Source organism: Sminthopsis crassicaudata, chromosome 1, assembly GCF_048593235.1.
Source record: "Sminthopsis crassicaudata isolate SCR6 chromosome 1, ASM4859323v1, whole genome shotgun sequence".
Taxonomy (NCBI): domain Eukaryota; kingdom Metazoa; phylum Chordata; class Mammalia; order Dasyuromorphia; family Dasyuridae; genus Sminthopsis; species Sminthopsis crassicaudata.
Genome location: NC_133617.1, coordinates 111,922,904 through 111,994,992, shown reverse-complemented (window position 1 = coordinate 111,994,992; position 72,089 = coordinate 111,922,904). Strand labels below are relative to the sequence as shown.

General features: G+C 34.6%; 1 long non-coding RNA gene across 1 annotated transcript; it reads right to left on the bottom strand.

Annotated features, from left to right (window-relative positions):
- Positions 1-33,861: 33,861 nt before the first annotated feature.
- Positions 33,862-60,348, bottom strand: LOC141552813 (uncharacterized). Its single transcript, XR_012485249.1, has 4 exons — positions 60,226-60,348; positions 59,992-60,130; positions 54,004-54,150; positions 33,862-33,989 (listed from the first exon to the last, which is right to left on the bottom strand). It is a non-coding gene; the product is annotated as an uncharacterized LOC141552813 (long non-coding RNA).
- Between the last annotated feature and the right edge of the window lie 11,741 nt (positions 60,349-72,089).

Below are 72,089 nucleotides of genomic sequence, written 5' to 3'. Positions count from 1 at the left end.
TTCTTTACAAGATTCTATTTGTGTGCTTCCCAATATTATTTAACCAAATATTTGTTTCCCCAATTTCAATTAACCTCTCACAATTAATTAGTTCTTCCAAAGGGATATTTACTGAGAACATATAACAAAGGATTAAGGATTAAAGTACAAATAATGTGCCTACCTTGACCCTCCAAAGTAAGAAATATACTCTTTGTTCTCTGCACTGAATCCTTGAGACAGTAGACTCCAATTTAAAATGATTGTTGCAAAAATAGCCCTTCTGTTCTCAATCTAAAATTTAATCAACCTCCTCCATATATGACTTGAAGAACAAAATTACTGGAACACATATAAGATATATGTGATTGAGGGACACCTCCAGACCTGAAGAGTCCTTTTTTTCCCTTTAAGGAGTCTCCATCAATATAATGTCTGACTATGGCAGAGCTACTACATATATGTACACACAGTTTCTTGGTTACTAGGCTAATTCATTGATGGATTGGATCAAGAAGGTTGCTTCTCAAGATTGGATCCTCATTAGATCACCAATTAATGATACTGACTACATTGGGGAAGAGATCTCTGATAGCTCTTTCTGCCTTTAGAAGTTCACAAGATTGCAGTCTTTTCTATTCTGAATCGAATAAGTATTCAGCTAAGATCATAAAATAATAAGTAATACAAAATAGAAGCGAGGTTTCATGAATTCATAAACACATGTCATTTGGGGACAGGCCAGGAATTAGCCTCAAGTGTGCTAGTTTTATATATATAGATATAGATATAGATATAGATATAGATATAGATATAGATATAGATATAGATATATATAGATATATATAGATATATATAGATATAGGTATAGATATAGATATAGATATAGATATAGATAGATATACATATACATATATATACACATATATATATATACATATATATATATATATGAATCATTTTGTAAACTATGACCATCACATCTTTGTATGAGGTGAATAATGGATTTTATCCTTGGTCTTCTGGAATCATAGTGTATAGTGTATAGTGTGTCACTGCACTGATCAGAATCTATTTTTTTTCTAAAATGCCTTTCTCTAAAAGTTGTTATGGTATAAATTGTTCTATTTTTCTCATTTCATTCTGTAATAATTAATAAAGGTCTTCTTAAATTTCCTACAAAATTGTGCATTTCATCAGTTCATGCATTGTAATAGTCTTCCATGACTATTAGTTACCATTTTATTCTTTCTCCAATATATAGATAACCTTTTAGTTTCCAGTTTTATATTACTTTGAATACAGCTGTGTAATGTGCTGTTGACTCCAGAAGCTTCAGATCGCTCTCTGGGAGGAGATCTGCTGTGTCAACTCAAATCTCTCGGACAGATTCTTCTTCCTGTAGAGAACTGTTGTCTCCAGACAGTTGCCGTTAACTGTCATCCAGAGAAGTAACTTCCCTTCCTGCAGAGAGCCGTGTCAAGCCTGGTCTAAAGCAGAGACTCTCTATCTCTGGAGTGCTGCCCTCTTTATCCTCCTAGAGAATGGGCGTGGGATAATGCAAGGACTTCTGGGAAGAACCATGAGCTTGATCCTCCCAAGCACGCATGCTGTTCCCCAGGAATTCACAAGTCAAACTACCAGGAAAGGCTGGAACTAGAAAATTTTAAGTACCAACTTATCACTTAGTAAAAACCCAATATCTCATTATCTCATTAGTACTTAGTAAGAACCTAACACAGCTGCTCTGAATATTTTGTATACATAGGACCTTTATCCTTTTTCTTTGAAAATCTTGGGAATATAAGCCTAGTAGTGGTGAAAGAATATGCACAGTTAAGTACCTCTGAATACTTAATTTAACATTTCTGCCAGAATGGCTAGATGAGTTTACCGAGTTTAACTACTGATATAAATTTAATTTCATAAATGTTAAATTAAATTGAATATATCATGGCAGTACCATAATTAAGATCTGAATGTTCTGTATTAGCATTCAGACTATCATGTCTTCCCAGACACCAGGGCATTCAATTTTATTTTATATTTTTACAGAACTTATTGCCTGACTCACCAGGATATTCAATTTTATTTTTTATTACTTATTTCTGACTTCCTTTTCTGTCTCAATCCTTTATTAGGCACAATTGTGCTAAGAACTTTATCATTCTTAAAAACTAAGATAAAAGGACCATGTATTTAAATAGGAAAGTATCTTATTAATTCCTTAGCAACTGCAACAAAGATAATATGATCATCATTGTCTTTTTATCATCTCCATGAGCCTAAAAATCCTGTCATCAACTTTAATATAGTAAAATAGAAAGAAGAGTGGCTATGGGCATAGGTGAAAATAACATCATAAAAATCAAAGACTGATAAAAGGGTGAACTTCAATGGCTATTAGATATTTAGGAAAGAAGACATTTGAAAGAATGTGGCCTTTTCTTTGGGTATTGATCTGCTCCATATATGTAATCCTAATCTATAATGACTATTTTTTCCTGGAGAGTTTGCAGTCAGATAAGAGTACTGCATCACCACTTTGATAAAGAAAAAAGTGAGTCAGTGGGTTTCCTTGTTCTATTTAGAAATCACAATCCTTGGAAAGTTAGTGATGAATTGGTGCTTTCAGTAATAGAGCTGTCATCAAATCTAAATTTAGTGAGCTTTCTTCCTGCTTGGACAGAAACAAAAGAAAAAGAAATGCTTAAAATTAGGCTGGTGTTTTCAGGCCTAGTAGTTTCATAACAAAGACAATTTGTGCCTAGAATAGTTACTTCTAGATTGAGTTTAAATTAAATAGAAAAAATGTACACCATTTGGTTGTCAGAATCTGACTGATACACACTTCTCCATGATTAGATACTCCAGGATCATTATGGTCTTCCAGGTTTAAACAATTTAAAGAGAAGAATGTCATATAGAATTATATCTTCTTGGCTTCTAACTCCCCGATATCTTTTGGAAGCAACTCTTAAAATGAGCATAAATATGTGAAACATTTCTTGTTCATTCAATGAACTTTTTGCAAAAGACCTTATGCCATTTACATCAATACTTTAATAAATCTGGCATTTAAATGATGTCAGTGCTCCTTCCAACAATACAGCTCCAATACATTAATGACCTTCTGTATTACGTGGCTCTTGTCTAGGATGTCACATATGTCTTCCATAAGGGATCCAGAAAGGCAGGGAAAGATAGTAGATGGAGATGTCATCTTGAAGCCAAGAAAATTGGGACTAACTACAATCTTTGAAAAACAAGTCATTTCCTGTATTTGCCAAAATGTTTATGGCAGCCCTTTTCATAGTGGCTAGAAGCTGGAAGATGAATGGATGTCCATCAATTGGAGAATGGGTAAATTATGGTATATGAATGTTATGGAATATTATTGTTCTGTAAGAAATGACCAACAGGAGAAATACAGAGAGGCTTGGAGAGACTTACATCAACTGATGCTAAGTGAAACGAGCAGAACCAGAAGATCATTATACACATCAACAATGATACTGTATAAGGATGTATGCTGATGGAAGTGGATATCTTCAACATAGAGAAGAGCTAATCCAATTCCAATTGATTAATGATGGACAGAATCAGCTACATCCAGAAAAGGAACACTGGGAAATGAGTGTAAACTGTTATTTTTACCTTCTGAATCCAATTGTTCCTGTGCAACAAGAAATTCAGTTCTACACACATATATTGTATCTAGAATATACTGTAATATATTTAACATGTATAAGACTGCCTGCCATCTGGGGGAAGGGGTTGGGGGAGGAAAGGAAAAAATCTGAATAGATGTAAGTGCAAGGGATAATGTTGTAAAAAACTTACCCATGCATATGTACTGTCAAAAAAAAAAGTTATAATTATAAAATTAAATAAAAATTTAAAAAAAGAAAGAAAAACAAGTTATTTAACTTCTCAGTGTCTGCAGGCAGCTCTGAAGACTCTATATATTCCTTCTTTCCTCCAAGCTAACTCCTCAGCACAGCAACAACTTACAAGAATTCTTCTGTGTTTAACATACATTCATCCCATCATTTCATCACCATCCCACTGACTGAACCCTTAAATACCATTGTTCAAACTTCATTCTTAGCCATCCATTAACTATTTCCTTGTGTCCTTTTTCTTTAACCAACCCCATAATGTCTCACTCGAAAATTTTCCATGACCTTGTATTATGTTTCTAGAATGTGAATCCTAGGGCTAACAAAGTATCTTTTAGAACCTCTTCCTTTCTGCATCCTTCAATATTCCTATACTCACTAAGACTTGTCTCCTTTTGATGACGGTTTTCCTGGCTACTCTTTTTATCACTGACTGCTCCTGGTGGATCCAAGATGGCAGAGAAGATACACGTGAATTTGTAAGCTCCCTTCTTCCCTCAATACCAACTAGTGAAATCAGCCTCAAAAATAACACTGGGCTAATAAAAACCACAAGGATTAGAAGCACAACATACCAGATGAAGAGAATCTGGAATTTCAACAGAAAAGGTAGGTTCTAAGGGGAAGGAAAAAAGTTCAGCACCGAAAGGGTTAGGTGCTAGCACACTGTGCCGATCGGGCTGGGGAGAATTCTGGGATCAGAGAAGCCACTGAAATAGAGGAATCTGGAACAGGCTGATAGCTCTTATCTGCTTATAAAACAGGAGATAAGAAGAGAAATCAAGCTACTTTAAAATATAAAACCAGATCCTAAATCCACTCCAATCCAGAAATGACCTAATACCAATCTCAGCACTGCTGTGCAGCCGTCTTCTAGAGCCCGGGGCTTCAGTTTGGGTTAGTTGAGAGCTTGAACAGCAAGTGGAACACAGCCCGAGGCAGTCTCTAATCCACATAATGTGGGACTCAGCCTGAGGCACTGGAATTCTAGCAGCAGCATAATTCCCAGAGAAGCAGAACTCCCAGAGAAGCAGAACTCCCAGAGAAGCAGAACCTTTGAAGTAGGGACCGTGGTTTCCAGGCAGACACTTCTGATTTAAGCACAGGGGCTTTTTGTATCAGCTGCTAATAACCATGGTCCCACAGGAGGCTTTGGCTGGGGTTTGTGACACTTTCACTGTTCAGCCTTAAACCTCAGGGCAGTTGTTAGGCCACACAGCAGGGTGCTTCACTGGGCACTCCTTGAAGCTAAAGCAGTGCTAACCACCTCTAAGGCATTTCCGGGGAGGGTGGAGGGTAACTCTCTCCCAGAGCTCTCTCTTAGCTCAGGCAAAGGACTGCTGCATCCATCCAGTCTGGGAGGAAGCTTGTAAATAAATTTCTTACCCAAGGGCAGACCCCCACAGATTTTTAGCAATGAGTAAGAAGCTGAAAGGAACAATTGACACCTTCTATACATAGAAAGAGGGGGTATCCAATCCAGAGGAAGCTAACAGCAGAGAATCTGCAGACAACACGGTAAAGGGCAATGATACCTGCCCCTCCCATCACATAACTCTCTCCTAGAAGAAACTATTAAAAAGGTAAGAGAGTTTGAAGAAAAATGGGGGAAGGAAAGAGAAGCTATGATGGAGAATAATAACATCTCGAAATTTGAGTTGGAAAAAATAAAGAATTTCCAGGAGGTGCAGGGAAACAAAATTTGTGAATTAGAAAAGGTTAAAAAAATCACAGGAAAGTAGGAATTTTGAACTGGAAAAAGAAAATAACTCGCTAAAAAAATAGTGAAATGGAAAAAAATTCAACAGAGCAAAATAATTCATTTAAAAACTCAATTGGCCATATACAAAAAGAACTAAAAATATGAATCAAGAAAATACCTCATTAAAAATCAGGACTGAACAAATAGAAATGAATGATTCATTGAGAAACCAAGAGAATCAGTTAAAAAAAAAAAAAGAAAGAAAAGAAAACCTGGAGAATAACATCAACTACTTACTGGGAAAATCTATAGACCTGGAAAATAGGTCTAGGAAAGATAATCTGAGGATCATTGGACTCCCTGAAAGCTATGATAAAAAAGAAAGACTAGATTCTATTCTAAAAGAAATCTTCAAAGAAAACTGTCCAGAGATTATAGAAAGAGAAGGGAAAATAAGCGTTGAAAGCATTCGTCGAACACCTTCTGAAAAACATTAAAAAAAAAAAGAACTCCATGGAACATTGTGACTAAGCTGCAGAACTATCAAACTAAGGAAAAAATACTGGAAGCATCTAGAAAAAATAATTCAAATATCAAGGTGCCACAATAAGGACCATGTAAGATCTGGCAGCCTCCACATTAAAAGATCAAAGGGCCTGGAACCTGATATTCCGAAAGGCAAAAGAACAAGGAATGCAACCAAGAATAAACTACCCAGTTAAGTTTAGCATTTTCTTCCATGGAAGAAGATGGTCATTTAATGAAACAGAGGAATTCCATTTGTTTCTAAGGAAAAAAAAAAACAGACTTAAACAAAAAATTTGATCTACATCCACAATACTTAAGAGAAGCAGAAAAATGTAAAAAGAACTCTTGAGAAATGTATCTCTCTTATGGATATAAAGAAAATCCACATGGATAATTTGATTTTACTGATATAATATAAAAAAGGGAAGTAATAAAGGGAAGGGGATAGTATCAGAAAAAGGGGAAGGAGAGATAAAAAGAGGGAAACTACATCCCAGGAAGAGCCATAGAAAATCTACCACTATTGAGGGAATTTAGAGAAGGGGAGAAACATTGTGTGAATCTTACTCTCATTAGAGTAGGCTCAAAGAGTAAATAATTGACATATTTGTTTTTCAGAGAATTCTCTCTCACCTCATTAAAAGAGAGGAGAGGAAAAGAGAAAAAGGAAAGGGGAATAAGGGAAGGGTACAAGAAAGAGGAAGGGTAATTAAAAGGAGGGAGGGTGGATACTAAATAGGGAGGGCTGTGCATGACAAGTTGGCTCTATAAATTAAATAATGGGGATAGGATTCAGGGGGGTGAAGGGAAAAAAAAGCATAATCTGGGGATAATATGATGGCAGAAAATACAGAATTAATAATGTTAACTGTAAATGTGAATGGGATGAACTCTCTCATCAAACGAAGGCAGACTGGATCAAAAGTCAGAACCCTACAATATTTTGTTTACAGAAAACACACTTTAAGCAGGTAAATAAAGAGAGAGAAAAGGTAAAAGGTTAGAGCAGAATCTATTATGCTTCAGAAAAAGCCAAAAAAGCAGGGGTAGACATCCTTATCTCAGATCAAGCAAAAGCAGAAATTGATCTAATTAAATGAGATAAGGAAGGAAAATATATCCTGTTAAAAGGTAGCATAGACAATAAAGCCATGTCAATACTAAACATATATGCATCAAGTTGTATAGCATCTAACTTCCTAAAGGAAAAGTTAAGAGAGTTGCAAGAAGAAATAGACCGCAAAACTATAATAGTTGGAGATCTCAACCTTGCACTCTCAGAATTAGATAAATCAAACCACAAAAAAAAAATAAAGAGGTAAATAGAATATTAGAAAAACTAGTTATGATAGACGTTTAGAGAAAACTGAATGGTGATAGAAAGGAGTATAGTTTCTTCTCAGCAGTTCATGGAACTTGTACAAAAACTGACCATGTATTAGGATATAAAGCTCTCAAAAATAAATGCAGTAAGGCAGAAATAATAAATGCCTCTTTCTCAGATCACAATGCAATAAAAACTACATTCAATAAGAAATTAGGGGTAAATAGACCAAAAAGTAATTGGAAACTGAATAATCTCATCTTAAAGAATGACTGGGTTAAACAGGAAATTATAGAAACAATTAATAATTTCACCCAAGATAATGACAATGATGAGACATCATACCAAAATCTGTGGGATGCAGGTAAAGTGGTAATAAGGGGAAATTTTATATCTTTAGATGCTTATTTTAAAAAAATAGAGAAAGAGAAGATCAATGAATTGTGTCTGAAACTTAAAAAGCTAGAAAAAGACAAAATTAAAAAATCTCAACTAAAAACTAAACTTGAAATACTAAAATTAAAAGGAGAAATCAATAATTTTTTGTTTGGTTTTATAATTATAAATTTTTTGACAGTATATATGCATGAGTAATTTTTTTATAACATTATCCCTTGTATTCATTTTTCCAAATTATCCCCTCCCTCACTCTACTCTCTCTCCTAGATGACAGGCAATTCCATACATTTTACAAGTGTTACAGTATAACCTAGATACAATATATGTAGGTAAATTCAATTTTCTTGTTGTAAATTAAGTATTAGATGCCAAAGGTATAAGTAACCTGGGTAGATAGACAGTAGGGCTAACAATTTACATTCACTTCCCAGTGTTCCTTCTCTGGGTGTAGTTGTTTCTGTCCATCATTGAACAAGTGGAAGTGATTTGGATTTTCTTTATGTTGAAGATATCCACTTGCATCAGAATACAACTTCATACAGCAGTGAGGTGTACAGCGATCTTCTGGTTCTATTGATTTCACTCAGCATCAGTTGATGTAAGTCTTTCCAAACCACTCTGTATTCATTCTTCTGGTCATTTCTTACAAAGCAATAATACTCCATAACCTTCATATACCATAATTTACCGAACCATTCTCCAATGGATGGACATCCATTCATCTTCTAGTTTCTAGCCACTATGAAAATAGCAAACATTTTGGCACATACAGGTCCCTTTCCATTCTTTAGTATTTCTTTGGGATATAAGCCCAATAGCAGCAATACTGGATCAAAGGGTATGCACAGTTTGATAAGTTTTTGGGCATAGTTCCTAATTGCTCTCCAGAATGGCTGGATTCTTTCACAACTCCATCAACAATGTATTAGTGTCCCATCCAACATTCATCATTATCTGTTCCTCTCATCTTAGCCAATCTCACAGGTGTGTAGTGGTATCTCAGAGTTGTCTTAATTTGCATTCCTCTGATCAGTAGTGATTTGGAACACTCTTTCATATGAGTGGATATAATTTCAATTTCATCATCTGAGAATTGTCTGTTCATTTGGTTTTATTTCTTTTAAATTAGGGTCAGTTCTCTATATATTTTGGAAATGAGACCTTTATCAGAACCTTTACTTTTAAAAATATTTTCCTAATTTGTTACTTCCCTTCTAATCTTGTTTTCATTAGTATTGTTTGTACAGAAACTTTTTAGTTTGATGTAATCGAAATCTTCTATTTTGTGATCAATAATGATCTCTAGTTCTCCTCTGGTCATAAATTCCTTCTTCCTCCACAAATTTGATAGATAGATTATTCTCTGTTCCTCTACTCTATTTGTGATCTCATTCTTTATGCCTAAATCATGGACCCATTTTGATCTTATCTTGGCATGTGGTGTTAAGTGTGGATCCATATCTAATTTCTGCCATACTAATTTCCAGTTTTCCCAACAGTTTTTTTCAAATAATGAATTTTTATCCCTAATATTGGTATCCTTGGGTTTGTCAAAGACTATATTAATATAGATGAACCCTTTTTTGTCCTTTGTACCTAATCTGTTCCACTGATCGACCGGTCTATTTCTTAGCCAATACCAAATGGTTTTGGTGACTGCTGCTATATAATATAGTTTTAGATCAGGTACAACTAGACCACCTTCATCTGACTTTTTTTTTTCATTAGTTCCCTTGTAATTCTCGACCTTTTATTCTTCCATACGAATTTTGTTGTTATTTTTTCTAGGTCATTTAAATAGTTTCTTGAGAGTCTGATAGGTATAGCACTAAATAAATAGATTAGTTTGGGGAGTATTGTCATCTTTATTATATTCCCTTGTCCTATCCAAGAACACTGAATATCTTTCCAATTTTTAAATCTGACTTTATTTTTGTGCCAAGTCTTTCATAATTTTGCTCATATAATTCCTAACTTTTCTTTGGTAGATGGATTCCCAAATATTTTATACTTTCAACATTTGTTTGGAATAAAATTTCTCTTTGTATCTCTTGCTGTTGCATTTTGTTGGTGATATATAAAAATGCTGAGGATTTATGTGGATTTATTTTGTATCCTGCCACTTTGCTAAAATTCTGAATTATTTCTAATAGCTTTTTAGCAGAGTCTTTTGGAGTTCTCTAAGTATACCATCATGTCATCTACAAAGAGTGATACTTTGATTTCCTCATTTACCACTTTAATTCCTTGAATCTCTTTCTCAGCTCTTATTGTCAAGGCTAGCGTTTCTAGTACTATATTGAATAGCAATGGTGATAGTGGGCAACCTTGTTGCAGTCCTGATCTTACTGGGAAAGGTTCCAGTTCATCTCCATTGCATATTATGCTTACTGACGGTAGTAAATATATGCTCTTGATTATTCCAAGGAATGGTCCATTTATTCCTATACTCTCAGAAATCAATTATATTGAAAATAAAAAACAAAACAAAACAAAACAAACTATTGAATTAATAAATAAAACCAAAAGTTGGTTTTATGAAAAAGCCAATAAAATAGATAAAACTTTGGTAAATCTGATCAAAAAAAGGAAGAGGAAAATGAAATTGTTAGCCTTAAAAATGAAAAGGGAGATCTTTCCACCAATGAAGAGGAAATTAGAGAAATAATGAGTTACTTTGCCCAACTTTATGCCAATAAATTTGATAACTTAAGTGAAATGGATGACTACCTCCAAAAATATAGCCTTCCTAGATTAACAGAGGAGGAGGTAAACTGCTTAAATATTTCCATTTCAGAAAAAGAAATAAAATAATCTAGTAATCACCTCCCCAGGAAAAAATATCCGGGACCAGATATGAGTAAAAAGCAAAGAAGAACCATCAATTCTTTCTACACAGAGAAAGAGCAGGTATCCAACTGCAAGGAAGTTAACAGCAGAGAGTCAGCAAATAACAGCCTTAAGGGGAACGATTCCTGCCCCCCCATCACATAACTCTCTCCTAGAAGAGACTATTAAAAATTAAGAGAGTTTGAAGAAAAATGGGGAAAGGAAAGAGAAGCTACGAACTTGGAGTTGGAAAAAACAAAGAATACACAGGAGATGCAGGGAAACAAAATTTGTGAATTGGAAAAGGTTAAAAAATCACAGGAAAGTAGGATTTCTGAATTGGAGAAGATAAAAAAGTCTCAAGAAAATAGGATTTCTGAATTGGAAAAAGGAAATAATTCTCTTAAAAAAAAAGAAATTAGGGAAATGGAAAAAAATTCAATAGAGCAAAATAATTCATTTAAAAAGGAAATTGGGCATTTACAAAAAGAACTAAAAACTGTGAATGAAGAAAATAACTCCTTAAAATTCAGGATGGAACAAATAGAAATTAATGATTCATTGAGAACCCAAGAATCAGTCAAACAAAACAAACAAACAAAGAAAGAAAAGCTGGAGAATAACGTCAAATACTTACTGGGAAAATTTATAGACCTGGAAAATAGATCGCTGTGGATCATTGGACTTCCTGAAAACTATGACAAAAAAGTGTCTAGATTCTAGAGCTCTGGGAGAGAGTTCCCCACCCCCTCCCTGGAAGTGCCTCAGAGGTGATTAGCACAGCAGTGCTTTGAGGGCGCTCTGTGTCCTAGTGACTTTCCTGAGGTTTAAGACTGAACAGTAAAGGCAACACAAAGCCCAGCCTATGTGTCCTGTTGGGGCATGGATGTCAGAAGCAGATGAAGTGAAAAGCCCCTGCGCTCAAACTGGAAGTGTCTGTCCTGAAACCACGGTCCCTATTTCAAAGGTTCTGCATCTCTGGGACTTCAGGGGCTGAGTTCCACAGCCTCCAGGCAAGCATGGCACTATGTGTTACTTTGGGCCATGTCCGCCAACTTTTCAATATCTTAACTACCCCCAGGTGAAAGCCCGGACAGCCTAAGTCGGCCACACCCACAGTGCTGAGATCTGTTGAGTCACTTTCAGATTGGGGTGGTTCTAGTATCTGGCTTTATATTTTAAAGTGGCTTGATTTCTCTTCTGAGCTACTGTTTTATAAGCAGAGAAGAGCTAACAGCCTGTGCTAGATTCTTCTATCTCAGTGGCTTCTCTGATCCCAGAGCCCTCCCCAGCGCGATCGGCGCAGTGTGCCACCATCTAACCGTCTGTGCTGGCCTCTTTTTTCTTTCCTCCCCTGGGAACTGACCTTTTCTGTTGAAACTCTGGATTCTCTTCAGCTTGTGCTTCCAGTCCTTGTGGTTTTTATCAGTCCAGTGCTATTTTTGAGGATGATTTAACTAATTGGTAATGAGGGAAGAAGGGAGCTCACAGAATCGCGTGTATCTTCTCCGCCATCTTTGCTCTGCCCTACCGATCACCTGTGTTCTACTTGAAGCAAGGGATACTTATAATAAGAGGCATTTATATATCTATAGTAAGGTGCTTATATTTAACATATGCAAAGTGTGATGTGGTGATGTGGTGATATAATGGTTCTATAGTTGGCACATTCTCTGTGTGCTATAATGATGTAATCATACTAAGGTATTTAAAGTCTGAGAGGACTTAAAATAAATGAACTCCATCTTTGACCATCCTTATGCATCTCTTGCCTTTATCACTTCTCCACTAAGACCAAAGACTTGGGCTAGTCCCAAGATCCTCCAGAGAGCTAGTCTGGATGGTATATTTGGGCACGCCAATTTGGGGACTCTAGAAAGCACACTATACTTGCCTCCCTTTTTGCTTTCCCTTTTCTCCTCCTACTTTCCTATAAGATAAGTTTCTATATTAATCTAAATATGTCCAATATTTTCTCTTTAGCCAAATTGAATGAGATTAAGGTTCACACAATGTTTATTCCCCTCTTTTATTTCCCTCAACTATATAGGTCTTTTTTGCCTCTTCATGAGATTTAACTTACTCCATTTTGCCTTCCCTTTCCTCTGCTTTCAGTACAATTTCTTTTCCATCCCTAGTTTCCTTTTATATCATCACAGTAAAGTTAAACTATACCTACAGCCTCTAAGTATACCCCAAAAAAGGTATAGTTCTCAAGAGTTAAGTATATCATCTTTCCATATACAGATCTAAATATTTTAACCTTTAAAAATATTTTTTCTGTCCTTTTTACCTTTTTATATTTGAATTCTGTATTTGAATATCAGATATTCTGTTCATTTCTGGTCTTTTCTTCAAAAATAAATGAAAGTTCCTTATTTGATTGAATGTTCATCTTTTTCCCTGAAAGATAACGGTTAATATTGATAGATGATTGATTCTTGGCTGCCATCCTGGTTTCTTCACCCTCCAGAGTGTCATATTCCAGGTTCTTAGATCCTTTAAAGTGGAAGCTACTAAGTCCTGAATAATTCTGATTCCTGAATAATCCTGATTTTGACTCCTTTACATTTGGATTGTTGTTATTCATTTTTTTTCCCAACTACCAGCAGTATTTTCTCCTTCATCTGATAATTCTGGAATTTAGCTTACTTAGTTACATAGTTATTACTTAGTAATTTAATTAATGATTCCTAATATCTTTCTCACATGTGTGATGACTTGGGATTAATGTCAGCAATAAATGAAAGATATAAGCAACTTATGGATTTAAATATCAAAAATATAATTATTTTATGTTTAATTTGTGACACTTCTTCCACTGTTTTCATCTTTCCCCTAACTCATCACATCACATACTAGGCAATTCTGAGAAGCACAAAGAAGAGATCAGTTGCTCTAATTATACAGGCTTTGGAGTGAGGTATATGTCAGGATGGTTTGGGGGGATGATAATCAAGCCTACTGAATTTTATGTTGTCTTTGTTCTTTAATGCTTTCATGATGTCACAAAACTTGCTATTTAAAATTTACTGTTTGTTCCATTATGATAAAAGGTCTTAATAATTTTTCATGGCTAAACAGGAAGAATTTCTAGTAAATATAGATTTAGATAAGTCAGTTAACTGGAAAGCAGATCCTGAGATGTGTCTTGTGAAGTAATATAGAAAGCAGTTCAATTCTATATATATATCAAATTGTTTTATGACTCAGTAATTAAAAATCAAAGTTTCCATGAACAAATTTATTTGTTTTTTAACAAAACAATTATTTAAATTTTCAAAGAATCTTGTATGATTTTGGTATGGGATTTTTACACATAAATAAAAATAATAAAATATGCTTAACTTCTGCACACCAAATGTCATGGAAAAGTTAAATGCAAGACTGAAAACATCCAATTAAATGTCATTAGAATATTTCTTAAAGTAATTAAAAGGAATGAGGATTTTCTAATTTTAATGATTTTTTAATACAGTCATTCATACCTCCTTAAAAACTGAATAAACAAAAAAGTTCTGAGAGATTTTTTCTGAAAATACGAGTTAAATAATCAATGTATTTTTTCTCATTATGTCTTCTCTTTTCACAAAGTAAAAGACTTCAAGATCTAGATAAAATGTCAGTTTTTATTTATTTATTTAATTTTTGTTTGCCGAGGCAGTTGAGGTTAAGTGACTTGCCCAGGGTCACACAGCTAGGAAGTGTTAAGTGTCTGAGACCAGATTTGAACTCAGGTCCTCTGACTTCAGGGCTGTTGCTCTATCCACTGCACCATCTAGCTGCCCAAAATGTCAGTTTTTAAAGCGACTATCCTAACAAGTAGTAATCAGATTGCCAGGTGAAAAATGTCAATCTCTAATGGATCCTGAGTTCTGGGATCTAAGAAATGAGGTAGTGTAAATGTAACAGAGCAAATACCAGATCTCAAGAACCTATAGAAATTTTATTCCATTGTTTAGGAGGACCAAAATGTTATTTGGAATGGGAGAAGAGAGGGAAAAAGGAGGAAGAAGGCATTGAGCCTTTAGGGAATTCCAGTTTTGGCATGTGCACTAGTTTCGAAAATGAAGAGATCTAATAAGATCTTCTTCTGGCCTACCTATGGAGTACTTATGAATGGAGACATGCAGTCCTCCTAGGATATGTACAAGTCTAACATCTTGGCACAAATGCCCCTGTAGCAATTTTCCAAAAGATTTCACACTTACTGGGCACTGAGTCATTTTTCAAAGTTACAAATGTATGTGCCAAGAATGTCCACAGGGAAAAGAGGGAGCTTGGCAGGGCTTCAAGAGAAAATCAACTTGTCACAATTCCCAGTAAAGCAGGCAGCATAAACTCATCAGTTTTGTGTGCATATAGAAACTCCTGATGGAGTATAAAGTAGTGGGGTTGCTTAATTGCAAAAGTATATTGCCTTTTTTTTTTGTATGAGTGGAGCCTGATGTGCATATATGCTGTCCTAATATAAGAAAAGCCTAACCCCCAAAAAGATTCTAATTAGAATTTTGGAGTATATAACATCTTATTTATGAGCTGCTTCAGGTGGGAGATCTCTGGCTTCTCATAAGGCTGTGAGTTACAGATGTAAAGAAATGACTTTAAAGGTACCAAAAGGGCAGAATTAGTTAAAGCATAAGCACTTAATTAATGAACTTAGTAAGAAAAGTAATCATAAAATATTTACTCTACAGATTTGGGCTATGGCTTCTCCTAGCATAAAGAGTAGCAGCTAAGAATTCTGTACTTTTCGTCAAGATTTGAGTTCCGCCCCATACCAATGAAAAGTGAAAATCAATGGGTACATGATTTGGGTTTAAAGGATGATACCATAAAGAAATTAGGAGAACAAGAATAATTTGCCTATTAGACCTTTGGAGAAGGGAAAAAATTATAACCAAAGAAAAACTAGAGAACATTATGAGAGGCAAAACAGACAACTATTATTACATTTAATTACAAAGTTTTTGCACAAACAAAACCAACAAAAAACAAGATGAAAAGGGACATAGCTGACAGAAAAAAAATTACAGCCAGTATTTCTCATAAAGGTCTCATAAGAACACAAGTCATTCCCCTCTTGATAAGTTCAAAGGATATGAACAGAGACATCTCAAGTGAAGAAATTAAAGCCATCTATAGTTATGTGGTGGGAAATTCTCTAAATTACTATTATTTAGAGAAATGCAAATTAAAACAACTCTGAGGTACCATCTGATATCTCTCAGATTGGCTAAAATGACAGGAAAAAATAATGATAAATGCTGGATAGGATGTGAGAAAACTGAGGCATTAATGAACTGTTGGTGGAATTGTGAAATTATACAATCATTCTGGAGAGTAATTTGGAACTATTATGGAAGGGCCATAAAACTGTGCATATCTTTAAACCCAAAGATGCCATTACTTGATCTGTATGCCAAGAAAAATCTAAAGGAGAGAAAAGGACCCATATGTGTAAAAATGTTTATAGTAGCTCTTTTTGTGGTAGCAAAGAACTGGAAAATGAGTAGATGCCCATTAATTGGCAATGGTTGAACAAGTTATAGTATATAAAAGTAATGGGACATTACTGTTCTATAAAAATTATGAACAAGCTGATTTTAGAAAGGCCTGAAAATATTTATATTAATTGATACTGAGCAAAACAAATAGAATCAGGAATTCATTATATACAATAATAGCAAGAATATGAGATGATAAATTATGAAAGTCTTGTTTCTTCTCAATGGTTTGGTGATCCAAAGCAATCCCAATAGACTTTGGACAGAAAATCACATTGGCATCCAAAAAAATAACTAAGGAGATTGAATGTAAATCAACATATGCTTTGTTCACTTCTCTTTTCTGTCTTTTGTCTTTCCCATAGTTTTTGTCTTTTGCTCTGATTGTTCTCTCCCAAGATGGTTCATAAAATGTGTATTAAAAATAAATAAATTTAATATAAAAAGAAGGCTTAAGTCCAAAAGCTACCTAAGATCCTAATGGGCCATGAGACAAGTAACCTGACCATTATCTACCTCAGTTTCCTCTTCTGTACCAAATAGATAATAATATCACCCATCTCCCAGAATTCTTGTGGAAAAATGAGATAACATATAAAATGCTTTGCAAACTTAAAAGTGATATTTAAAGTAGTAGTAGCAGCAGTAAAAGCAGTAGCAGCAGTAGTAGTAGTAGGAGAAGTAGTAGATGACATATAGGAAACATCAATGATGAGGATGCAAGTGTGAAGGAGAAAGCCATGTCTCTAACCTCTGTATGTCTTCTTATCATAAATTCATAGTGATTCAAGTCTGCCCTGTCTAGGTCCCACATAGAATGCAGTATATATTGATTATGCATTCTCCAGTAGAACTGTTGTCATTCTAAGTCATTGTTATCTGCTTTTCCCCTAGTACTGTGGTTGTACAGACTGTCATCACTACCAGACACAGCTATGATGAGCGTGAGTGTCTAGAGAGATTCTTCGAACTTATGCCTTCAATTAGAGTCATGTGATCAGAGATTTAGAGATGGCAAGAGTCTTAAGTTCAAATGACACAGCTAGTCAGGAACCTTAAATGTCATCAAATTCACATTTTATAAATGAGAAAACTGAGAAACAGAGAGATGAGGGGACTTGTCTATCACCATAGGTAAATTATGTAGTAAGTGATGAACATGGGATTTGAACCTATGTGTGGTGATTTAAAAGTTTGAGAGCCATACTTTCTGGGCAACTTTATCATGTTATTAATAATTACAGTATTTTTAGAAAAGGATGGTCATTTGGCCTCCTTTTTCTTAGACCAAAGACAATCATGGCAGATGGCTCATGGCTTATATATATTTTTTGTTAGTTAATTTGTAGTTCAATTCAAGATCTTGACCTTTAAATGGTATGAATCATCATTTATTAGAGAAAAGAGAATGCTAGTGAACATGGAATCTAATTTTAGTCATGGAGAAGCATTAATAAGGCGCCATGTTATTCCTGTTCAATACAGTTAATGGCAAGTTAAGAATGTCCTGTTTGCCCACACAGCTTTGTTGTTTTTACCAGAAAATGTTAGTTTTTGTATCTGATCAATAAATACTAAAAAGAAAAAAGAAAAGAAACTTAATCCAATCTTATCAGTAATGTCCTTCAAGAGACTGAATTTTTAAAATCAGGATTTTAGAAGAAGAAGAAACTCTGGATTTCCCCAAATCATTGGTTATTAATAATCATTTCTGTAATAAGTATTCCTAATGTCCATATCCAGGACCTTAACCACATACTATGTCTTCAGATGGGGCAGTTCATTTCTTTCCCAAAGGAAGCTTAGTGATTTCTTCTATTCCTCATTACTTTTAAAACCTGTAAGTTTTTCATTGCACTCTCCAACAATGAGATGAACCAAATCAGTTCCAATAAAGAAGTAATGAACTGAACCAGCTACACTCAGTGAAATAACTCTGGGATATGACTATGAACTATTATATAGAATTTCTAATCCCTCTAATTTTGTCTGCCTGCATTTTGGATTTCCTTCACAGGTTAAATGTACACTATTTCAAAGTCCGATTCTTTTTGGTCATGTATACATATATTGTATTTAATTATTTATACTCTAACATATTTAACATGTATTGGTTGACCAGCTATCTGGGGGGAGGGAAGGAGGGGAAAAAATGGAACAAACGGTTTGGCAATTGTCAATGTTGTAAAATTGCTCATGTGAATATCTGGTAAATAAAAACTATTAGATATGAAAAAAAAACCTATACGTTTTGAATTTTTGTTTTTGTTTTGTTTTTGATTTCTTCTACTTGCTATAGTACTGTTAGAAAGACAAATAAAATATCTAAAACACCTAGTTATCAGACTTAAAGGGGAAAAATATTTGGCAGTGGTTCTATTTCTCATAAACAAGATATCTCTTTTCCTGAGACTTTGGAGAGTTGAAATGACCTTTCTTTATAGAAGGAGAGTCCTTGCCCTAGGAAGCAAACTCTCTGGAACACATAGTTCCATCTGGGTGCTGGTATCTTCAGGCATGAATTTGCTTTTTGAATTTTATGCCTTGATCAATGGTTTCTGAATTGCTTTCAGAACCTTTGTTAACTTTACTGTCTACTCTATATATAAAGGACAAAGCAAAAATTTCAGAAAAAAAGTTAATATATTTTTAAGCTCCCTCAATATTTTCCTTAAATAGTGTATCGATTTTAATTCTAAGTGGGATATCAACAAAATTTTCTTGGACTACAAACTCAAAATAAGTCCATAGTATGATATTTCAATCAATAAAGATAATATAAACTTGGTTAAGTTTATAGATAAATATAGCACAGATATAGGGCAACTATAACTCAGCGGATAAAAGTACAAATCCTGAAGTCAGGAAGACCTGAGTTTAAATCTGGCTGTGTGATACTTCTTAGTTTTGTGACACTGGAAAAATCACTTAACCCTGTTTGTCTCAGGTTCCACATCTATAAAAATGAGCTAGAGAAGAACCATTCTAATCTGCTTACCAAGGAAAACCCAAAGCAATCATGAAGAGCTGGATATGGCTGAACAAGTATTCAGAAATTGAGAGATTATAGTACCTCTGTTTATTGCCTAGATCAGACATACCATATTATTGTTTTGTGTTTAGCCCTGGATGCCATGGTTTAGGAAGGTTATTCATAGCTATAGAGAGTGCAAAGGAGGAGAACCAGGAAAAGAGCTTTGAGATCAAAAAGGCCTGCTTCTGAAGTTGAGGGTTTTTACCCTTCATCAGAAGTAACTTGCGGGGTAGGTACAAAGTAGGTCATATTTGCTATTTTTAAGTATGTGAAGAATTGCCATGTGGAATAAGAATGGTTATTCTGTTTGGTTCTAGTCATTAGGTTAAAGATCAATGGTAAAATGCTATACAGATACAGAAACAGATTTGACTCCTCTAAAATTTTTTCAAGATAAGTTATTCAAGAAAGTGGAATCAGCTACCTTAGTCTTTCTCACTATTGCCTTACTGTCTTCAAGTGAAATTCAGGAGACTATTTGAAAATTATATTATGGCAGAGATTTCAGTATTATTGCAGTTTGAACTACATGGTCTTAGTGCTCTTTCAATTCTGAGACCCTATAGTGGATTGGTTCTGTGAATATATTTTCTTCAATATTCCGAGGATCTCTTTGTTATTCTGTATCCTCATATAGCTGGATGCCTAAGTTGGTAGAACTTGTTCCAACTTTCATATTAATTACTGGTAAGAAGTTTATTTTTTGGAAGTGACATCTTTCATAATTGTGTAAGCATGCAGCAGGAAGCATTGTCACCTAAGAAGTCACACAAAGTTCAAAGAATGAAGGGAAGAAATGAAGGAGGGAAGGACCAACTAGAGTGGTGGAAAAGGCATTGATAGAATAGGCAGATAAGAACAATTCATTCCATAAAGGTGTGCATAAAGTGCTTACAGCATTGAAGATGTCAGGGTCAAATACTGCATCCTGAGTGAACACTGCATCATGACCCATTGCCAGTCATCCTGGATGACTCTGGAAGATAGAATGAGACCAGAGAATTTGAAGAACTCTGGCTCACTGAAATCCAGTTCAAATAGAAGTCAAGACATGCCATATACCCCTTCAAAAACTAAGAACAATAAATATTGTTCATCTCAAGCCCTCCAATAAGAGGGAAGAAGCAATTGAGGACATTGTATATGAAAGGTTAGGATAATCTGCTTAAGGATGACTTTTCAGATGATAAGGAGCCATGATATTCCTGGAATAAAAACCACGCAGTGCAGCCAATAAAAATGAAGAGAGAATTTCATTAGATATGAAACTCAGTGGGTCTACAAATAATAGGCAATGTGGTTCCATGAAAAGAGAGATGGATTTGGAGGCAGAGGATCTAGATTTGAGTTCAGTATCAATTTCATATGACCTATGTGACTAAGAACAAACTGCTCTACTTACATTTCTCTATAAAATGAGTAGAAACCTTGAAGGTTTCTACTAGCAAAAAATCTAGTGTCCTAAACAGGAGCTGCACTTACACACAGCTTTTTAACACTGTCACAAATACAAGAGTTCTACTTGAGCTACTAAATTGTCATTGCTTAGTACCACCCCCAATCCACTTCACACATTAGCAAATAATGTAGCAGAATAGATACTTTTGGATAAAATGTAAAGAAATTCATATTCTAGTACTGCCAAATCAATTTGGGTAGGTTGGGTGAGTCATATACTTTCTGTGAATTCCTTTTCCTTATATATAAAGTAAGAGTATTAGACTAGCTGTCCACAGAATCATCACTTTTGAAGCTAAAAGGGGCCCAGAGACAATCTGATAAAATCTGCTCATTTTTTATTTTCTAGAAGTGAGGACTGGAAAGATTCAGTAATCACTAAATAATATTCAATCAACAAGCATGTCATCTAAGTATTATAGCAGAAAGAGAATTGAACATGAGGAAAACCTGAGTTCAAATTGAACTTCAGATACAAGCTCTGTGATTTCACTTCTTCTAGTCTCAGTTCATTATTTTATAAATGAATCCAAAAGTTGAACCTGGAGTCAAGAAAACCTGAATTCAAATCTGGTTTCAAATACTTACCAGTTACATAGCCCTGAGTAAGTTGCTTAAGCTCTTCTAATGTTAAATTCCCCATCTCTAAAATAGAAATAATAATAGTACTTACTTTTCACAGTTGTAGTGAGGTTAAAATGAGATAACTTTTTTGTTTTTGGTTTTTTATATGTTATTTTTGTTTTCAAAGCATATGAATAGATGATTTTCATATTAACCCTTGCAAAATCTTATGTTCCAAACAAATTTTTCCCTCCTTTCCTCTCACCTCTTCCCTAGAAAACAGGTATTTTAATGTATGTTAAACATGTGCACTTCTATACATTTTTCAATTATCAAGGTTCATTAGAAAAATGAGATCAAAAAGGAAAAAATAATAGAAAGAAAACAAAATGCAAGAAAACAACAACAAAACAAATAAAAATACTATATTTTAATCCACACTCAGTTCCCACAGTTCTATCTCTGGGTGTAGATGGCTCTCTTCATCACAAGGCCATTGGAACTGGCATGAATGATAATAATTATAAAACACTTTGTAAACTTTAAAGTTAGTGAAGAGAGAAGGAGGAAGGTGTGCCTTCTATACTAGCACTGACATAAGTACTGAGAATAAAAAGCAAAAAAAAATCCCTGCACTCAAGAAGTTTACCTTCTATCTGGAAAACATTTTATATTTATTACATAAATTAATCTGGCTGGCTATTGCTAGTTGTAATTGAGATATAACATAATATAAAATATGGAAATAATGATTTTAATAATTATATATATATATATAACAACAACATATTATATGTTATAATAACATATTATAGCAATGGCAATATAACTCTAGCAATGCATAATAAAGACAAAAATATTTAAGGAAGACATTACTAAGTGGGTAGATGACTGGGTTCTGAAGTTAGTGTTCTTCCCATTATAATAGTGATGATTTAGAGTTTTTGTTTACCATTAATATTCTAGAATCTTATGACTCTAGTGCCAATTAATTTTCCTGCTGGATTTCCATGTCATGGCTACTTATATAGATAGTTCTTTTCTATGCTAAGGCAGAAGAGAAGAGTTATTCTTTAAGTAAATACAAGATGAACTTTCAAAATAGAATAATATTAAGAGTGACAGTAATACAGTGTTTTAGGCTTTACTAAACTATCTCAACATATTATTTCATTTAAATTTTATGATTAATCTAGAGAGTGTGATAATTGCTTCCATTTTTCAGAAAAGGAAAGAGGGACTCAGAGTCACATTGCTCATAGTCACATAGTGCACAATTAGTCAATATTGAAGGAATAATTTAAACTCAATTTTTCTCTAGAAAAGTTTCTATACACTTTCTTTTCTACTTATCATGCTATGCTACCTCAATGTAAACCTATCTATTTGTGACAAACCTGAAATTATCAGAAAACAGGGGCCAAGTATTGTCCATTTCTGTTCAAGACACACTAGCTCAGATGCCCAGAAGTCCTTTTATTTTTTATTGGGCCCTAAATATAGGATAATTATTTAGATCTAAAAAGGATCTCAAAGGCTATTTAGTCCAATTACCTCCTTTTGTGAATAAGAAAGCTCAAATCTAGAGAAGTTAAATGACATTCCTAAGGTCTCACAAAAATATTTTGCTGAGACAGAATGTAAATTTTTTTTTTTATTCCAGAGTTCCTACTTTTTCAATTTTTAACAAATTATCACAGAGAGACTTCTTTTTCATGGCTACTAAACTGTATGCAAAAAATGACTCACATGTGAATAAATCATAGAACTCTGCTGATGTTTAGTTATATAGTCTCTCTAGGACTTCCATGATGGTGAAGAAAAACAACTTTTGGACTCAGGCCCTAGAATCTGTGTCCAATATTACTTGTCATTGGACTGACAACAAATGTGCTTCCTGCCAAAAAAAGAGGGACTATTTCAAAGATCCACTCTACTGAAAATCCCTTTGTCTCCACAGCTTGGAATCAGCCATGAGATTCCTGGAATGATTTGAATTAAGTACTGACTATTTTTCCTCCAATGCAAAATGACCACATTCAATCTGACATGTTTGTGCAGGGTAATTAACAGCATCTGTCCTGGAAAGGCCTGCTCAACAGAGGGCTACATGGATGATAATGTCAGGCAAATACTGCATAAATCCAACACATGGGATGGCCATGTATATCGCAAAAGAGTCTCACATTGTCTACATATTTTGCAGCCTGACTATGCCATGGATTTTCATTTCATTAAATGGAAGAGTTACAATAGAGTTAGATATTCAAAACCACTGTCTGGTGACACAAGATATGGGTTCAAATTCTACCTGTGACACTTACTGCTTGGGTAACTCTAGGCAAGTCATTAATCTATTCAAGTCTCTATTTTTCCATTTGCAAAATGGGGATAGCAACCCCTACTTAATTATGAAAATAAAATGAGATTAGATGTAAAACATTTCATAACCATTAAAGTACTATATAAATGCTAAATATAGATTATTGTTCACAATAATAAATGCTTAAAATAGTGCCTAACACATTAACACTTAATAAATGCTTATTTACTTTTTAAAAATGCTTATATAGTAGCTATTGCTTTTGCTTCCCACTTCGGAAATAGAGGAAAACACTACATAACCCTTAAAGCCCTGTATAAATGTGAATTATTATAATAGTTCTTATTATCTCTTATTATGTATAAGACATTTTGTTATGTACAGGGGGAAACCGTTCCTTTTCCTTATAAACTTTCATTCTAAAGAATTGTAAAATGAAAATTAAGCAATTATTCCTTGATTTTTTATATCAGAGACTTTTATGAATTAGAATGAACATCCTTAGGGGAAAGGAAGAAAAGATATTGTAATTTCATAAGGATTAAGTAAATATTTTATTGTGTACCTACCAATCATAAGGAATTGTGTAAGGCACTGTGAGGAATAAGAAATCAAATTAAAAACAAAACAAAACAAAAAAAAAAACATTGCCTTGAGGGAAATTATAATTGAAGGGGAGTTGAGACACATTAAAGAATATTACCATTGAACCAATTCTACAGAGACCTAAAAAAAAAAAACTTGAAATAAGAAAATTATGACCTAAGATAGTGATGAAAAGCAAAGAATGAAAATAAGACATGTTGTCAATATAATTTGACAAATAGAAACTGGAAATGGGGAAAAGAGAATGCAAAACTAACTTCCAGTATTTGATCTTGGGCCACAAAAAGGATATTGTTATACATGTACAGAATAGGATGAATTTAAGAATAAGAGTAAGTAGAAGGGAGGAGAAAAGAAAAGTGGAATATTCACTTTGGGGCAAATTAAGTGCAAAGTGCATTTAGCAACTTTAAAAAGAAGCAGTTTATTTGTGATATGGTAGTTTCTTAAAGGCTGTTTCTTTCACTGTATTTGGTGTGTGTGTGTGTATGTGTGTGTGTGTGTGTATGTGTGTGTGTGTATGTATGAGAGAGACAGAGACAGTGACAGAGAGTCTATTGCATAATGCCAGCATCTCTTGCTCCAGCATGAGAAGCCAGTGACAGAGTCTCTGTGCCCCAGAAAATAAGCTTGAGACAGAGTGCCACATGATGTAGGAGCAGAATTTAACTTTTAAGAATGAAGAAAACCCCCCAAAAAGCTTTGACCATAGAAAGCTACTCTGGTGACATAGAAGATCAGAACACAAACTCAGAAGAAAATAGAAAATGGGAAAATGCTTACATGTAAAACTTCAAAGGAGAATATGAATTATTCTTAAGCTCAAAAAGTGCTCTTGGAAGATCTCAAACATAATTTAAAATTTCATGTAAGAAAGGTAGAAGAAAAATTGGGAAAAGAAATTAGAGTTATTCAAGAGAATTATTTTTAAAAGAATGAATAACTCGGAAAAAGAAAACAACATCTTAAAATGAAATGGCAATTAAAATTCACTGCAGACCATTCCCAATAAGATCAGAATTGCCTTTAATTCTTTAAAAAATAGTTGAGCAAATGGAAACTAATGACTTTATCAGAAATCAAGATTTAATAAAGCAAACCCTCCTCTCCAAAATGAAAACTATAAAAAGAATGAGAAATATCACATTGGAAAAACAATTGATCTAGAAAATAGATGCAAAAGAGAAAATTTTTAAAAATATTACTCTACCTGAAATTATCAAGAAAAACTGTCCTGATATTCTAAAACCAGAGATTAAAGTAGAAATTGAAAGAATCTTGGTAGGATGATACTTGTATCTCATTAGAACTTTCTAGTTATTATCACAGAAGGAGCATATAGAGACAGAGGTCCCAGATGTGAGTTGGATATGAATGGATAATATATATTTTTTCAAATGATGAAATTTAGGGTTGGTGTGAGAGGAATGTATTGGGATAAAGGAAAAGGGAGAAGTGGAATGGTGCAATTTATTTGCTATAAAAAGAGGCAATCAATCAAAAGCTTTTACAGTGAAGGATAGAGGGGGATGAAGGGGGAAGAAAGTGATCCTTACTCTGATCAGAAATGCCTCAAAAATTCCAATAATCTTGTGATAAAGAAGCCATCTACACCCAGAGAGAGGACTGTGGGAACTGAGTGTGGATCACAACATAGCGTTTTCACTCTTTCTGTTGTTGGTTGCTTGCATTTTGTTTTCTTTCTCAGTTTTATTTTGTCCTTGATCTGATTTTTTTTTTGTTGTGCAGCAAGATAACTGTATATGTATACATATATTGGATTTAACATATCTTTTAGCATGTAAAACATGTATTGAATTCCCTGCCATCTAAGGGAGGAAGTGGGGGGAAGGAGGGAAAATTTGGAAAACAAGGATTTGCAAGGATTAGTGTTGAAAAATTACTCATGCATATGTCTTCTAAATAAAAAAGCTTTAATAATCTTTGGGATAAAGACCTAGTTATGGTAATTCTAAATCAAAGTGTATATAGACTAAAACCTATGTTTCTATTTTGCTATGATCTAAATAGAAATTAACACTTAATATGACATACTTTGCATAATGATCACATTATATATATATATATATCAAATATATCAAATTATACAAATTATATAAGTATAATTTGTAGAACTGTAGAGCTGAAAAGGATCTTAAAAATATTCTGCTGTCTAATAAAATGAATTGAATTCACAGATAAAGGAAGTGTTTTTTATGATTGAAAACATCAGGTAAATGCCTGAGTTGAGAATAGAATATGGGTTTTGTTTTTGTTTTTGTTTTTGTTTTTTTTAGTTCATCCATTCAATAAGCATTTATTAAGTACTGACTAATTTCCAGACATTGGGCTCACAACTGAAGTTACAAAGACAAAATAATGAAATAATCATTAAAGAGATTATTTTCCTACTAATGGAGGAAAAAGTACATTGGAGAATAATAAATATACACAAGGTAAATTTAAAGTAATTTTAGATGGGAGGTAATAAAGAAATATAATCATGTTCAACTTCACATAGGTCTCATTTTTTTCGGGATAAGTCAGAGACATTAAAAATGAAGCACAAATTCAATTCCCATGAATGTTTATCAAGAGATGTGAGTAGCAGGAAGTACTGGCAAAACAGATAGAAGAAGCAAGGCCCCATTTATATTTACTTACAATAACCAGTAATAAAACATGAAATCAATGATAATTACTTTCCATAACCTTTTATCATGCCATCATTGTTTCAACAACTTGCTAAAAACAATTAGATCTATCTTTACACCCACTACTTTTCCTATTTTCATTTAAGGGAAAGCCAACATTTCAGTGTTTAAAGTAAAATCATTCTTACTCATCACAAGAACTTTGTTTTAAGACAGAACTCTTTCAGTAGAATGAGTTCATCAAACAGCAGTGGTAATTTTAAATTATCATAAACCCTAAGATGAATACTTTTATAGACATTAATGTAAGAACCTTTGGAATCAGACTTCTTGAATACATTTGAATGAACCCATGAATGAAGGATAAATTATAAACATTTACTTATTTACCAAGGGCCAAATGTGCTAACTATTAGGGATATAAATGGAAGAGTAAGATAGCCTCTGTTTTCAAGCTCACCTTCAAATAAGAAAAAGTGACATATTTAGATTTTTTTTTAGCTCCAGGGCAGATGCAAAAGACCAGTAGATCTTTGAGAGTAATGACAGCATAAGATAATACATGCTAATACACCTTCCATGTCATTTTCATTTACAATAATGATACTAGCTCTTAAAGAGTTACAAAGCACTTTGTACACAAGATTTGCTTTTTATCCTCAGGCAAGGTTTTCAATTGAGAGGGACTATTGAAAAGGAATGATATGAGGCTTGAAAAATGATGAAAAGGTTTGGATTAACTGCATTGGTAAATTGTACACTGAATTAATTTTGGGATATGTAAAAGGATTACATAGCAGCAGAGGGTCCATTTGAAGTAAAATAGCATAAAGTTATAATGGATCAAGTTGTGTGATTTGCCCTACCCTCTACCTTCATTTTGTAGCACATGAATAGGACCAAAGGCAGTAGATTATGCAAGTAACCTAAGGCTAGAGTTTGACAAGCAACAGCTAGAAAAATTACAAATGTCTCAAGAAGAACTTTTCACCAAAGGATTGAGATATAGAAAGGAGAGTTTGATTAGTTCCTGAGTGATGTCCTAGCAGAAAAATAAGAAGTCAAAGGACTGGAGATCATGATACAGACAAAGAGCAAGGTTTGGTATTAGAAGAAAAGTACAAAATCAAAAGACTGTGATCAAATGAGGGAATTTCAGAGCTCATAAAATTGGAGGTGAAACATTTGTTGGTGATAGCAAAGAAATGACCATATTTTGTGTATGGCTGAGGTGAAATAGAGTAATAAGTAATAGAAAATGAGTAAGAGGAAGAAGTGAGGGATTAGAGTATTTTCAAGAATATCAGTATATATGTTGAAGCCTCTTAGTATGAGAGTAGGAGTTGGGAAGAAGAGAAAGATTAGGAGATAGATACTCAACATACTGAAGAAGGAATAAAAGTGTCCTGAAGAGCTATAGTCCATAGTAACAAGTTATTTTTATGAGGTTGCAGATGTGAATTGTATGGAACTCAAAGGAGGAAAGGTTATTTAGTGAGAGTGATGAAGGAAAAATATGAGAAGGGCAAAGGAAAGCAAGATGTTCATGCCCCAAAGACAACAGTGAATTTTAATTTTCTCAAGATCCTAACTATGACTCTGTTAAAGGAAAATATACACTTCCTGCTCACAACCTTAATAGCTAACAATATCTAACAATTTTATAGTCCTTTACATTTGCAAAATAATTTATTATTTCATTTGATCCTGACAACCTTGTGGAAAAAGTGGTGTTTTATCCCCAATTTATATGTGAGAAAACTGTGTTTAAGAACAATTAAATTACTTCCCCAGGGTCACACAGCCAGTATTCGATGGAATAATCAACTGTAGATCTTCCTGACTTCAAGACTAGTACTCCATCTACTTTACATCAATTTGCATAAATGCCTTTGAGGACATTCACTTGGATATTTCCATGTACACAAATCAGTCTACATTCACCATAACCAGCTGTTAGGTTCTTAATAAGTGCTAATGAGATAATGAGATATTAGGTTCTTACTAAGTACTAAGTGGTACTTAACAATTCTCTGAGTTCCAGCCTTTAAGGGGAGTTTTACCTCTTTGAACTTCTGGGGAGGAGCTTGCATGCTTAGGAGGCGCAAGTTCATTGGTTGAAGTAATTTTTCCCAGAAGCCCTTGCATTATCCCACACCCATTCTCTGGGAGGATAAAAGAGGGTGGCTCGCAAGAGATAGAGAAGAGTCTTTGTTCTAGGTCAAAGTTAGAGTGGCTCTCTGGAGGAGAGAGAGTCTCTTGTCTGGGCCAGAATTGAGGCAGCTCTCTGGAGGAAGAAGACTCTCTACTCTGGACCAGAATTAGCGGCAACTGTATGGAGACAAGGGCTCTCTACAGGAAGAAGAATCTGTCCAAAAGATTTGAGTTGGCACAGCAGATCTCCTCCCAGAGAGTGATCAGCAGTCGCTGGAGACAACAGAACATTACATATTGGCGTCCACAATGTGGGACAAGGATTTTTTGCTTATCCTGACAAGGACTTATTCTAAGCCCTTCAGAGGAGCTAGCCCAGACCTTCGCATTTAAGGACTTATTCTGAGCTCTTCAGAGGAGTTAGACTAGACCATCACAATTTGGCACCTTAACAGGGACAGACACTATCCTGATTCCAGTGGAAAAGAATTTCTGCTGCAGAAATAACCATGAGTAACAAGGAAATTTTGTTAAACTTTGTTAGAGAGCTAAAGTAGAATTTCAGTGAAATGGGGCAAATGCTTTCTGTTAAAAGAAAATGTTTGGAGAGCATTATCAACTTTATGAAAAGCCAAGGATTGATTATAATTTTGGAGGAGATTACTGAACTTTTAAAAACTGTGAAGGTCATATGTCCTTGTTTTTCTCTGGAAGAAGAATTAGATCTAGATGAATGGGAATTAGTAGGAAAGCAATTAGGTGAACACTACAGTTCCAGACCAAACTCAGTTTCCAAAGATACACTTCACGCCTATAACTTAATTCAAATGGCTTTAAAAATTGTTGTTCAAAAGGAAGAGATGAAGGAGCAAAATGGGAAGGTGTCAACTAAATTAGGTGAAAAGGATGAATCAGATAATAATGAAGTTAAGTACAATTTTGAGCAACAGGAGCATCTCCCATCTCCTCCCTCAATTAACCCTTCAGTGGTGGAGCAAGAAGGAGGACGAGAAGAGGCAGAAATACAAACAGAATCACCTGGGAAACAGCCTATGACAAGATTAGAAAAAGCATTAGTTAAAGCTAAGAGAGAAGGACAGGATATAAGTGATTTTATACATGCATATCCTGTGATTAAAGATATTGACTCTGTAGATCAAAAAATAAGAAGATATACACCTTTAGATTTGAATAAAATTAAAGATTTGAAAAAAGGTTGTACCCTTTATGGGGCTACATCAGCTTATGTTAAAATGTTACTAGATGGTTTGTCTTATGAAGTCCTAACCCCGAATGTTTGGAAATCCATAGCAAGGACATGCCTAGAACCTGGAGAAAATTTGTTATGGCTTGCAGAGTTTCACGAATTATGTAAAATCCAAGTCAGATGCAATTTGGAAATAGGAGTTAACACACAATTCACTTTTGAGCACTTAGCTGGTGAAGGTCGGTATGGAGAGAATTCAGAACAGATTAATTATACCATGACAATATATGAACAAATTGCTAAGGCTGCAATAAAAGCTTGGGGTGTCCTCCCTGGACAGAAAGATCATGGAGAGGCTTTCACTAAAATAGAGCAAGGTCCCAATGAGCCTTTTGCGGATTTTGTGGGACGTTTGCAAACTGCTGTCAAAAGAACTATTGGAGAAAATGCAGCTACAGAAATAATGACCAGACATCTGGCTAAGGAAAATGCCAAAGAGATTTGCAAAAGAATTATATGGGTATTAGACAAAGATGCTCCTTTAGAGGAGATCATAAGAGGCTGTGCTACAGTGGGAACAAATGCTTTTTACACCCAGACTATGATGAACATGGAAAGACAGGGCCCCTCCTGGCAAGGGACTTCTAGAGAAACTCGGCAATGTTTTCAATGTGGAAAAATTGGACATCTAAGAGCTCAGTGTAAATATGGAAATAGAGTGAGAAGACAGGGTGAAAGAAGACCTAAAAGCCCATGTCCAAAATGCAACAGAGGACTCCATTGGGCATCAGAGTGTAGAATAATTCAGGGAAATGGGATGAGGAGCCCAGGTCCAGGGCCCCAGGCAAAAAAGACTTGGGGCATGGTGGCAGCTGAGGTTGCACCCAAAGAGCCTTTAGAAGGTCAGGACTCTGATGTGATCTATCAGCCGAAAAGCAATCGCATGGAAGAAAGGGATTACCTGATCAGTCAGCCAAAAGGCAATCAGATTGCAAAAATGGATTACACTTGGGGAGAATACAGGCCTTTTAAACCAAAAGGGCTGTGTCCAGTACTAACAACTCCAATGTAATTTCCAGATAATGAGAAGAGATTTAGAAAGTGGTAAATAGAAGGTAATTAGATAGGTAAACTGCCTGGGAGAGAGGGTTTGCTTGTATTTCTTCAGATGGAGAAGGAATCAGATGGGTGCCAACGAATTGTATTTGCCTTGTCCATTGGAGAGACAGAAAAAAAAGAAAGATCTCAAAACAAAGGAGAAAAATCTAAGAAACATCTGACGCTGAAAGAGCATGGCTAATAAGAAGACTGTTAAAGAACTTTAGAACCAGCAGGAATCATTGGGTTTCCTTTTTTTTTTTAATTAATTTTATAATTATAATTTATTTTTGACAGTACATATGCATGAGTAATTTTTTTTTTTTTATAACAGTATTCCTTGTATTCATTTTTCCAGATTTTCCCCTCCGTCCCTCTAGTCCCTCCCCCTGATGACAGGCAATCCCATACATTTTACATGTGTTACAGTATAACCTAGATATAATATATGTGTGTAAATCCAATTTTTTTTTGTTGAACATTAAGTATTGAATTTCGAAGTTATATGTAACCTGGGTAGATAGACAGTAGTGCTAATATTTTACATTCGATTCCCAATGTTCCTTCTGTGGGTGTAGTTGTTTCTGTCCATCATTGATCAACTGGAAGTGAGTTGAATCTTCTTTATGTTGAAGATTTCCACTTCCATCAGAATACATCTTAATACAGTATTGTTGTTGAAGTGTATAGTGATCTTCTAGTTCTGCTCATTTCACTCAGCATCAGTTCATGCAAATCTCTCCAAGTCTTTCTGAATTCATCCTGCTGGTCATTTCTTATAGAGCAATAATATTCCATATCCTTCATATACCATAATTTACCAACCATTCTCCAATGGATGGAAATCCATTCATCTTCCAGTTTATAGCCACTACAAAAAGAGCTGCCACAAACATTTTGGCACACACAGATCCCTTTCCCCTCTTTAATATTTCTTTGGGATATAAGCCCAGTAGTAGCACTGCTTGATCAAAGGGTATGCACAGTTTGATAACTTTTGGGGCATAGTTCCAGATTGCTCTCCAGAATGTCTGGATTCTTTCACAACTCCCCCAACAATGAACAAAGAAGTTTATTTATTTCCTTATTTACCTGCTTCCTCCCAGACAGGATTGATGCAGAGGCTCCTGTGCCTGAGCTAAGAGAGAGCTCTGTGAGAGAGTTCCCCTCCCCCCTCCCCGGAAATGCCTCAGAGGTGATACAGCTGTGCTGTGAGGGTTACCCAGTGAAGGACCCCACTGTGTTTCCTAGCGACTTCCCTGAGGTTTAAGATTGAACAGTAAAGGCAACACAAAGCCCAGCCAATGCATCCCGTGAGCTGTGGATATCAGCAGCTGAAGTGAAAAGCCCCTGGACTCAAACTGGAAGTGTCTGCCCGGAAACCAGGGTCCCTACTTCAAAGGTTCTGCTTCTCTGGGAGTTCCTTGGCTGCTAGAGTTCCCCAGCCTCAGGCCAAGCCTGGCCCTATGTAGATTAGATGGTGCCTCAGGCTGTGTCCTCGCTGTTCAAGCTCTTAACTATCCCAGGGTGAAGCCCTGGACAACATAAAGCGGCTGCACAACCTTGCCGAGATCTGTTAAGTCACTTCTGGATTGGGGTGGTTCTAGGATTTAGGCTTATATTTTAAAGTGGCTTGATTTCTCTTCAGAACTGCTATTTTATAAGCAGAGAAGAGCTAACAGCCTGTGCCAGATTCCTCTGTCTAATAGCTTCTCTGATCCCAGAGTTCTCCCCAGCTCGATCAGCACAGTGTGCTAGCAGCTAACCCTGTCTGTGCTGGCCTTTTTTCTTCCTCCCCTGGGAACCGACCTTTTCTGTTGGAACTCTAGATTCTCTTCAGCTGGTAAGTCGTACTTCCAGTCCTTGTGATTTCTATCAGTCCAGCTTTATTTTTGAGGCTGATTTAACTAATTGGTAATGAGGGAAGAAGGGAGTTTACAAAATTGCGTGTATCTTCTCCTCCATCTTGGCTCTGCCCATCATTGGATTTCCTAACACACAAGATGAGACTAATGGATAATGGACTTATGGACATTTATAAATTTTTAATTTATGATTATTTGATCATGTTATTTGTTACATACTTCTAGCAGGTATTATGTTACTATGTTACTATGTGTTTATGTAATCTATGTAATTATGTGTAATGCCTCCCATATTGATGGATTTATGTTTCAATGTCATGACCACCCAACGTTCTAAATCAAAAGAAAGGGGGAGATGTTAGGTTCTTACTAAGTGCTAATGAGATAATCAGATATTAGATTCTTACTAAGTGCTAAGTCGGTACTTAACAATTCTCTTGTTCTGGCCTTTATTGGGAGTTTTACTTCTGTGAACTCCTGGGGATCAGCTTGCATGCTTAGGAGGAGCAAGTTCATTGGTTGAAGTAATTTTTTCCAGAAGCCCTTGCATTATCCCATGCCCATTCTCTGGGAGGATAAAAGAGGGCGGCACTCTAGACCAGAGAGTGATTGGCTGTTTCTGGAGACGACAGCACATTACAACCAGCAGTCTAGATTTTTTAAATAATCATTTATTATCAATAAGACAATAATAACAACAATCATAATTAGCAACAATAATAAATATAGGCAGCTAGATGGTATGGTAAGTAAAGTATCAGTCATGGAATCAGGAAGTACTGAGTTCAAATCCAGCTTTACATAATTGCTACTTTTGTGATTTTATTTGCTTCAGTTTCTTCATCTGTAAAATGAGCTAGAAAAGGAAATAGCAAACCACTTCAATATCTTTGCCAAGAAATTCCCAATTGAGTTTACAAAGAATGGTTCATGACTAAAACAACAGAACAACTATAATAACCCACATACAATAATATAACTTATGTTACAATCCACGTGAAAACAAAACAAAACAAAACAAAACAAAACAAAACAAAAAAAAACTGTGTCACACTTATCTGTACCAATGTACTACTATGGATGTGTAATAGAGGGTACATAATTCTAGGAATCTAATAGGGAAGTATTTGAGGGAGGAAATCACTAATGTTTATAGTAACTAATAACTCTGGATTGATGACTTTGATTTCATTGCACCACACAAAACACTGTATCTGTGCCAACGGAGAAAATGTCTACTTCCTACTGTCAATCTGATCCTTCCATTACCATGTGGAGAACCTTCAATGAAGAGAAAAACAATCTTTCCTTTGATATTAAGCTTTCCACTTAGGATAAGTTCCTAATTGTTGAGGGAAGAAAATTTAATGGTGAGTGCAAATTCTTTCATCTGCTGTGCAAGTTCAACTTTCACCTACTGTACCATTTTTTGCCTGCTTTCCTGCCTTTAAAGAAAGAATAGCAGTGAAATGGTGACTCCTAGATGACAAGTGATTTATATTTCATGCTTCACTTGTCTCCAGTCTCATCTCCAGCCTCTTTTGGGAATAAGAAAGATGACTTCCACTCAAAGATGAACACTTTCAAGCCCCATCATCCCCTACACATCTCACTGATTTTGAAATCCTCTAATTCATCAGCTAACCTCCATACATCATCAACTATTTCCTTACTCATTTTCCCTTAAATCAGTTACCTCAAAATTCCAATCAGTTGCCATCTTTCTCTAGTCTCTCTGGAAGATCTCTTCCATATGCAACAAATTTTCATTTTTTCTAAATATTTTCCCAACCCACTCCTTGCATCTTCTAGTTATTCATGGCCACACTTTCTAGTGATAGTTGAACTTCATTAATTCCCCTGTCCTCACTGTTCACAATATGCAAAATTTAAGGCTTCTTATTGTCACTTCCAGGTTTCCTCCTTCATCCATCACTCAAGAATCGCTAACTTTTTGAGGTCCATATAATCCAAATAATTTATCATTAAATCAAAAATTTAGCAGATGTTAACTGTAGACCTCCAAGTCACTCCCCTTTCCTCACCAAATTTGACTAATATGATCACAATTATTCTCTTCTCCCAAACTTTTGATCTCATATTATGGGACTTCACCATATATATTGACTCTCCCTTAAATATCCTAATTACTTAGTTGCTTAATATACTCACTTCCAGTGACCTACTCCTCTACCTCAGTTATGAAAATAATGATTATTTCTCTCTCATATTAATAGTCAATTATTGAAGTTTGGGAGATTCCCAGCTTTCTTTCTCTATCCTATTTCCTTTTCCAATCTCTCAAGGAGAGGACTGATGAAAGATAGGATTTCCCTTAATCCTGAGTATTGCTGCTCCATTAGTACTACCTCAAGCTTGAATGAGGGATATAAATTCTTTGAATAGATTACCCAGGGTTGAGAGTAACTTAGAAGTAAATAAAGTAAGCAGAATTGGTTAGAATAAGTCCATCCTCTCATTGTAATATGTGTTCTCTCAATAATTGTTAAACAATTAGAACTGATTATCACCCTCAGGAACATCTATCTTCCAAGGGCTTACAAACTGAGAATCTGCTGCCATGATTGTTTTTGGCATTCAAGAATAACAATCTTTTATTATAACTAATAGCCTAAAAAGTATTCTTTTGGGTCTGGAGAGACTTACATGAACTGATGCTGAGTGAAATGACCAAGGACTAAAGGACCAAGAGATCATTATATACTTCAACAACAATATTATATGATGATCAATTCTGATGGATGTGGCCATCTTCAACAATGAGATGAACCAAATCAATTCCAATGGAGCAGTAATAAACTGAACTAGCTACACCCAGAGAAAGAACTCTGGGAGATGACTATAAGCCACTACATAGAATTCCCAATCCCTCTATTTTTGTCTACTTGCATTTTTGATTTCCTTCACAGGCTAATTGTACACTATTTCAAAGTCCAATTCTTTTTGTACAGCAAAACAACTGTTTGGACATGTATACATATATTGTATTCAATTTATACTTTAACATATTTAACATGTATTGGTCAACCTGCCATCTGGGAGAGGATGGAAGGAGGGGAAAAATTAGATCAAAAGGTTTGGCAATTGTCAATGCAGTAAAATTACCCATACATATATCTGGTAAATAAAAACTATTAAAAATAAAATAAAATAGTGCCAATCCCCCCAAAAATTATTATTTTGAACTTTTTAAATGTCATGGCCACACACAAAGATGGTCATACCATTGATCTTGGAATCACACACAAATACACTCTCTCCATGTTTAAGAATTATAAAATCCCCTTTTCCAATCATAATATATATCCTCTTCCCTCTTCTTCTGCCTTCCTTTACAAAATACTGCACATTGTTTACATCATGATCTCTAATTCCTCAACCTTTCAATTCTTTACCAGGTCATTCTTCCTAAAATAGCCACTCTCCTCTTTTCATAATCTTGCTTCTTTGGTCAACTAATTCAACTTTATGCTGTCCTCTTTTATTGAGCCCTTAATCACTTATCATTTTGTCAGTTTCACCAAAATTGCTCTCTTCAAAGTTACCAATGATCTCCTAATTGCCAAATCTAGAAGATGAAGATGAAGGAGGCTGAGGGAAATAACCTCAATTAAATCATGAATTAACACTTGTTGATGAAATGAAAAGTGGTGAGTTTATCCTGAAAAGGATTACCCATGTACCTATTACTTAGAGCTCATGTCCAACCATATCGTTGCTCAACAAATTCCACTGGCTCCTCCATGACTCCAAAATCAAATACAAAACCCTTTATTTGATGTTCAATGATCTTCATAATCTAACCCCTTCCCACAATTCCAGTCTTCTTGAACCTTACTCTTTATCCAGCATTCTACAATATGTTGTTTACAAAAAACACATTTAAAGCAGAGTGATACATACAGAGTAAAGGTAAAAGACTGGAACATAAGCTATTATGCATCAGGTGAAGTAAAAAAAAAATCAAGGGAAACCATCCTTATATTAGATCAATCAAAAGTAAAAAATAGATATAATTAAAAGAAATAAGGAAGGAAACTATATATCTTGCTAAAAGGTACCATAGATAATGAAGCAATATCAATACTAAAACATATGGACAAAGGGGTATAGCATCTAAATTCCTAAGGGAGAAGTTAAGAGAACTTAAAGAAGACGTAAACAACAAAGCTATAATAGTAGAGGATCTCAACCTTGTTATCTCAGAACTAGATAAATCAAACCACAAACTAAACATGAAACAAGTTAAGGAGGTAAATAGAAGTTTAAAAAGCTATATATGATAGATCTTTGGAGAAAATTGAATGGAAACAGAAAGGAGTACACTTTTTTTTTTTCTCAGCAGTTAATGGAGCCTATACGGAAATTGACCATATATTAGGGCATTAAGAACTCAAAATCAAATTAATAAAGGCAGAAATAGTGAATTTTTGTTCAGATCATGATGCAATAAAAATTACATTCAATAAAAGTCCAGGGAAAAATAGACAAAAAATTAATTGGAAACTAAATAATCTAATCCTAAAGAATGAATGGGTGAAATAGCAAATCATAGACACAATTATTAATTGATCACAAAATAGATCACAAAATAATTTTGATTACATTAAGTTAAAAAGGTTTTGTACAAATAAAACTGATGCAGACAAGAGTAGAAGGGAATCAATAAATTGGGGAACCATTATTACATTTAAGTGTTCTGATAAAGGCTTCATTTCTAAAATATGTAGAGAATTGACTTACATTTATAAGAATTCAAGTCATTTTCCAAAATAGTCAAAGAATATAAACAGACAATTTTTCAGATGAAGAAATTGAAAAGGTGTTCTAAATCACTATTGATCAGAGAAATGCAAATTAAGAAAACTCAGATATCACTATATACTTGTCAGATTGGCTAAGATATTGATTGGTAAAGATATTGATGAATGTTGGAGGAGATGTGGGAAAACTGGTTTACTAATACACAATTGGTGGAATTGTGAACAGATCCAACTATTCTGGAGAGCACTTTGGAACTATGCACAAAAAGTTATCAAGCTGTGCATATCCTTTGATCCATCAGGGCTTCTAATGGGCTTATGTCCAGGAGGAAAGGGACCCATATGTGCCAAAACATTCATGGTAGCCTTTTTTATAGTACCAAGAAACTGAAAATGGAGTGGATGCCCATCCACTCAGAGAATGGTTGAATAAGTTCTGGTATATGAATGTTATGGAATATTATTGTTCTATAAAAAATGGTAAGCAGGATGGTTTCAGAAAGGTCTGGAGAGACTTACATGAACTGACACTAACTAAAATGAGAAGAACCAGGATATCATTTCATATAGCAACAACAATATTATACTTGATGATTAATTCTGATGCATGTGGCTCTCTTCAACAATAAGATGATTCAGATAAATTCCAATGATCTTGTGATGAAGAAAGCCATCTATATCCAGAGAGAAGATGATAGGATCTAAGTGTGGTTCACAGCAGAGCATTTTCACTCTTTTTGTTGTTTTCTTGAATTTTATTTTGTTTCTCATTTTTTTCTGGTTTGATTTGATTTTTCTTGTGCAGAAAGATAATTGTATAAAATGTATGCATATATTGGATTTAACATATATTTCTGCCATGTTTAAATATATTGGACTACTTGCCATCTATGGGAGGGGACGTGGAAAGGGGGAAACATGGACCACAAGGTTTTGCAAGGGTTAATGTTGAAGAATTATTCATGCATATATTTTGAAAAATAAAAAGCTTTAATAATGAAAAAAATAAACTATAGTAATAGAGATGGACTATATATACAAATGCATGTATATATGTTCATATTAAATACATATGATACAAAAATTAAGAGAGTTGAATAAAGACAAATGAAAGATTTCATAGTGTATCAGATAGGGATCAAGGAAGGATAAAAGCAAATAAGAAAGCAAATTGTTTTTTATTGCCATCATAAGATTAACTTCATTGGAATTTATGTTCAAGTCTATTGTCACCTAATTATTCAGTGTTTCTTTTGATGACCTGACCTATTTGAAGTGCCTAAGTAATTGCTGCCATAGTTGTATTAACTAATTGGAAAAGAAAATATTATGAGAAGTGCTTAAATCGAACCACTATTCTAGTTAACTATAGCCCACTATACAATCTGCCCAAAATTAAAAGTTATATTTTATTTTCAGTTCTCTAGGAAGAAGAGTTGTCATTAGTATTATTTAGATTCCTTATAATTTTCTTTTCCTTTTTATTAGTGTAATCACTGAATACACTGCTCTTTTGTATCTGTTTGGTTTACTTTTCATGAGTACAATTAAATCTTCCCATATTTCTTAGAATTTTTCATATTTTTCACTTCTCACTGTCTGATGATATTCTATTACTTTCAAATATTAGAGTTGATACCATAGATACCACAGTATTCCAGAAACATTTATTAAGTTCCAGGCATCTATCATTTGCCATTCACTTTATTCTCAGTTTTTTGTTACCATAAGAAATGATTCTATGTATTTTAGATGTTCTATTCTTTGGTTTTCTTAGGTCAATGCTCAATAGAAGGTCAAATATATACAGTTTATTTTTTCTAGCATAATTCCCCATTGTTTTTCATCCGTATTATCAATGCATTTTTGTGTGTGTATCTACTTTATGTTAACTTTTTCAACATTCTTCTGTTATCACTGAAATATGCTTAGCATGAGTAAATTTTCAGATTTTCAAATTTTCTTCTTTTTGTTATTATTATATAGCATTTTCTTATTATATTAAATAATTTGTATTTCTACTTCCAAAAGCTGTTTATTTCTATAGACAGTTTTGTGGGGAAGGATTCTCCATCTTCTTTTTTTTTTTAATCTGTAGTGGGAACAATGGACGATAGATATACATCTATGTTTCAGTCTAAGGGCAGAAGGATTAATGCTTTGAAATAATACAGAGATTCCTTATTATTCCTAGCACTTGGCTGTTGGGAAGGGAAAAAGTATCAACTCAAAGCTTCCATCTCCATTCTTATAAAAAATGGAGACCATATTTTTATAAGAATGGGGACTAACTCCATAACACTGTTATTTGTTGATATCATATGTATAATCTATATGTACATGTGAATATATATGTAACTATATATAATCACATGTTATATATCACATATCACATATCTTGTATCTTGTATATGTTTCTTTTTCAGTAAAAGAAAAAAGATTATTTTTTCCTCTTAGAGGCAGTGTTGCATAGTGAATAGAGAGCTTATCTCAAAGCCCAAAAGACCTATTTTCATGAACTACTTCAGCATAAACCATAACTCTCACTGCTTTAGGTAAATTTCTAAAAAGCAAAGTTTTAAATTCAATGTCAATCTGCATTAGTTGAAGGAACTTCGTTTGCCAGGAGTGTCTTTTTACCGATGAAATCACAGATCAGTATTTCTACCATTATATCCTTATCCCATTTTTTCCTCAAATGATAATTTTTAGTTACTTTTTTGAAACAAAGGAATTGTCTGATCTTACTATCCTTAAGTTACATCTCTTCTTCCATGTTCCAGAGTCTCACAAAGGGATGTCTTTTCTCTAAAGCTAATGACTACATTCCAACATGTTCCTTCTACTGTTCTCCACCCATAATTAACTTTTTAATTTCATTTAAACAATTAACATCAAATAACTTTCACAAAGTTATTATTTTATCAAGAAAGTAAAGAAATATAACTAACACTATATATATATATACATATATATATATATACACACAAAGAAATATAAATAACACTATATACACAAATTTCTGAGGAGAGTGCATTCAAACTTAACACAATCTTAACACAAACTTAATGCAATAATATTCAACTCATCAAGTTGACTTCCAAATGCATCATAAGTATTAGAATAATTAAATAATTCTCAACTAGCCTTGGCTGGATCTTTGATGCTATTTCTTGGGGAATCTCAATGCTAATCTGGCTGTATTGTAACAAGAGTAGGCTGGCTACAACACCTGGCATGGCTTGTAATCTTGGACTTCCTGGTGGCTCACTCTTTTGACTTTTCAGTGCTCATATGATTGATTCTCCTTCTGTAATGACAGTAAGTCTGAAAAGATCCCACAGAAGAGACTGGCCCTAGATAAGCAGTGCCTTTGTGAATTAATTCGAAATTCAGTTCTACAGCTGGTCAAAATGCCTCTTGGATGATTAGTTTGCAGAATTGTATTAATTTCAGAAGCCCTTATGAATTCTGAGATTCATGTGGGGATTGTATCAATCAGGCATATAAGGACTTGGATCTTGACACAATGAAACTTTTATTTAAATTGGTCCAATTTCTTAGAGAAGGTATTTTAAAGTAGAAAGATTATTGGATCTGGAATCAAAAGACCCAAATTCAAATTGTGATTTGGCCACTTATTTCTTCACCAATGTAAGACATTTAAATTTGATAAATTTTAGCATTCTCATATATAACAAAAATGGGGTTCAAGTAGATATTAGAAGAAAGAGGTTGAAGACTTCCTGCCAAGATGGTGGCATGTAGGCAGATAGCTGCTTAAGCTCTGTGTTTTCTCTTAGGACTTACTTCATGACAAGCCTCAGAGTTAATGCTTGACCAGAAAAGAAATCCACAAATAATCACTAAGAGACTACATCCTTGAAATTTGCCAGAGAAGGTCTATGTTTGCTCGGGGAAGGGTGGAACAGACTGGGCACAGACTGAGGGCAGGCAGCCAGAGTGAGACAGACAGCTCACAAAACTCAGACCAGAGGGGGGAGGGGTAAAATCTCTGCCATTTCTGCAAAAAGACTTTTACCCCAGTTTGGATATTCTGTCTTGGCAGCAAGCCAGGCAGGGAGAGGGTGTAAACACCGGAGGTGAAGATTAAAACCCCTGAAAGCTAGCATCTCTCAGACCGGCCACCCCCACCCCCACCTGGACTGACTCAGCATGTTCTCAGAGCCTCAGAGCACAGACAAAGCACAGCCATTGCTGTTCTGTTAGTGGCTCTCTGCTGCCCTACCCCCAGTCTATAGAGGAAGCCCATTAACACCATCCAGCCCTATCCCCCCCAAGACAGACCAATTGTTTCTCTTGTCAATTTGTTTTCTTCCATTCCACTCTTGACAAAATGAACAAAAAATTCAAAAGGGCTCTAACCATTGACAGCTTCTGTATGGAGAGAGAGCAGACTTCAAATACTGAGGAGATTAAAAACAGATTGTCCCCAGAGGAATCCCCTGAGGGGGATATGATCTGATCCTCAATACAAAAGAATTTCATAGAGGAAATCAAAAAGGCTCTCACAAGGGAGCTAGAAGAGAAATGGGAAAAGGAAAGGGAAGCTTGGAAAGAAAGCCTGGAGAACTCATCCAGAGTGGAAAACGAGATCAAATCATTGAGAAATAAAATTAGTGAATTTGAAAAGGCAAACAACTCCAAGGAAAATAGGATTAGTGAGCTGAAAAAGGTAAACAACTCCAAGGAAAACAGGATTAGTGAGCTGGATAAAGAAATCATCTCTCTAAAAAATAAAATGGATAAAATGGAAAAAAAATTCCATAGAAGATAAAAACAAAATTGGACAATTACAGAAAGATATAAAAAAAGTGAGTGAAGAAAATACATCATTGAAAATTGGACTCCAGCAAGTAGAAATGAATGACTCAAGGAGAAACCAAGAGGTAGTCAAGCAATACCAGAGAAATGAAACAATTGAAAAGAATGTCAATTACCTTATTAGAAGACAACAGACCTGGAAAACAGATCCAGGAGAGACAATTTGAGAATAATCAGACTCCCTGAAAAATGTGAGGAAAAAAAGAGCTTGGACACCATTTTCGTGGAAATTATCAAAGAGCACTGCCAAGACGTTTTGGAAAAAGAGGGTAAAACAGACATTGAAAAAATTCATTGATCACCTACTGAAAGGGACCCCAAAATCAAAATGCCAAGAAATATAGTGGCCAAGTTCAAGAACCATCAGACGAAGGAAAAAATATTGGAAGCTGCTAGAAAAAAATCAATTCAGATATGGAGGAGCCACAATAAGGATAACCCAGGATCTAGCAGCGTCCACATTAAAGGAGCAAAGGGCCTGGAACATGATATTCTGAAAGGCTAAGGAACTTGGTATGCAGCCAAGAATAACTTACCCAGCAAAAATGAGCATCATATTCCAGGGAAGAAGATGGACATTTAACAAAATAAATGAATTCCATCTATTTTTGATGAAAAAGCCAGACTTACATAAAATGTTTGATCTTCAAATGCAGAACTCAAGAGATTTCTAAAAAGGTAAAAAGAAATCTTGAGAACTATACTTCTGCCATAAAAATATGTAAAGAACATATGTATAATTTGTCCTAGAAACTAGAGGTAGAAAAGGAAATTATATCATAAAAAAGTGTAAAGTGGTGGTACTACATCTCATGAAGAGGCAAAGGTAACCTATTATATCTGAGAGAAAAAAAGGAGGGAGATGAACATAGTGTGCATCAATAGACATATTCGACTTATGGTGAAACTTCTTCCACTTCATTGAAAAGTGAGAGGGAAAGAGTAAGCTAAGGGGAAGGGAATAAAGAAATTGTGAGGAAAAGGGGTAAAATAAGGGGAGGAACTTTAAGGTGGGGGAGGGATACTAAAAAGGGAGGGCTGTGAAAAGTAAGTGGTGTTCACAAGTTTAATACTGGATAGGGGGGTAAGAGGGAAGGAAAGAGGAAAAGCATAAGGAGGGGTTAATAGGATGGCAAGCAATATAGAATTAGTCATATTAACCATAAATGTGAATGGAGCAAACTGCCTCATAAAGAGGGAGCAGTTAGCAGACTGGATTAAAAGTCAGAATCCTACTATATGTTGTTTACAGGAAACACACCTGAAACAGGGTGATATATTCAAACTAAAACTAAAAGGATGGAACAGAATCTACTATGCTTCAGGCAAAACCAAAAAAGCAGGAGTAGCCATCCTCATCTCAGATCAAGCAAAAACAAAAATTGATCTAATTAAAAGAGATAAGGAAGGGCATTATATCCTGCTAAAGGGCAGCATCAATAATGAAGCAGTATCAATATTAAACATATATGCACCAAGTGGTGCAGCATCTAAATTCTTAAAAGAGAAATTAAGTGAGCTGCAAGAGGAAATAGATAGCAAAACTATAATAGTGGGAGATCTCAACCTTGTACTCTCAGAATTAGATAAATCAAACCACAAAATAAATAAGAAAGAAGTCAAAGAGGTAAATAGAATGCTAGAAAAGGTTAATATGATAGATCTTTGGCAAAAGCTAAATGGAGACAGAAAGGAGTATACTTTCTTTACAGCACTTCATGGAACCTATACAAAAATTGATCCTATACTAGGGCATAAAAACCTCAAAATCAAATGCAGTAAGGCAGAAACAGTAAATGCATCCTTTTCAGACCACAATGCAATCAAAATTACATTTAATAAAAATCCAGGGGAAAATAGACCAAAAAATATTTGGAAACGAAATAATCTCATACTAAAGAATGATTGGGTAAAACAGCAAATTAGAGACATAATTAAGAACTTCACCCAAGAAAATGAGAATAATGAGACATCGTACCAACATGTGTGGGATACAGCCAAAGCAATAATAAGAGGAAGTTTTATATCTCTACAGCCCTACTTGCATAAAATAGAGAAAGAGAGGGCCAATGAATTGGGCTTACAACTAAAATTACTAGAAAAGGAACAAATTAAAACCCCCCAGACAAACACAAAACTTGAAATTCAAAAAAATGAAAGGTGAGATTAATAAAATTGAAAGTAAAAAAAAAAAAAAAAAAAAAAAAAAAAAAAAAAAAAAACTATTGAATTAATTAATAAAACTAAGAGTTGGTTCTATGAAAAAACCAACAAAACAGACAAACCCTTAGTAAACCTGATTAAAAAAGGAAAGAGAAAAATCAAATTGTTAGTCTTTAAAATGAAAAGGGAGAACTCACCAGAAATGAAGAGGAAATTAGAATAATAGTTAGGAGCTACTTTGCTCAACTTTATGCCAATAAATTCTATAACTTAAATGAAATGGAAGAATACCTTCAAAATTATAGCTTGCCCAGATTAACAGAGGAAGAAGTAAGTAGTCTAAATAGTCCCATCTCAGAAAAAGAAATAGAACAAGCTATTAACCAACTTCCTAAGAAAAAATCCCCAGGACCAGATGGATTTACATGTGAATTCTACCAAACATTTAAAGAACATCTAACTCCAATGCTATATAAACTATTTGAAAAAATAGGGATTGAAGGAGTCCTAACAAATTTCTTTTATGACACAGACATGGTACTGATACCTCAACCAGGTAGATCAAAAACTGAGAAAGAAAACTATAGACCAATTTCCTTAATGAACATTGATGCTAAAATCTTAAATAAGATATTAGCAAAAAGACTTCAGAAAATCATCCCCAGGATAATACACTATGACCAAGTGGGATTTATACCAGGAATGCAGGGCTGGTTTAATATTAGGAAAACCATTAGTATAATTGACCATATTCATAATCAAATTAATAAAAACCATATGATCATCTCAATAGATGCAGAAAAAGCATTTGATAAAATCCAACATCCATTCCTCCTAAAAATGCTTGAGAGTATAAGAATAAATGGACTTTTCCTTAAAATAATAACCTTCAGTAAACATCATATGTAATGGCAATAAACTAGAACCTTTCCCAGTAAGATCAGGAGTGAAATAAGGTTGCCCTCTATCAGCATTACTATTCAATATAGTACTAGAAACTCTAGCCTCAGCAATAAGAGCCGAGAAAGAGATTCAAGAAATTAGAGTAGGAAATGAAGAAATCAAATTATCACTTTTTGCAGATGACATGATGGTATACTTAGAGAACCCAAAAGACTCTGCTAAAAAGCTATTAGAAATAATTCAGAATTTTAGCAAAGTGGCAGGATACAAATTAAATCCACATAAATCCTCAGCATTTTTATATATCACCACACAATCCAACAGCAAGAGATACAAACACAGATATTCCATTCAAAATAACGGTCGATAGTATAAAATATTTGGGAATATATCTACCAAAGGAGAGTCAGGAATTATATATGAGCAAAATTACAAAACACTTGCCACAAAAATAAAGTCAGATTTAAATAATTGGAAAGACATTCAGTGCTCTTGGATAAGCCGAGCGAATATAATTAAGATGACAATACTCCCTAAACTAATCTATTTATTTAGTGCTATATCAATCAGACTCCCAAGAAACTATTTTAATGACCTAAAAAAAATAACAACAGAATTCATATGGAACAACAAAAGGTCGAGAATTTCAAGGGAAGTAATGAAAAAAAAATTAATGAAGGTGGTCTCACTGTACATGATCTAGAACTGTATTATAAAGCAACAGTCACCAAAGTCATTTGGTATTGGCTAAGATATAGACTAGTTGATCAGTGGCATAGTTTAGGTTCACAAGGCAAGATAGTGAATAAAAATAACAATCTAGTGTTTGATAAATCCAAAGATTCCAAATTTTGGGATAAGAATTCATTATTAGAAAAAAAACTACTGGGAAAACTGGAAATTAGTATGGCAGAAACTAGGCATGGACCCACATTTAACACCACATACTAAGATAAGATCAAAATTGGTCCAAGATTTAAGCATAAAGAACGATTTACCTCTCGGACTTGTGGAGGAGAAAGGAGTTTGTGTCCAAGGGAGAACTAGAGACCATTAGTGATCACAAAATAGAAAATTTTTATTACACCAAATTAAAAAGTTTCTGTACAAACAAAACTAATGCAAACAAGATTAGAAGAGAAGTAACAAATTGGAAAAATATTTTTACAGTTAAAAGTTCTGATAAAGGCCTCATCTCCAAAATATACAGAGAATTGACTTTAATTCATAAGAAATCAAGCCATTCTCCAATTGATAAATGGTCAAAGGATATGAACAGACAATTTTCAGATGATGAAATTAATACTATTTCCACTCATATGAAAGAGTGTTCCAAATCACTATTGATCAGAGAAATGCAAATTAAGACAACTCTGAGATATCATTACACACCTGTCAGATTGGCTAAGATGACAGGAACTAATAACGATGAATGTTGGAGGGGCTGTGGGAAAACTGGGACACTGATGCATTGTTGGTGAAGTTGTGAAAGAATCCAACCATTCTGGAGAGCAATCTGGAATTATGCCCAAAAAGTTATCAAACTGTGCATACCCTTTGACCCAGCAGTGCTACTACTGGGCTTATATTCCAAGGAAATACTAAAGAAGGGAAAGGGACCTGTATGTGCCAAAATGTTTGTGGCAGCCCTTTTTGTAGTCACTAGAAACTGGAAAATGAATGGATGTCCATCAATTGGAGAATGGTTGGGTAAATTATGGTATATGAATGTTATGGAATATTATTGTTTTGTAAGAAATGACCAACTGGAGGAATACAGAGAGGCTTGGGGAGACTTACATCAACTGATGCTGAGTGAAACGAGTAGCACTAGGGGATCATTATACACTTCAACAATGATACTGTATGAGGATGTATTCTGATAGAAGTGGATATCTTCAACATAGAGAAGAGCTAATCCAATTCCAATTGATCAATAATGGACAGAATCAGCTACATCCAGAAAAGGAAGACTGGGAAATGAGTGTAAACTGTGAGCATTGATATTTGTTTGTTTGTTTGTTTTTGTTTGTTTTGTTTTGTTTTGTTTTTCTTCCAAGATTATTTTTACTTTCTGAATACAATCCTTCCTTTGCAACAACAACAACAACAAAATGCAGTTCTGCACATAAATATTATACCTAGGATATACTGTAAGATATTTAATACATATGGGAATGCCTGCCATCTAGGGGAGGGGGGAAGGGAAGGAGGGGAAAAACTCGGAACAGAAGGGAGTACAAGGGATAATATTGTAAAAAAAAAATTACCTATGCATATGTACTGTCAAAGAAAATGTTATAATTATAAAAATTAATAAAAAAAAAAAAGAAAGAGGATGGGCTGCTGACAGCATACAACAGACGAAGAAGCCATGGGCCCTTCTACTTTGCCCAGGAGCTGACTTGAACCTGAGAGTATAGGTTTCTGTAGTTGTTTCTGTCTCTGCTGTGAGTATTAATTCCTGATTTTTGGTGAATAAAATTGATGGTCATTATAAGCTTATCAAAAAAGTTGCTTCTGATTCAAAGTGGATAATCCTATGAGCATTCCCAATCTGTAATATCATTTGTCCAAAGTCTTAGGTGATCATACTAAAGGTGTATTGGCTGCTATTAAATATGAGAAATGCTATTTACTGATGGATGGCAAAAAATGTGAGGGCAGGATGCAAACCACATTGCTATTGCACAGGAATGTGGGGGGGGAGCTGCAATCACATAAACTCAAAGACAGCTAGATATAAGAGAGGTGGTCAACTCAAAAAGTAATAAAACAGAATTGAACAACAGTCCCTGCAGCAGCCAACTTTGAATTTCACAGTTCAATATGATGAAAGATTCCTTTTTCACAAGACAAATCCAAGTCCTGTTCTCTTAAATAATTGTACAGTGATTCAGCATATCAAGAGCATTATTCACCAGTCCCTTTACTTCCCTAACTTCCCTACCTTCTCCAGTCTAAAACACTTAGCTTGTATTTCCCACATTAAGTATAGAACAATGACCCATCTGGAGTATCTATGCAAGAAGACCTCTTGTAAACACATGCTAGGGCTCCCTGTAGCTCAAGCCAATTTAAAGTCAATTGAATCCTCCAGCTGCCTATAAGAATGGGACTATCTAAAAAAAGTAATCATTTGTCCTGTTTGCTTTTCTGGAGGAAGACAGGGACATTTGAGATGAAGAATCCAAAAGGGAGGAATTGAAAACAAAGTATTTCATTTGCCATGATCTGTATACTTTCTAAAATCACTGGAGAATCATTAAGTGAAAATAAACAATTGCTTTCCATTAGGGTCCAATGTCGTTCAGTTCCCTGGCACTTGCCTCCCATCCATGTGTCTGTTTGCCTAATATGCAAACAGTTGGCCTGTAATCCTAGCCTGCAAGGTTGGAGGAGGATGAGGAGGACAAGCTTTATTGTTCAGTGCTGTTGTTCCCTTACAATGAAATGGAAACAGTAACAAATTGTGAAGAATGCTTCTGAGAATTTCCCCCATAACAGAATTCAGTACACTTTGGCTTTGGCAAATACTTTACATTCACTTCCTTCTTAGAAAACCAGTCAGAGCTTCAAAGACCATACTGCCTTGTGTTGGAATCTTTCTAATTCTAGAACTCTGCTTTTGTGAGTTCAAATAATAATTATGCCTAAATACTGATTCTATACACCCCCCACCCTCTGGTTTAGCATAGACAAGATTTCTTGTTATATTCCTGGAAGTATAAAGTTCTCATTGAATGAAGAAGCACAGTTGCTCATTTCTTTACAATGAGACTTATCCAAAGGTGGATTGGACTGCCTGGGAGGTAGTGTGGTGTTTTTGGTAGTACAGGAAGATCTGATTCCAAATCTAGCCTAAGGTCCTTACTGATTCTGGTATGATTCTGGGCATATCACTAAACCAATAACTATTTTAGTTTCCTCAACTATAAAATAGAGATAATAACAGCATTTACCTTGCAGGGTTCTTAGGAGGATTAAATAGAATATTATATATGAAACATATTTAACAGCTCTTGGAACATAGTAGGTGCTATATAAAATCTTATTTCCTTCCCTTTCCCTTATTACTAAAGACATTTATGTATGGATATAGAGGATGATTGGTCTAGTACACCCAATCCATTTCACACATATTATTTCATCCAAATATTCAATGCAAAGATTATTCTGCTTGGTAAAAAAAAAAATAATAATAGTATAGCAACTAATGCCTTTTCTTCAACAACAATTATTGCCTCACCCATCTTGAACATTCAATCTCATCCCTTCTTTTATCCTATTTTCACAAACAAAAAAAGAGATTAATTTGTTGATTTTGCTGACATAGAGAACTTCTGGGAAAACTTCTGGCACTTTCTCTGAAACTTTAGTCTTAGTGATTTGGCTTCCTGTTTCTGAGAAGCTAAGTATGCATTTTTGGGCTAGAGTTAGAGTTGGAAGTCAGGAGGCACATTTAGGCTTAGGAGTAAAGTCAGGAGGCATTTTAGAGTTAGGGTTAAAGTTGTTCAGTCATTTTGGTTCTAACTAACTCTTCATAACCCTATTTAGGATTTCCATTTTCTTCTCCAACTCATTTTACAGATGAGAAAACTGAGGTAGACAGTGTTAAGTGACTTGGCCAGTATCATACAGTAGCAAGTATTTGAAGGTGCATTTGTCTATCTGATTCCAGGATCCTCACTTTATCCACTGCATTACTTAGCTGGCCCAGAGTTACACAGCTATTATGTGTTGGAGATGAAACTCAAACCTGAAGGCCATGACTAAAAAAAATAAGAGCTTGGATAGCATTCTATAAGAGGTCATTAAGGAAAATTGCCTCAATATTCTAGAAACAGAGGAAGAAATAGTCATTGAAAGAATACATCAATCACTTCAGAAAGAACTCTCACAAGGATAACCCAAGGAACATTGCTGTGAAAGTCAAGAACTACAATCTCAAAGAAAAAATGCTGCAAGCTGCCAAACAAAAATAATTCAAATATCAAGGATTAACTGTCAAGATTACTCATGATCTGGCAGCTTCTATAAGAAAGGATCAGAGGGCCTGGAACAGAGGGAAAATATATATTATTTACAGGTTAAACTATTTATATCCCTAGATGGAAAAATTATATCTGTAACACTTGAGAACTGTATCTGCCATTGAGCAGACAGAGCAGGCTTCATATGGACTGAGAGTGTGGTTATAAATGGATTCTGATATGATGACATCAAAGAAAAAAACATTAAGGGGTGGGAAAAGGAAATTATATAATGGGACAATTAGTTTACATGTAGAGGTATAAAATACCTGTTGCAATTAAAGGGGAAAAATGAAGCCAAAGAGGTCAGTAGTTGGAGCAAAGGAGCAAGAGTATTCCAGATTTAGGGATAACCAGAATGAATGTCTGAAGCAGAGATGAAGTGCCTTGTGCATATACAAGGGATATAGTTCAATAAGTACTTTGAATGACAAACAAAATAGGCTTTATTTGATTCAAGGAGCAATAGGAAGACTTTGGAGTTTATTGAAAAAAAAGGTTCAGGTAGAGAGGAGGAGAATAGCATGATCAGACCAGCATTTGGGGAAAATTACTTTAGTGTCTGAATAGAGGATGGATTTGAAGGGGAGAAACTTGAGGCAGACAGACCCATCAGGACGCTATTGCAAGTGCAAACTAATGAAGGTTTGCGCTAGAGTGATGGAAGTATTCCAGAAAAGAAGGGGGCATATTCCAGAGATGTTGCAAAGGTAAAATCTATAGGATTTGGAAAGAATTTGGTTATGAAAAATGAGAAATAGTGAAGATTTCATAACAACTCTTAGGTTGCTAGTTTAAGTTATTAGAAGTATGTCCTGCAAAGTAATAGGAAAAGTATAAGATAGGAAGAATTCAGGAGGAAAATAATGAATTCAGTTTTCAACTAAACTAGTTTAGTTTAAGATATCTACAGGACATCTAGTTCCAAATGTGTGAAAAACAAATGGAGCTGAAAAGTTGAGGTCCCCAGTAATATAGTCTTGGTTTCTATTTCTTCCTATAACTGCCTTAAAATCTTCTCTAGGAATATGGCTGCTCCATCACTTTTTGGAGTAACTTTAAACTTTAGAGGATCTACCATTTGGCAGCATCATCTTTTATTCCTTCCTTCCTGATCTACATCACTGGTATTTTGCATACAATACTTGCCTAGGGAAAATCTGATTTTTGAGAAATTATGCACATGTCTTCCTTTTTACATTCCATACCTTGAGGTACTGGCTTCATGACAGATTAAGGCTACAATTGGAGATTCCTAAACCTGTGTACAGCCACAGAATATTATCACATATCTCAAAGAGATACTCCTCCTTAAATGAGTTGGCAGGTATGTGTTCTTATTTCTTTTTGAATGGAAAACCTCATGATGTTGAAAAATAAATCATAACAATAGTGTTCATACATCTTATCCTTGCTACTAGGGAGGTTGAGGCTGGTGGATCTTTTGAGTTCCAACACTGTGAACTAGAGTGGGCTAAGACAATCGGGTATTTAGACTGTTTGATATTAATATTTTGAGTCCTAATATAGCAAGAAAGAGAACTAAGGGGCTGCCCAAAAAAAGACAAACTGTCTCAGGGTTGAACTGTACTAGGTCAAAGTATCCACACTGATTAGAGTACAACTAGATTTATGAGTAGCCTTTCTCTGAAAGGAGTTGGCATTGCCTCAGACAAACTGAAATGTTGGACAGACTTTAGCTTGAAAAGGCCAAAGTCTCCCACTGCATCCTGAGTCATCACCAGTTGTTCTAACTTATGGCTTGCCCTTGGATTATATTGGATATGGAGAAAAGAGTGCATAAGATGACTATGAACAGCCCTGGCCCACTTAGATCTGATTCACTTGTGAGACCAGACATCCTCTTGATGTCACTGATTCTCTTTGAGAATGAAGGACAAAACTACAACAGCTTGAGTGAGATAGGAAGCTAGGAAATAAGTCACACATATATATGAATATGTAAATATATATATATGTGTATATATATATACATATATATACGTATATATATACGTATATATGTATGTGTATATATATATATATATATATATATATAGCTATGCATATATGTGTACATACATTTATATTCTACCAAACACTTAATCAGACTTCAAAGGTATATATACTATTCAATACAAACTAGAAGGCACTTTTACAAAGGTATGCTTCATTTAATTATAATATGTATAAACAGAACTCAAAATTAACTTTATAGCCATTATTTGAGGCCACGTAACCACCAATTTAATATCAATGCAATAAACACTTATTAAGACTACACTATGAATAAATCACATAATATTCAAAGTATTAGGTTGATGGTAGCAGGGAGGAGTTGTAATACTTCCATCAAATTACTTCCTGCATAGGGTTTGACATGTGCACAAATATATCAATGCAAAAAAAATAAAAAATAAAAAATAAATCTGTGCATCTTCTCTCCTCAATGTGGGTACTGATTCCACTGGTGCAAATAATAATATCTATATGCCTTCTTATCCTAAATGAGTCTTGTCCATGGTTTTACTCCCCAAAGGAACTTCTCAATATGCTATAGGCCTGCCTGTAGTGATTTCCCGATTTGGGTGGCCACAGAAAGATCCGATAAACCAAATTACAAGATCTGTGTTTCCCGAGGAACATTAGTAAAAGGTACCAGTACAGTGCTAAAGCTGTCTATCTTACACTCTTGAGAAATGACTGAAATACTTTATTTTTATATCCTTTGAGCATGGCCTTGAAAATATCTTTTATGTGGCCACTAATGTACAAGCCATCAATGGTAATATGAAAATAACCATAACTTAAAACGCTTTATATAAATGTCAAAGAGAAGTGTCAGTCAAGTAATACTTGATTTCCAAAGAAAAATGGGGGCACTGCTGACTAAAGAGTATAACTCAATTATTCTCTGTTAAAGAGATTAATTTTCTGCCTCTCCACAGTGAACTATAGCTTCACCTCAGCTATGCCATTTGTTGCATGCTGACTGAGGCAATAGCACATCAGAACAATATAAATGGTAAAATTCAAAAGCAAAGGTTGTGCCCATTTTAATTAATTCCTTAACAAATTTGAACATTTCATTGGAGTCCCACATTTCTCCTCCCCCACACCTTACAGGGGCTGCCAGCCTTACAGTATTGGCTATGTCCATTGGTGCCCATGGTGATACTCAAGGCTTCAGGGAGCAGTTGAAGACTTCAGTTCCTGGATGAGTATGTAAATGCCTCCCATTGTTCTCAGGACAGGGACAGGATTGTGGATGCTGCAGGCTTCTACATAGCTGGAAAGGACAAGTTTGTTTTTTTTGTTTTTTTTTTCCTTTGCTTTTTGTTCTTTTGAGGGGGGAGTAGAATTCTTTGAGATTAGTTTATTATTTCAGAAGGAGACAGGCCGTCAGTCACTGTCAGTTTGAATTGGCATCCACATAAAGATAAGACAGCTGTGGCAATGAGCCCAAGACTGGTACTAGGAAGTGCTGAGGGGATATGTTCATTTCAGCCAATGATAGGCTAGAGAGAAAAAAAAGCCACCGGAGAAAGACTATATGGATTGCAGACCTAGGTTTAAAACAGAGTCTTTGAAGGCCCTTGGTGTGAGAATTGAATTTCTGTGAATAGCCATAGAAAGGCCCTCCAGTCCAAAATTGTAAGGGTTAGTTGTATTTTCCCAGGACCACAACTAAAGCCTTATTTGAAATACCTTTTAATAGGATGATTTCACAAACACCCATATTTACTCATTTTGTAAAAAAAAAGGGAGAGAAAGAGGGAAGGAAAGAAAGGGCAAAAGGAACAAAGGGACAAAAATGAAGGAAAGGAAAAAGGGAGGAGGAAGGGAAAGGAGGGAGGGAAAGGATGAAGAGAGGGAGAGATAAAGGGAGAAAAGAAAGGAAGAAAATATACCGATTTAAGTCATTCACTTTTTGCATAGTCTAACTTTCAAGAGTAATCTTAAATGACTTCCCAACACTACTCCTTTATTATACTATTTTCTTTTATATTAAATCTGAGTAGAACATAATGCCAGTGTTTTGGAGTCTGATATAATTTGGATGGGTGTAAGGACTTGTAAATCACACATTTCTTTAAAACAATATATTATATAAAATATGAATACAACATAAAATGGAGTTCAGGATTCTACTAGATACTATTTAAAATAGTGATATGTCTTCATCATGAAGTGCTCTGAACGTATAATTTATAAGTATTGAGAGCAGGATTATGGAAAGCCTTCAAAATTCTTAATGTTCATGCAAACTATGAGGCCTATTTAGTAATAGCAGTAATAATAGTATTTAACATGTGTCTAGAGCTGACTATGTACCAGGCTTTGTACTAAGTATTTTATAATTATTATCTCATTTGATCCTAAAAAAACACTGGGAGTTAGGTCTATTATCATCTTCATTTTAAAGATGAGGAAAATGAGGTATCTAGAGATTCATATTAACTAGGGTCACAAAATTAGTAAGTATTTAAAACTGAATTTGAATTAGGTCTTCCTGATTATACCCTTAGCACTCTCTCTACGATACCACCTTACTGCTTCTAGCAAGGCACCCCAAAACAAAAAGCAAATTGGTCCAAGAGGGAATAAATCATCAACCTCTCTTCTATCTTGATACAAATGATAAATAAGGAAATTCTTAAAAACTTAATTAATGGGGCCACTAGGTAACACAGTGGATAGAGCACCAGCCTTGAAATCAGGAAGACCTGAGTTCAAATCTGAGCTCAGACATTTAACACTTTTTGGCTATGTGACCCTGGGCAAGTCACTTAATCTCAATTGCCTTAAAAATAAATTTGAATTAATAAAGTATATCCATTTTGCCTTTCATAATATTTTCTAGTTTTTCTTTAGTCACAAATTCCTCCCTTCTGTAAAGATCTTATTCACCTAATTTGTTTATGGTATCATCCTTTAGGCTCAATTCAGGTGCCTATTTTGACCTTATTTTGGTAAAGAGAGAGTATAATTTCATTTCAATTTCCCAAAATCAATACCAAATCAAAGTAATGGGGCTATCCATTCATTGGTCCACATTCATTCATTAGACAGCCCTTTGGGGATTTAGATTCTTATATAACACCTTGTTGATGTAAATTGTAATATAACTTCTTAGAATTTGGAAGAGGAGCATAGAGATCATAAACCAACTCCTTGTTTTACAAAGGAGGAAATATTGGCCTAGAGAGATAAATTAATTTTCCAATAGTCACTTATGCCAAATTTGGACAGAGATCTTCCAACTCCCTTACACTATGTTGTTCTCTGTACATGGCATTTCACTTCCCCTCTAACTTTGCATAGACTGTGTTTGCTGCTTGGATGTACTATTTTAAATTACACTTCTTAATATCCTTAGCTTTCTGATTAGCATAGGTTCAAGTGTCCCTCCAACACAGACTGCAAAATTGCCTTATATTTATCTATATGTTTACTTAAACATGTAAATATTGATTCTCCTTAAACAATGGAACTTTTTTGTGAACAGGGGTATTTTCTAGTATGTGCAAAGTAATATAGGAAGTGCTTAATGTTGAGTAATCCATGTTTCCTATAAACCTAAGGAAGTCAGAAGACACAGAAGACAGCAGCTGTCAAGTTAAAGGAACTGTGACTTGAACCTTTATATCTTTGGGCAAGTCACTACACCTCAATTCCCTCTTCTATTAAAAAAATGATAAAATTAGCTTAGATTAACTCTGAGATGATTTCTAAGAGTCAAGATAAAAGTTTGATGTGAAACATGTACTCTACATCAAATGGGATTAACTCCACTTCTCTTATCTCCACTAAAACTAAACAAAAAACATTCAGAAATGCACTTGGCCAAAAAAAATCTGTGAGAATGGGGTATGTCTAGTTAGATATATCTGTCTGAAAAGCACTTAGGATATCATTTTGTTGTCCAAAGCAAAAATGAGATAAAATGGATTTATTGGAGAAATAGTTCCCACTGTTTAGAATGTCTAATTAAAAAAACAACAACAACAACAAAATTAACAATACATAACATATATTTGTTCCTAAAAATTAATTTTCCTTAAATGAGAATTCAAAAAAGTTATAAAACTTCCTACTATATGTTGTTTACAGGAAACACAAATCCTACTATATGTTGTTTACAGGAAACACACCTGAAACAGGGTGAGACATTCAAACTAAAAGTAAAAGGGTGGAGCAGAATCTATTATGCTTCAGGCAAAACCAAAAAAGCAGGAGTAGCCATCCTCATCTCAGATCAAGCAAAAACAAAAATTGATCTAATTAAAAGAGATAAGGAAGGGCATTATATCCTGCTAAAGGGAAGCATCAATAGTGAAGCAGTATCAATATTAAACATGTATGCACCAAGTGGTGCAGCATCTAAATTCTTAAAAGAGAAATTAAGAGAGCTGCAAGAGGAAATAGATAGCAAAACTATAATAGCGGGAGATCTCAACCTTGCACTCTCAGAATTAGATAAATCAAACCACAAAATAAATAAGAAAGAAGTCAAAGAGGTAAATAGAATACTAGAAAAGTTTGATATGATAGATCTTTGGTGAAAGCTAAATGGAGACAGAAAGGAATATACTTTCTTCTCAGCAGTTCATGGAACCTATACAAAAATTGATCATATACTAGGGCATAAAAACCTCAAAATCAAATGCAGTAAGGCAGAAATAGTAAATGCATCCTTTTCAGACCATAATGCAATCAAAATAACATTTAATAAAAATCCAGGGGAAAATAGACCAAAAAATAATTGGAAACTAAATAATCTTATACTAAAGAATGATTGGGTAAAACAGCAAATCAAAAAAGTTATAAAACTTAAAAAAAAAACTGTAGTAGCCCATAATATTGTTCAGCTATTGTTAATAAGTTGGCAGCTGTCCAGTTATTTAGGACAATTGTGTGGCACATACTGGACCTGGATTCAGAAAAAAATATGAGCTAAAATCTGTCATCAGACATACACTAGTATGTGACCTTGAGCCAATCATCAACCCCTGTTTTCCTCAATTTCTTTATGTATAAAATGGCATTATTAATAACTTAAGGTTTGTTGCTAAGAATCTAATAGATAATAATTGTAAAGTGTCTGGCACAAAGTAAGTGCTGCATAAATGTTAGGTATTGTCACATACTTGTTTTGATGCATTAGCTAAAATGCCTTTCCCTTTTCAAAAATTACCTCATAGCATGGTGTTCTTTACTTGTGTAGAAGAAAGAAAGAAAGAGGAAGAGAGAGAGGGGGAGGGAGGGGAAAGGGAGGAGGGGAATAAGAGGGAGAAGGAAGGGAGGAAAAAGAGAGAGAAAAAAGAAAATGAAAGAAAGAGATAAAGACAAGGAGAGAAAGAGAAAGAGAGAAGGGGGAAGAGAGGAAAGGAGGAAGAAAGCTTTGAGAACTTTGATCAGTTCCACAGTTATTCATTATTCTAGAGGACTGATGATGAAAAATGCTATCCATTACAGAAAAAGTTATAGATTCAGGGTGCAAAACAATAATTATATATAGATATATTATATGTATTTATACATACCCATATAAACATATATTTGTATACAAACCTTTAAAGGTTTCCTTAATGTAATATGTTTCTGCATACAAATATACATAATATATAATAGATATATATTTGTCATAAGAAATTTATTTTATTCTTTCTTTCTGTTTTCTCCATTGGGATGGAGGAAAGATTTCTGTGAATTTTCTAGTAGAAAGAAGTATGTATGTGAGGTGGAATACTACAAATGTAACATGATGTACACACTTTCAGATGAGATCCCTCATTATTAGTTTTATTTAATTGTTTTAGGTTATTATAAGAGACATCTCATAAAGTGGGAGTAGTCTGTAGATGTATGTAAAGCCAAAACAAAACATATCAGGATTTGTCTTATAAAAATTTAGTACTATTGTTATTATTTTATATAATTCAATACATATTTATTTTCTGTGTGGAGGTATAAGACACAAAATTTTGGTATGCTAATATTATTCTCTTAATGAAAAGTACAGTTTAGAGAACAGTAAAAAGAGACAGGAAGAGAGAAAGAGAAATACATACAGAGAGACTATCCAAATAAGTCATATAAAATAGGACCTAAGTTCATAGGAACATTACAAAATTCTTTGTGAGAGAATGTTATCAAAACTGGTGGGTAATATCCAAGGGATATCCAATCTAGGTGTGGTTCTTTCCCTAATTGCCAATTCTAAGATTTATTTATTTTTTTATTTAACTTTTTGTTTGTTTTTTATTTGTTCAAAAAGCATTTATGAAGTACTTGCTAGTTTCAGGCACTTTCCTAAATTCTGGAGAGATAAAGAAAAAGCAAAATGGTTCTTTTTCTCAAAGATGTTAAATTCTAGGAAAAGGAAAGCAGAAAAACATAGGTAACAACCTATACATAGACATACACACACACACACACACACACACTGACATACACACATGTTCACATATACATACATACATACACAAACTAATTCAGCCTAAGGGATCTCATTAGCAGTGATTAGATTGGTTTTGCTTCACACCTTGAGTTGAACCTTGAAAAAAAGCTGTGGTAAAAATCAGAAAGGAGAACAATCTAGTGGTAGAAGATAGACAAAGTAGGCTATTCCCACCCATCAATTTTATAGAAACAGAGTTATTATGATTGTTTGTCAGCAAACATTTCACTTCCTTGTGGTGGACAAAGTGCTGGTCTGGGGTCAGGGAAACTGGAGTTCAAATCCAGACTCAGACTCTGAGACCCTGGATTGTAAAATAGTAATCATTATAGCACCCATCTCCTATGGTTTTCATGAGGATTGAAGGGGATAATATTTGTAAAACATTTACCACAATGCATAGAATATATTTAGATATGGGATCTTTCCTTTCCTATCTCTTGAATACCTTCTGCACAGTCAACTGGAGTATACAGTCTGGATGGCATCATTTCTTAGAACACTATCTTGGGAACAACACGACAAATTCCAATTGATCTAATCATAATAAAATGACAGCACTAAGTAGAAGGCTGAAGTATGCTGAATTTGGATTCCATCATGTTGTTTTCTTTTGACCATAGAGATAACAGGTATAAAGATCTAATTCCAGTTATTCAAACTTACCTCCACTTCCATGTCCCATCATTGTGAATTACTGACCAAATATAAGGCCCCATCTTCTGGTGTTTATTGGCTTATAATTGGTGAAATTCAGTTACAAAGCTTCTTGCACAAGGAAGCCAATATCCTGAAATTCAGCAACCTAAGATAAAGAAAGAGAAGGAAATTTTAGGAAGGAAGAAAGGAATAAGATCATAAAATCTATCTTCTTTACTCGAATAATTACAAACAATTTACAAGAGATGGATGTTGGGGGTGGAGTCTGTGGGTGTGTGGGAGTGTGTATGGGAGAGAAGGAAGGACTTTCTGTTTTATTTTAGTGGGGCTGGAGGAATCAGTATGGAGAGAGTTGTGGAGCCTGTCCGGATGTTCCCTATCAAAAGAGATTAGCTGTCAGAGAAGGAGGGAAAGATAGCAAGGGATGAAAGCCACAGTGGAGGCAAGATAAATGTCTGGAAGCCTGGAAAAGAAGGGCAAAGTCCAACCCTATCTTATCTCTGGAACTGTTGAAAGACTGGCATAGTGTTCTTATAAAGAAGGTTTCCGGTACTCTTCAAAAGAGTAATGATGGTTTAGCTTTTTAGCAGTCTCCTCCAAAATAGTAGCTACACAGAGAATTCTTCCCAAGAATTCTGCTTGAGCTCAAAGAATGAACTGCTGGACATATAAAAACAGCAGATTTGGACTGTCTCTCTACAAAGTACTGATTCCTTAGTCTTCCCATCCCCTTCCCCCACCAGTCTGTTTCATTTTCCCTAAGACTACAAAAGGCAACCCTCCTATAAATTCATGAGTTCATCTTTGCTTATCAGACTTCTCTCAGATCCTTGATGAGCTAACATTGAGTCTTTTAACTTGCTCATTTACTGTAACTGTGGGGTTTCTTTCTTTAGTAAAACAAAAATATCAGGTTGACACAATCCTGAAGCAAATCTAAGAGGCAAAGATAACAAGAAGTTCCTTTTCTAGTTTCAATGGTTGCCTAGTGTCTAATTTACTCATATTTTCAAAAATTTTCCCTTATATGTGAGATTTTCAAAAGAGTAAACTTAAAACAATGAAGGGGTGCATGATAGGTGTAAGCAAGTTGAAATACTTTATAAATTAGAAAATACAAAGTGGTCTAAGGGAGGTGGATTCAGATCAATTCAATTAAACAAGCATTTATTAAGTGTTTCCTATATACCGACAATGGTTGCTATAGAGGTGATCTGTCAGTCAGACACATTGAGGATAAGTCATATTTTTGGCATAACATTGGCTATGTAACTATGACTAAGTCCCTTTACATCTCAGTGGTTTAGGAAATTTTCTAACACAACAAATTGCAAAACAAAGATAACTGATGGTGAAGACAAGTTTAAATCTATTCTCAAACATTTATAATCTATGTGATACTACACAATTCAATGTGTTTGCTTCTGCATTTTCAACTGTAAAATTCTTCTAACAGTAGCTCCTACCTTGTAGAATTATTATGATCAAATGAAGTAATATTTGTAATTTACCAAAAAAATAGTCTAAGGCCTGGAACATAGTAGGCACTATATAAATGTATGTTTCTTTATCCACTCTCTTTTTCTCTGTACTTTTCTCCTGTCTGCACTGTAAGGGGACATTTTTTTTCATTGAGAGTTTCCTATATGAATAAAATGAAATACTCTCTAACTTTAAAGAGTTTATATTCAAAAAAAAAAAAAAGATTGGCTGGTCCTGACCTCAAATTGAAGTTTGACTGATAGACAGACTATCTGCACCATTAATATCCATGGAAATTTAAGAGAAAGGTTCCTAGTATTTGAGGGAGATATACAATGCCAAATTTGTAGGAGAACATGGACAAAACTTACCTAAGATAGGTATACATGGAAAAGTTGGCATCTGTTTCACTGGAAGTACTTGTCATATCTAAGAGAACCCAGATCCATCAAGTTTTCCACAAATGACAAAGTGGTGCAAATACATCATTTTTCAATATTTCTTATTTAGTGAAAATTTGTGACTTTATGAAGTGGAGTAAGAAAGTATTAGCTCTATTTTATAAAAGGTGAAGAATTTAATGCCTTATCCAGATCACATGTTTAGTGAATGACAATACTTTAACTCAATGTCCAGAATATTATCCAGGATATTAATTGGTTCTTATAAATATGCTGTCCTTATTATATACAATTAGTCCTCTAATAGGAACAATGAACCTTATCTAATATCAATGAATCAATCAACATTTATTAAGTAGCTATAATATTCCAGGTACTATGCTAAATACTGGAAAAACAAATAAAAACACAGGTATTCTCTCAGGGAACTTGTAATCTAAGAGGGGAACACAGAAGAAAGCTGACAATAAGGTAGTAAGAAAGGGAAAATATCTGACATCACAGAATAATGCAGAAAAAGTTCCAAATCAGTGCAATTGGTGATTTATGGATAGGTGATTTTACTGAAGCCCCTTTTTAAATGGGGGCCCTAGAGCCTGTCTCCTTGCTTCACTCTGAGAGTCTGATTAAAAGATGAGACATGAATACCAAAGGTGATTTCCCAATAATGAAATTTTCTTACATGTCCATCAGAATTTTTTTTCCATGCATTCTCATTCACTTTCCTTCCTATACAGTCCTAGGTTTATATTAACATACAAGCACAGAAATACCCATTTTTTAAAGATGGAACCAGAGTTGGAAGGGATGTCAACAATACTCCTTTTACAAATAATAATATGGGCTCCTTATTGAATTTAAGATCAAATACAAATTATTCTATTTAGTTTTTTTTTTAAGGGCTTTATAATCTGGACCCTTCCTATCTTTCCAATTTTCTTTCATATTGCGTATGAAGCAATTTGTTTTTTTTTAATTGGTATTTTGTTTGCTTTTGTTTCCCTCCCACATGTTTCTTTATATCTCTGATGCTTAGCATAGTATTTTTTAACACACTAGGTTCTTAATAAATGCACATCGCTTTGATTTGATTTAGATGAGAAAACTAAGAAAGTTTAAAGGTTTTTCTTGGTGAGATAGATAATAAGTATAAAGCCACCATATGAACCCACTTCTGACTTCAAATCCAGTGCTCTTTCTACTATATTTAACTGCCTCCCACCTGTGCTCCATTCTTTGTCATCTGCTTTTTTTTTTTTTTTTATATTGTAGGTGGCACAATGGATAGAATGCTGGATCTCTAGTAAGAAACACCCAAGTTCAAAGCTGGCCAGTGTGACCCAGCCATATCATTTAACCCTATTTGTCTTAGTTTCCTCATCTATAAAATAAGCTGTAGAAGGAAATGGCAAACCACTTTAGTATCTCTGGCAAGAAAAGCCAGAAAAGGAGTTGTGAAGTTGTGATACAAGTGAAAATGACTACACAACAACAAATTATATTCTCAGATTTCTTTGTATTTTTCATATATACTTGATCATTATATTTACCACTCTCTTCCTCTATGTAGCAGGTAAAAATTCCTTGAATTTTCTTTTTAAACCCTAGTTTTTCATGGAATGTAAAACAGAATACCACTTCAAAAAAATCTACTTTCTAAGGAGAAAAAAAATAAAGGTACATCCTGAATAGTCAGTAAAAATGAACCAAGGTTGCATTTTTCAGTTTCTGACTGAGTCTACTTAGGCTAAAAATGTCTGAAATTGTTTAAATACTCTATCTATCCTCATTATTGAATGGAAATAAACAGTACTAATGAGGAGTGTTTAGAGAAGCCAACAGTTACAAGATCCAAGATAAATAACATCACACATATTCACTGTTTAATTTACTGGAAATCTATAGTATTGTTTTCCTAAATTAAAGATATCATCTCTAGATATACATTTCATTCATAAACAGTTCAAGAGGCTATTTGGCATCAAAGGGATATAGCATTAATTAGTACAAGAAGTATTTTATAAACACTGTCACAACTAAGAGCTTTACAGAAAATGAAGTGGATCCAGAACAGAACATTTGGATCCTTTTCCATCCCTTGGCAAGGAAACAGTTATGCAGGTGTAAAGAACAGATTTTCTAAAAACATCTCAAGTTTCTATTTAGCATTAAAGAAATAAGATTTCATGGAATTTACAAGTCATTCTTATGACATAGATAGACCTCTGGACTTTATGCTTTCATCCCATCTTTTTCAGTATTTTCCATTGCCTATGATAGAACTTATCCCAGTTCTAAACATATTGGTGCTTCGTGCTATTTTCTAATGGTAAAAAAGCATCTCAATTGGTTTTCCTCTTTCCATATATTTATGCTCTCTTACCAAACTTATACAACCTGTGTTCTGTTACTAGAAATGTAATATAATTAGCTAGCAGTATTGAAACATTGGGACATAGCTAGTAAGATTAAAAAAAAAAAACAATAAAAATAGGTATTATAAAGTATTAGAAGTTTTATATCCCAATTCTATCACTTATTACCTACTTTAATTCCTTTCAAATTTCTTAAACATATCATTAAAGGCAGAAATTATATGTGAACTTTTAGAAAGGGAAATGGTAAATACTGGGATAAGTATGAATGAATTCATCAAGACTGAGCTAATCTGGCTTAATCTCCTTTTATTGTACAAGGGATAGTGATACTTCCACTCTAGTCCTCTTATAATGCTTCCTTCTTTGGCTGCTCAATGGCCATAGGGAATAAAAAAAAAATTCTTGAAAATCTCACTGAAGGATGGGATCTGATGCCCAAAGACAAGTTTTGATAATTCATAGGATATCATCACCAAAAAGACCACAAAGTATATTGTAGACACCAGCTTCTTAAACTATGGTTGGGATTCCATATGGGATCTTGTAACTGAATGTGAGAGATATGTAAATTATGATTTATCATGAGCAAATGTTTGATTTTACATACATATATACAAAAATCACATAAAATGTATTGGGCAAAAAGAGGTCACAAGTGGAAATAATTTAAGAAGCCCTGTAATAGTAAAAAAAAAAAAGTCAAGAAATGTGGTATCAGTAAATATAATTGATCTAACAAAATAAATGGACACAAAGAGTCATCAATAATTGATTGATATCTGATGATCAAATTAATGTGAGCTATGAAGCTTTTAATATAGGTCAAACACAAAGAAAGTATTAAGTAAGCTACCAAAATATAATTTTGGTTCTACTTTGTTTGACTTTTTCATCAATAATAAATAAAGGAATCAATGGTATCACAATTGCATATGATCTAAAAGCTGGGAGTTAGAAATAGCTAATCAGACAACATCTAAGATTTTAATAATCTAAGCTATCCCAAATTTTATAAGATGAAACTTAATGGTGCTGAAAATAAAACCTTCTATTAATGTTGCTGATGCCTCATTATAATCTGGAACTTCCTCATTTTAAAATAAAGAATAAAAATGTTTCCATTAATTGTGAATGCATCTAGCCATTCTGGAGAACGATTTGGAACTATGCTCAAAAAGTTATCAAATTGTGTATACCCTTTGATCCAGCAGTGTTATTATTGGGCTTATATCCCAAAGAGATTTTAAAGAAAGGAAGGACCTATATGTGCAAGAATGTTTGTGGTAGCCCTCTTTGTAGTGGCCAGAAACTGGAACTAAGTGGATGCCCATCAATTGGAGAATGGCTGAATAAACTGTGGGATATGAATGTTATGGAATATTATTGTTCTGTAAGAATTGACCAGCAGAATGATTTCAGAAAGGCCTGGAGAGACTTGCATGAACTGGTGCTAAGTGAAATAAGCAGGACCAGGAGATCTTTGTATACTTCAACAACAATATTTTATGATGATCAATTCTGATGGACAATAACTGTATGGACATGTATACATATATTGTATTTAACTTATACTTTAACATATTTAACATGTATTGGTCAACCTGTCATCTGGGGGAAGGGGTGGGGAGAAGGAGGGGAAAAGTTTAAACAAAAGGTTTTGCAAATTGTCAATGCTGAAAAGTTACCTAAGAATGTTTCTTGTAAATAAAAAGCTATAATAAAAAAACATAAAAAAATGTTTCTACTATGTCAACTCTTGTCATAGAAGGTCACTTTATATCTTAGAATCAGAAAAAAAAAAAACTAGGACTAAGATATTACATTTTATATTATAACCCCTTTACTTAACATGTATATTATATGTGGTGTTTAGTGAGAACCAGAATCTCTAGTCTGAGGGCTTGCTGAGTACTTTTCAAGGCTCCTCATCCACATTTAGTCTCCACTTCTCACTTAGCTCTCAATTGTGGCTCCAACAAGCTGTAACATGAGAAGTGGCACATTCCAGTAAAATCACCATGGCAGATGGGTTAGAACAGACTAAGGGTAACAAATTGGCCTCAAACCCAGCACTGAGATAGAAAGGTGTCTATCCCAAGCACATGAAGGCTTCCATCATCAGAATGAGTAGATGAGAACAATCTGTTTCCATGTCCATGAAGTAGGCACTGTCCAGCATTTAGAACTTGGAAGGATGGGATTTGAATTCAGTGTGTCTAACTTCAAGGTCCATTTTTCTTTTTACTATATTATGCAGTCTTACACCTCTCTGTAAATTGAAATCAAGAAATATTTATTATTACGTCTCATGTGTTTTTTTTAATAGTTTTTATTTACCAGATATTTGCATGGCCAATTTTACAACATTGACAATTCCCAAACCATTTGTTCCAGTTTTTTCCCCTCCTCCCCCCCCACCCAGATTGCAGGTCAACCAATACATGTTAAATATGTTATAGTATAAAAAATTAAATACAATATATGTATACATGATCAAACAGTTGTTTTGCTAAACAAAAAGAATTGGACTTTGAAATAGTGTACATTTAGCCTGTAAAGGAAATGCAAAATGTAGGCAAACAAAATTGGAGGGAATGGAAATTCTATGTAGTGGTTCATAGTCATCTCCCAGAGTTCTTTCGCTGAGTGTAGCTGGTTCAGTTCATTACTGCTTTATTGGAACAGATTTGGTTCATCTCATTGTTGGAGAGGGCCACTTCCATCAGAATTGATCATCATACAGTATTGTTGTTGAAGTATATAATGATCTCCTGGTCCTGCTCATTTCACTCAGCATCAGTTCATGTAAGTCTCTCCAGGCCTTTCTGAAATCATCTTGTTGGTCTTTTCTTACAGAAAAATAATATTCTATAATATTCATATACCACAATTTATTCAGCCAATCTTCAATTGATGGGCATCCACGTACTTTACAGTTTCTGGCCACCACAAAGAGGGCTGCCACAAATATTCTTGCACATACAGGTCCCTTTCCCTTAAGATCTCTTTAGGATACAAACCCAGTAGCAACACTCCTGGATCAAAGGTTTTGCACAGTTTGATAACTTTTTGAGCATAGTTCCTAATTGCTCTCCAGAATGGCTGGATGTATTCGCAGTTCCACCAACAATGTATCAGTGTCCCTATTTTCCCACATCCCCTCCAACATTCTGCATTAACTTTCCCTGTCATTCTAGACAAACTAACAGGTGTGTATTGGTATCTCAGAGTTGTCTTTATTTGCCCTTCCCTGATTATTAATGATTTGGAACATCTTTTCATATTCAATTTCTTTATCCAAGAATTTTCTGTTCATATCCTTTGACCATTTATCAATTGAAGATTGGCTTAATTTCTTTTATATTAGAGTCAATTCTCTATATATTTTGGAAATGAGGCCTTTATCTGAACCTTTCACTGTAAAAATGTTTTCCCAATTTATTGTTTCCCTTCTAAACTTATCTGCATTGATTTTGTTTCTACAAAAGCTTTTCAATTTGATATAATCAAAGCTTTCTATTTTGTGATCAATAATGATCTCTAGTTCTTCTTTGGTCATGAAGTCATTCCTCTTCCACAGGTCTGAGAGGTAAACTATCCTATGTTCCTCTAATTTATTTATAATCTCATTCTTTATTCCTAGGTCATGAACTCATTTTGACCTGACCTTGGTGTACAGTGTTAAGTGTGGATCAATGCCTAGTTTCTGCCATATTAATTTCGAATTTTCCCAGCAATTTTTTTCAAATATTGAGTTCTTATCCCAAAGGCTGGAGTTCTTGGGTTTGTCAAACACTAGGTTGTTAGAGTTATTTATTATTTAGTCATTTGGACCTAACCTATCAAATAGAATATTTCTAAGCCAATACCAAATTTTTGGTAACTGCTTCTTTATAATATAATATTAGCTCTGGTACAGCTAGGCCACCTTCGTTTGTTTTTTTGTTTGTTTGTTTGTTTGGTTGTTTGTTTGTTTTTTTGTTTTGTTTTGTTTTGTTTTTGTTTTTTTATTAATTCCCTTAAAATTCTTGACCTTTTGTTTTTCCATATAAACTTTGTTGTTATTTTTTCTACGTCATTAAAGTAGTTTTGTGGGGTCTGATTGGTGTAGCATTAAATAAATAGATTAGGTTAGGTAGTATTGTCATCTTTATTATATTTCCTCACCCTATCCAAGAGCATTTAATATATTTTTTCCAATTGGTTAGATTGGACTTAATTTGTGTGGAAAGTGTTTTGTAGTTTTGCTCATATACTTTCTATTTTGCCTTGGCAGATTGATTCCTAAATATTTTATACTATGACTAGTTACTTTAAAGGGAATTTATCTCTGTAACTTTAACTGTTGGACTTTTTTTAGTGACATATAAGAATGCTGATGATTGGGGCAGAACCAAGATGGAGGAGAAGATACACCCAATTTTGTAAGCTCCCTTCTTCCCTCATTACCAATTAGTTAAATCAGTCTCAAAAATAATGCTGGACTGATAGAAACCACAAGGATTGGAAGCACAACATACCAGCTGAAGAGAATCTGAAGTTTCAACAGAAAAGGTTGGTTCCCAGGGGAGGAAGAAAAAAGACCAGCACAGATGGTTAGATGCTAGCACACTGCACCAATTGAGCTGGGGAGAACTCTGGAATCAGAGAAGCCACTGAGATAGAGGAATCTGGCACAGCCTGTTAGCTCTTCTCTGCTTATAAAATGGCAGTTCCAAAGAGAAATCAAGCCCCTTTAAAATATAAAGCCAGATACTAGAATCATCCCAATCTGGAAGTGACCTAACAGATCTCAGCAAGGCTGTGCAGCCGCTTTCTGATGTCTGGGGCTTCACACTGGGGTAGTTAAGAGCTTGAACAGCAGGGACACAGCCAGAGGCAACATCTAATCCACACATAATGCCAGGCTTGGCTGGAGGCTGTAGAACTCAGATAAGGAAGTCCCAGACAAGCAGAACCTTTGAAATAGGGACCATGGTTTCTGGGCAGACACTTCCAGTTTGAGGGCAGGGACTTTTCACATCAGCTGCTGATATCCACGCCCCATGGGACACATTGGCTGGACTTTGTGTCACCTTTACTGTTCAGTCTTAAACCTCAGGGAAGTCTCTAGGACACACTGCAGGGTCCTTCACTGGGCAACTCTCACAGTGCAGAAGTACTAATCACCTCTGAGGCACTTCCAGGGAGGGGGAGGTGAACCCTCTCCCAGAGCTATCTCTTAGATCAGGCACAGGGGCCGCTGCATCCATCCAGTCTGGGAGGAAGCTGGTAAAGAAATAAATAAATAAACCTCTTACCCCAAGAGCAGACCCCAAAAGATTTTTTAACCATGAGTAAAAAGCTAAAGATAACCACTTATTCCTTCTACACAGAGAAAGAGCAGGTATCCAACCCCAAAGAAGTTAATAGCAGAGAGTCAGCAGATAACCGCCTAAAGGGGAACCATACTTGCCCCCATCACATAACTCTCTCTTAGAAGAGACTATTAAAAAGTTAAGAGAGTTTGAAGAAAAATGGGGAAAGGAAAGAGAAGCTATGATAGAGAATAACAACCTTCTGAAATTTGAGTTGGAAAATATAAAGAATTTATAGGAGATGCTGGGAAACAAAATTTGTGAATTAGAAAAGGTTAAAAAATCACAGGAAAGTAGGATTTCTGAATTGGAAAAGATAAAAAATTCTTTAAAAAGTAGGATTTCTGAATTGGAAAAATAAAATAATTCTCTAAAAAATTAGGGAAATGGAAAAAATCAATAGAGGAAAATAATTCATTTAAAAACTCAATTGGGCATATACAAAAACAACTAAAATGTGAATGAAGAAAATAACTCATTAAAAATCAGGACGGAACAAATACAAATGAATGCTGCATTGAAAACCCAAGAATCAGTCAAAAAAAATGAAAAGCTGGAGAATACCATCAGATACGTACTTGGAAAATCTATAGACCTGGAAAATAGATCTAGGTGGGATAATTTGAGGATCATTGCACTGCCAAAACCTATGATCAAAAACAGAGCCTAGATTCTATTTTAAAAGGAAATCATCAAAGAGAACAGAACTGTCCAGAGATAATAGAAACAGAAGGGAAAATAGGCATGGAAAGAATTCATCGAACACCTTCTGAAAAAGACCCTAAAAAAAAGAACTCCACGGAATATTGTGGCTAAGCTGCAGAATTACCACAAAAAGGAAAGAATATTGCAAGCAGCTAGAAAAAAGCAATTCAAATATCAAGGGGCCACAATAAGGGTCATTCAAGATCTGGCTGCCTCCACATTAAAAGATCGAAGGTCCTGGAACCTGATATTCCGATAGGCAAAAGATCAAGAATTGCAACCAAGAATAAACTACCCAGCTAAGTTTAGCATTTTCTTCCATGGAAAAAGATGGTCATTCAATGAAACAGCGGAATTCCATTTGTTCATAATAAAAAAAAAAACAGACTTAAATGAAAAATTTGATCTACATCCACAAGACTGAAGAGAAACAGAAAAAGGTGAAAAAAACTCTTGAGAACTGTATCTCTGTTGTGGATATATAGAAAGTCCACATGGATAATTTGATTTTTCTGACATAAAAAGGGGGAGTAGTAAAGGGAAGGGGAAAGTATCAGAAAAAGGGTAAGGAGTGATTAAAAAGAGAGAAACTACATCCCAGGAAGAGGCATAGAAAATATACCATATCTGAGGGAATTTAGAGAAGGGGAGAAACATTGTGTGAATCTTACTCTCATCAGAATAGGCTCAAAGAGTAAATAAGTGACATATTTGTTTTTCAGAGAATTCTCTCTCACCTCATTAAAAGGGGGGGAGAGGAAAAGGGAAAAGAAAAAGGGGAATAAGGGAAGGGACTTGGAAGGAGTGGGTAGGGATACTAAAAAAGGGAGGGCTGTGTGTCATAAGTGGGGTTTATAAATTAAATGTTGGGGAAGGGGTTCATGGGGGTCAAGGGAAAAAGCATAATCTGGGGATAATATGATGGCAGGAAACATAGAATTAGTAATTTTAACTGTAAATGTGAATGGGATGAACTCTCCCATCAAACAGAGATGGATAGCAGACCGGATCAAAAGTCAGAACCCTACAATATGTTGTTTACAGGAAACACACTTAAAGCAGGGAGATACATAAAGAAGAAAGGTAAAAGGTTGGGGAAGAATCTATTATGCTTCAGGTAAAGTCAAAAAAGTAGGGGTAGCCATCCTTATCTCAGATCAAGCAAAAGCAGAAAGTGATCTAATTAAAAGAGATAAGGAAGAAACTGTATCCTGCTAAAAGGTAGCATAAACAATGAAGCCATATCAATAGTAAACATAGTGGTATAGCATCTAACTTTAAGTTAAGAGAGTTGCAAGAAGTAATAAACAGTAAAACTATAATAGTGGTAGATCTCAACCTTGCACTCTCAGATTTAGACAAATCAAACCACAAAACAAATAAGAAATTTAAAAAGTAAATAGAACATTAGAAAAACTGGGTATGATAGACCTTGGGAGAAAACTGAATGGCAATAGAAAGGAATATACTTTCTTCTCAGCAGTTCATGGATCCTATACAAAAATTGAGCATATTTTAGCACATAAAGATCTCAAAATTAAATGTAGGAAGGCAGAAATAATAAATGCCTTCTTCTCAGATCACAATGCAATAAAAGCTACATTCAGTAAGAAGTTAGGGGTAAATAGACCAAAAAGTAATTGGAAACTGAACAATCTCATCTCAAAGAATGACTGGGTGAAACAGCATATTATACAAACAAATTAATAATTTCACCCAAGAAAATGCCAATGATGAGACATCATACCAAAATCTGTGGGATGCAGCTTTGCTTCACACCA